This window comes from Microcebus murinus, chromosome 4, assembly GCF_040939455.1.
Source record: "Microcebus murinus isolate Inina chromosome 4, M.murinus_Inina_mat1.0, whole genome shotgun sequence".
In the NCBI taxonomy this organism is placed as follows: Eukaryota; Metazoa; Chordata; class Mammalia; order Primates; family Cheirogaleidae; genus Microcebus; species Microcebus murinus.
In genome coordinates this window covers 5,618,570-5,687,420 of record NC_134107.1, presented here as the reverse complement: position 1 = coordinate 5,687,420, position 68,851 = coordinate 5,618,570, and the positions used below count along the sequence as shown (strand labels likewise).

The window sequence follows — 68,851 nt, the reverse complement described above, 5'->3', positions numbered from 1 at the left end:
TGACAGGGTCTGGGTGACAGGGCCTGAGTGACAGGGCCACGCCGCCGCAGGGGCGCTGGCTGGAAGGGGAGAGGCTGCCCACCGCAGCATCTCTGGGGGCCACAGCCTGGGGCAGAATCCCTCACTGGCCACTTGGCAGGTGCCCACCTGTCCCCGCCTCCGTCTTCCCACCTGTGAAACGGGACAACACCCCCGTGGCCGGCGTTCTCCACAGGATGTCCCGCCTTGCGTGGCAGCAGACAGGCGGGGAGACATGAGAGGAACAGGGCAGGGACCACCCGCAGGGTGACCGGGGGCTCCCTCGGGGACAGCCGCGGCCGGCCCGGGTGGCTGGTCACCCTGCACAAGGGCCGCACGAGTGGGGACGAGGGACTGCAAATGCAGCGGCTCGGACAGATTCATTGTTTTGCGGTTCAGGAGGTCAGAGGTCGCGCTGGTGACACTCACAGGGTACCTATCAAGGCGTCCATCTGCAGGGCGGGGCAGGGGGTCCTCGGGGGGCCGCGTGCTTGTTCCCTGTTTGCCCCCAGCGCCGAGAAGCCGCCAGCATTCCTCGCGGCAGTATCTCCCACCTGCAGGTCTGGCAGGGCGGCACCGTCCACTCCCTGCTCTGACCCGTGGCCCCGGGGAGTCCAGAACAATCTACCTCCCCCCAGGCTCACTGCTCAGTCCCCTGGGGGGCCGCGTGCCTTGAGTGTTGGAGATTAGGATGTGGATGTGTCTTGCTCCGAGGATTGGGGGCCAGAAGGACAGGGAAGGCCGCGGAGGCTGCGGGAAGAGAGGGGTGCAGAGACAGGGTGAGGAGTGTGGGGCTGCTGCTGCCCTGCCCTGCCCAACTGCAGGCTGGACCCTCGAGGGTCCCGAGAGACCCCCGCCCCCGCTGGGCTCCGGGGCAGGCACCCCCTCCCCCAGGGCGGGCAGCAGCGTGGGGGGCCGGCGCTTCTCGGGCTCAGGGCCTAGACACTCAGGGAGGGTCTCCCCTGGCCCAGGGACGGCCCCTGCCCACCGGGACTCCACCCAGGCCACAGAGGAGGGGACGCTTTGCCCTTAGGTGGGAGGAAGGCCACGGGGACCAGGATCATCACCCCCAAAAGAGATGTGACTCTTCTTCAAAACTTGCAAAAAGCACCATCAGGAGGTGCCGTGTGTGTCCTTGAGCAATTTCCTCCGTGGCTGGCCCGAGTCTCCTCATGGGGGACAGGGAGCAACGCCCTGCCCCCCGACCAGGACCTGGGGCCCAAGGCAAGGCAGTGGGTCAGGAAGGGGCTCCACGGCTGGGGCCACCACCTGCCGGCGACTGTCTGGGGCCGGTGTCCCTCTCAGCACCTTCCCCGCCCAGTGCCAGGTCCCCGTCCGACCTTGCCTCGGTCTCCAGCCTGGCCCCCCGGCTCCCAAACGTGGTCCCCGCCCCCGGCCGAGGAGCCGGGCTGGTGGCCGGGCAGCCAAGGCTGGACTCACGCACGTGACAGCCCGCATGGGGAAGGGGAAGGAAGTCGCTGGCTGGCCTGGGGCCTGCAGGAAGGGCCCCTGTCATGCGCCCGGAGGTCAGGACCCGGGACTCAGCAGCGTCACTCGGGGAACAGGTGGCCTCTCCCGCGTGCCAGGGGCCCGGGGTCAGGTGACGCTGCAGACGTGCGCAGTGGTCCCTGCAGTGCGGCTTCTGCCACACCGCTCCAGGGCCACAGCTGTCCCCTCTCACCTGCAGGCCCACTCCTCCTTCTTGCAGGAAGCTTCCAGCAGCTTCTCGCTTGCCTATGCACCTGCCCCTCCCAGCCAGGGCACCCGCTCCCCACGCTGCCCTCGGCACGGCCGGCCTCCCTCCCGCCCCCGAGCGTGGCCAGTCTGCAGGCCACTGTCCTGTGGCCCTCCCAGCTCTCTCCTCTCCACTCGTCCCCTCTCCAGCTGTCTCCTCCCAGCTGGCCCTTGGTCCTCTGCCCACCGTCACCCTCGTGGGCTCCCACTACCCGTCTGGGCTGACCTGGCCTCCTCTGGAGGCTGTCCTCCCTGGCACTGCCCGAGTGCCCCAGCCCGGTCCCCAGCCTTCTCTCGTCACCCTTGTGTCCCCGAGTGGCCCCAGCAGGCCAAGGCCCCTTGGCTTCTTGCCGCAGCCGCCAGGCAGCCCGGAGGGGACAGAGAAGGACAGCCACACAGCGAGCCCCACACGGAGAGCCCAGGTCACCATCCCGCCCCACGGATGACAGACTAAGGCTTGGAGGGGACCTGTAACCCACCGAAGTCACACGGCTGGGGACGTCCGCCTGTCCCCAGAGCCGTGCTTCCTGCCAGCCGTGAGGAAGGAGGGCAGCGCTGACCCGGGTGAGAGCCCCTGCAGGAGGACAGTGGGGGCCTACGGACTCGCATCAGGCGGGGCCCGGCCCATCCCCCGGCTCTGCCCTGCCCCCCTCGGCGCACCGGGGCAGCCACAGAGGCCATGTCCCCCACGCCCGACCAGGCTGGGAGAACTGGGCACTGCTCGGGGGCCACCCGGGGCCACCTGCACCCGCCCACGGCTCCCTACCCTGAGTCACCGCCCCAGAGGAAGGGGGCGTCGCAGCCCCAGACCCGTCTATCCAGCTGCCCGGGAGGGGCCGGAGCTGGCATCCGGGGACAGGCGGGTGCTGACCGCCTCCACTGGCCCACCCTGGGGAACAGGCCGCGACGTGGGAGGAAGCCCGGCCGCGCCGTGGGAGGTGATAAGGTCTCTCCCTGCAGTGGGGCCAGACCGGGCCACGGCAGAACAGGTTCTCCCAGGAGTGGCGGGCAAGCCGTGCCTGGGCCCGTGGCTGCCCGGCTCCCTTCTCCCTGCGCGCCCGCTCCCCCCAGCGAGGTCCTGACCCCGGGTCATGACGGGGTCCACACGGCCCGGCTTCGGGCAAGGGCTGGACGGGAGGGGAAGGGGAGGCACTGGGCAGCCGCTGCCCTATGGCCGTGCCCCGAGGACTGTGGGGAGGACAGGCGGCCTGGCCCCTTATGGGGCAAGTCAGGGTCCCTGGAGAGCAGCGGCCCAGGGCGAGGCTGGTGGCTGCAGGTGTTTGGAGGTGCCTGCCGCCCCTGGGGGCCGGGGAGGAGCCCCCACCCCAGCAGTCTCCAGCTGCCGAGGCACAAGCCCTGCCTCTGTTCCCTGGAGGACCTGGGCGGCCAGGAGCACTCAGGGGAAGCCACAGCATTGCCCAACTCTTCCCGGCACGGAAAACAGGCCTCGCAGGTCGGCCCAGCCCGCCAGCCTCGGGGAGAACAGTCCAGCCACCACGACCACCCCTGGCTGAGCTGCCCCGCCCTCCCCGTCACCCCGATGTTCCCATCCCCCAGTCACCCTGATGTTGCCATCACCCCGATGTTCCCATCCCCCAGTCACCCTGATGGCCCCATCCCCCCAACTCACCCCGATGTTCCCATACTCCCAGTCACTCTGATGGCCCCATCCCCCCAACTCACTCTGATGGCCCCATCCCCCAGTCACCCTGATGGCCCCATCCCCCCAACTCACCCTGATGGCCCCATCCCCCCAGTCACCCTGATGGCCCCATCCCCCCAGTCACCCTGATGGCCCCATCCCCCCAGTCACCCTGATGGCCCCATCCCCCCAGTCACCCTGATGGCCCCATCCCCCCAGTCACCCTGATGGCCCCATACTCCCAGTCACCCTGATAGCCCCATCCCCCCAACTCACCTTGATGGCCCCATCACCCCAGTCACCCTGATGGCCCCATCACCCCAGTCACCCTGATGGCCCCATCCCCCCAGTCACCCTGATGGCCCCATCCCCCCAGTCACCCTGATGGCCCCATTCCCCCAACTCACCTTGATGGCCCCATCCCCCCAGTCACCCTGATGGCCCCATCCCCCCAGTCACCCTGATGGCCCCATTCCCCCAACTCACCTTGATGGCCCCATCCCCCCAGTCACCCTGATGGCCCCATTCCCCCAACTCACCTTGATGGCCCCATCCCCCCAGTCACCCTGATGGCCCCATCCCCCCCAACTCACCCTGATGGCCCCATCCCCCCAGTCACCCTGATGGCCCCATCCCCCCAGTCACCCTGATGGCCCCATCCCCCCAGTCACCCTGATGGCCCCATCCCCCCAGTCACCCTGATGGCCCCATCCCCCCAGTCACCCTGATGGCCCCATCCCCCCAGTCACCCTGATGGCCCCATCCCCCCCAACTCACCCTGATGGCCCCATCCCCCCAGTCACCCTGATGGCCCCATCCCCCCAGTCACCCTGATGGCCCCATCCCCCCAGTCACCCTGATGGCCCCATACTCCCAGTCACCCTGATGGCCCCATCCCCCCCAACTCACCCTGATGGCCCCATCCCCCCAGTCACCCTGATGGCCCCATCCCCCCAGTCACCCTGATGGCCCCATCCCCCCAGTCACCCTGATGGCCCCATCCCCCCAGTCACCCTGATGGCCCCATACTCCCAGTCACCCTGATAGCCCCATCCCCCCAACTCACCTTGATGGCCCCATCACCCCAGTCACCCTGATGGCCCCATCACCCCAGTCACCCTGATGGCCCCATCCCCCCAGTCACCCTGATGGCCCCATCCCCCCAGTCACCCTGATGGCCCCATTCCCCCAACTCACCTTGATGGCCCCATCCCCCCAGTCACCCTGATGGCCCCATCCCCCCAGTCACCCTGATGGCCCCATTCCCCCAACTCACCTTGATGGCCCCATCACCCCAGTCACCCTGATGGCCCCATTCCCCCAACTCACCCTGATGGCCCCATCCCCCCCAACTCACCCTGATGGCCCCCTCCCCCATCTCACCCTGATGGCCCCATCCCCCTCAACTCACCCTGATGGCCCCCTCCCCCAACTCACCCTGATGGCCCCATCCCCCCAACTCATCCTGATGGCCCCATCCCCCCCAACTCACCCTGATGGCCCCATCCCCCCCAACTCACCCTGATGGCCCCATCCCCCCAACTCACCCTGATGGCCCCATCCCCCCCAACTCACCCTGATGGCCCCACCCCCCAGTCACCGCCAGCTCCCCCACTCGGCCTTTCTCCCTGCGCCCCTCCCTGCCCCCCTCTTCCTCCAGAACACCAGGGCCAGGTGTGGGGCCCCGGGATTCAGCCCCTCCCCCTCTTCCTCTGCCCCTTCCCTGGATGTCCCTGGAACGCCTCGGTGGCTTCCGGCGCTCTGGCGAACCTTCCAGCCTCGCCCTGGCCTCGCCCTGCGCGCCCGGGGGACTTGGGACAAGCAGGTGCAGCCCACCACTGCGCACACGCTCTGGGCCCAGGCCGCACTCCTCTTCCTCGCCGGCCGTTGTCTACCGTAACCAGCGCGGTGTCAGGGGCAGGCGCGCCCCAGACGCGGCAGGCTGACCCCTGGGCCCCTGTGAGCGCGGCAGGGGGGACCCCACGGCGTGACTAAACAGGAGGCCCTGAGATGGGAGGGGCCCCTGGACCCCCGCTGGAGGCCGGGGTCGGCGCCGGGAGCAGGTGCCGGATGACAGGCCCGGTCAGAGCGGCGGCCCCGGCCACGGAGCAGCCCCACCCCGAGCGGCGCAGGGAGGCCGGCTCGCACCTCTGGCCTCCGGGACTAGGGGAAGGGCTGAGCGGGCTTAAGCAGCGCCGTCTGCGGGCATTTGTCACTCCCGGCGGGACCGGCGCAGGCGGCTCTGTCCCTAGCGTGGCCAATGCCAGAGCCAGTGACACCTCTCCCTTCCTCCCTTGCCACCCGCCTGCCCCAGCAGCCACCCCGCTGCCTCTGCCCCGTCCTCAGTGCCGCCATCTTGGTCCTCGTCCCTCCCGCCTGGAGAGCACCCCCCCGGGCCTCGGGTCACCCTGGGGCCGTGACCACTGCAGGCTCAGGCCCGACCACTGCCCCGCTGGCTGCCCACCGCTCCGGCTGGACCCTCACCCGACCTCCCTCGCAGCCCGTGGGGCCAGGGGCTCCCTCCCGAAAGCCCCTGCCTGTCCCTCCTCCCCGCACGTCCAGGCTGCCTGGCTCCCCACTCCCCCAACAAGGGCACCTCCCCGAGGACACTGTCCCCCCCACTACTAGCCAGTGTCCTCCAAGGAAACAGACCCATATGGGATGCGGGACGCACGGAGAAGGAAGATTAGTTTGAGGGATCCACCCTGCAGCTGGGGTGGGCGGCCGGGAGCCCGAGGAGAGGGGGCGTCACAGCAGCTCGAGGCCACCTCTGGCGGGCGGACCCCCTTCCTCCTCGGGGGACGGCAGTCTTTTTCCCTCGGGGCCCTTCGACTGATTAGACCAGGCCCACCCACACAGAGGAGATTTAAATGTTAATCTCTCGCTGGGAAAAAAGCCTTCAAGGAAGCATCATCGCAGGCGTGCTGGCTTGTCCCCCGCCACGCCGGGCCAGCCCTGCCCTCCCCGGCCTCCCGCACCCTGGCCGAGCCACGCCTGCGCCGGTGCACCCTCTGGCCGGGTGGGCTCCGACCTCCCTCCCACCTGCTGGCCCCTCGGTGGGCGAGGCGCATTTCGTCAAAGCAGGAAGGAGTCCCCGACCAAGCGTGGGGACAGCGACTCGCGTATTCAGTCATTCTAAGAGCTGGGGCCCCGTGGCCTCTGCAGGGCCTGCCGAGGCAGGTCCCAGACCTGGGGTGCTCCCGCAAGGCCCTCCTGTGGCTGCCAGGTCTCTGCTGCCCCAGGGCAGCCACGAGGGATGAAGGCCACGGCTCAGGGCTCAATTCTTGGGGCTAGAGCTCCTACTCCAGAGGGCTGGCTTGTGGGCCACTGGGACCCTGGTCTCTTTTTCTTTTCTTTTTTTTTTTTTTTGAGACAGAGTCTCACTCTGTTGCCCAGGCTAGAGTGAGTGCTGTGGCGTCAGCCCAGCTCACAGCAACCTCAGACTCCTGGGCTCAAGCGATCCTCCTGCCTCAGCCTCCCGAGTAGCTGGGACTACAGGCATGCGCCACCATGCCTGGCTCATTTTTTCTATATGTATTAATTTCTTTCTATTGATAGTAGAGACGGGGTCTCGCTCTTGCTCAGGCTGGTTTCGAACTCCTGACCTCAAGCAATCCTCCCGCCTCGGCCTCCCAGAGTGCTGGGATCACAGGCATGAGCCCCCGCGCCCGGCCTGGTCTCCTTTTCAATGGTGCTTGGACTTAGCCCTGACAGACCGCAGTACTCCTAAAGACTCCGGGTTTTGTCCAGATCTCAGAACCCCCGAAAGCCGGGGGCACCCAAGGAGTGTACGCATGTGGAGAAGCTCGGCTCTAGAGGCTCGTCCAGTTCGCCCACCTGACCGATGACTGGCGCCCGAGACTTTCCCGTGCAGTAGCCGGGCCCACCCAGCCCCGGGAGCGTGCCCAGAGTCACCCACTCAGGCCCGGGTCCCTCACCGGGCACCGAACGGGGCATGCTGGTGTCTGGGGCCCCAGGCAGGAGCACACGCGGGGTGGGACTCCCGCCGTCTCTGGCCCTAAGTGCTGTTTCTCCCCCTTGTGCAGAGAGCCAGGGGAAGGCCCATGGGACAGTGACCAGAGTGGGAGCCCCAGGTGACCCTGTCCTGTGGTCGGGGTGGAGGACCTGAGGGGGGGCTGAGGGCACAGTGCACTCTCAGGCAAGCCAGGGCTCTGCCCTGCAGGGCACCCAGACACCCCATTCCTGGGCCTGGAGGGAGCCTGGAACAGCTTGTCTGGGCACCCCTCCGCCTCCCCCACCTGTGCTGGCACCCCTCCCCCTGTCCCCACCTAGGCCTGGCACCCCTCCTGCATCCCCACCTGGGTCTGGCACCCCTCCTCCATCCCTACCTGGGCCTGGCAGCCTTCCCCCTGTCCCCACCTGGGCTTGGCACCCCTCCCCCTGTCCCCACCTGAGCCTGGCACCCCTCCCCTCCTCCACCTGTGTCTGGTACCCTTAACTCCTGCCCCTACCTGGGCCTGGCACCCCTCCCCCTGTCCCCACCTGAGCCTGGCACCCCTCCCCTCCTCCACCTGTGTCTGGCACCCTTAACTCCTGCCCCTACCTGGGCCTGGCACCCCTCCCCCTGTCTCCACCTGGGCCTGGCATCCCTCCTCCATCCCCACCTGGGTCTGGCAGCCTTCCCCCTGTCCCCACCTGGGCTTGGCACCCCTCCCCCTGTCCACACCTGGGCCTGGCACCCCTCCCCCTGTCTCCACCTGGGCCTGGCATCCCTCTTCCATCCCTACCTGGGTCTGGCAGCCTTCCCCCTGTCCACACCTGGGCTTGGCACCCCTCCCCCTGTCCACACCTAGGCCTGGCACCCCTCCCCTCCTCCCCTTGTGTCTGGCACCCTTAACTCCTGCCCCTACCTGGGCCTGGCACCCCTCCCCCTGTTTCCACTTAGGCCTGGCACCCCTCCCCCTGTCCCCACCTGGGCCTGGCACCCCTCGCCCTGTCTCCACCTAGGCCTGGCACCCCTCCCCCTGTCCCCACCTGGGCCTGGCACCCCTCGCCCCAGCTGTGTCTAGCACCCCTCCCCCTGTCCCCACCTGGGCCTGGCACCCCTCGCCCCAGCTGTGTCTAGCACCCCTCCCCCTGTCCCCACCTGGGCCTGGCACCCTCCTCTCCCTCCGCATGTGTCTGGCACCCCTCCCCCTCCCATAACCGTGCCAGCCATTCACATCCCCCTCCCCCACCCGCTCCAGGCCTGTCCAAGGTCAGCTGACTCACAGCTAATTCCCTCCCGCCTCCGCAGCTGCTCTTGCAGAACCAGCAGCCGGCTGGCCGTGGGGGGGGCCCCAGGGAGCCGCTCCCCTCCCTGGGAGGCTGGGTGGCCGGGCTCTGAGAGTGGGTGAGTCAGGCTTCGGGAGGGCGGGCAGGCCCAGCGGGGTGACTCAGCATTTCAGCCCTCCCCACCCAGCTCGGGGGTTAGAAACCACTTCCCTGTCGGGACCACGCAGCCCGCCCCACCCCGGGCCTGACCCTCGGCCTGGTCCCCTGAGCTCCCCGCTGGGGGGAATGGGGGGTGCCCAGACCCCCTCACTTCCCTCCAGACCCCCAGAAAGCCGGCGGGTGGGTCCCGGGGTCGGGAGCAGGAGCACAGGAGTTGGGGGGCTCCCGCATGGCACTGGGGCCGAGGGGTGGTCTCAGGACGGCAAGGCCTGGGGTGTGGCCAAGGAGGCCCGGGGTCGTCTGGGGGAGGCCACCGGTCAGTGGAGGCTGGGACTGTCCCTGTGCTGAGCCGTGACAGACGACACCACGCAGCCGCCCTGCTGGAGCTCTGTGCCAGCGGCTCACCACACGCACGGCCATGGGCACCGGGACCCGCAACGGGGTCTCACAGGGGGCACAGACCGGGCTCAGCTCTGCACACGGCCGGAACCTGGAGCCCCGAGTCGGGGTGGGGGTCAGAGGGGAACGGTGAAGGGGGGTTCCCGACCGACCGGACACGGCGGGGGCTCCGGGGCCAAACGGGTTTTGCAGGAACATGCACACACACGCACATGGGCGGCAGCCGGGTCAGGAGCCTGAGCGGTCTGTCCTCGCCCGGGGTCTGCACCGGCCCTCACGGCCCCGGCGTCCCCTGCCCTCCGGCCGCCTTCTCAGGGAGGACGGGGAGGAGGCTGCGGCCCCGGGGGTGTCCCCCAAGAGCAGTGAGCTCCGCCCTGGGCCCACGGCTCTGTTTGGGGACGGAGGGGCAGAACCAAGGCCAAGAGAGGGTCCCCACACAGCGCCGGGCTGGGCCTGGCTCCAGGGCCTCGGGCAAGCACCAGCCTCCACCCTGGCCTCCGCTCTGGGGGACAGCAGTGATAAGGCCCTTCCTGTCCCACCAGCCGGGCAAGGTTGGAAAACTGAGGCACAGAGAGGGTGTGAGGGACAGCGGGGAGGGAAGGGGGTGCGTGGACCACCTGCCAACACTGCAGCCCCTTCTTTCGGGGTCCCCACCCCCCTTCCGGGCCTGCTCCGTGTCTGAGGGCAAGGAGGAGGCAGGAGAGAAGGCCCCTGGCCGTCCCTGCCCAGCGATCCCTCCCTGAGATCAGGGCCTCTCCGTCTCTTCCACCCTGCCGCTCACTCGGCCTGCGAGTTGAGTTCTTTCTCAAAGTTTCAAAAAGAAAGCACGCCAGGCGTGGGGGCTCACCCCTGTGATCCCAGCACTCTGGGAGGCCGAGGAAGGAAGATCGCTTGAGCTCAGGAGTTCGAGACCAGCCTGAGCAAGAGCGACACACTGTCTATACTAAAAATAGAAAGAAATTAATTGGCCAACTAATATATATATAGAAAAAATTAGCCGGGCATGGTGGCGCATGCCTGTAGTCCCAGCTACTCGGGAGGCTGAGGCAGGAGGATCGCTTGAGCCCAGGAGTTTGAGGTTGCTGTGAGCTAGGCTGACGCCACGGCACTCACTCTAGCCTGGGCAACAAAGCAAGACTCTGTCTCAAAAAAAAGAAAGAAAAAGATAAGGAAGTCTGTTAATTAGAGCCGTGGTCCCCAACCTCCAGGCCACACCTCCCGTCAGATCAGCGGTGGCGTTAGATTCTCTCGGGAGGGCTGGCTTGTGGGCCACTGGGACCCTGGTCTCTTTTTCTTTTCTTTTCTTTTTTTTTTTTTTTGAGACAGACTCTCACTCTGTTGCCCAGGCTAGAGTGAGTGCCATGGCATCAGCCTAGCTCACAGCAACCTCAGACTCCTGGGCTCAAGCGATCCTCCTGCCTCAGCCTCCTGAATAGCCTGGACTACAGGCATGCGCCACCATGCCCGGCTCATTTTTTCTATATATGTTTAGTTGATCAATTAATTTCTTTCTATTTTTAGTAAAGACGGGGTCTCGCTCTTGCTCAGGCTGGTCTCGAACTCCTGACCCCGAGCGATCCACCCGCCTCGGCCTCCCAGAGTGCTAGGATTACAGGCGTGAGCCACCGTGCCCGGCCCAGCGTGGGGTTTTAAGAGCACTTTCCTGATGACTAATGGGCACAAGTGTCAACGTTTATTGGACAGTTGGATGTAAATGTCTGTCAAATCATCTGCCCATTTGTTCCTACCGGTTGTCTGTCTTCTCACTGACTTGGGGGACTCCTTCTCATAGTTCAGATACTAGTTCGTTGTCAGGTAGATGCAATTGTCCAGGGAAAGAACCCAAACTCTGTACAGAAATTTAAAGAGGTTTATTCTGAGCCTGAACATGTGCAACCACGGCCCAGAGCCACACCCAGGAAGCCTGGAGCAAGTGGTCCCGCCGTGGCTGGTTCACAGGCTGGTTTTACACATTTCAGGGAGACAGGAATTAACAGGTAGAATCGCAAATCAATACACGGAAGGCGTACATGGGTTTGGCCATAAAAGGCAGGGCATCTCAAAGCAGGGGGATTACAGGTTATAGATGGGTTTGAAGATTCTTTGATTTGTAATCCGTTAAAGACATGAAGCTTTGTCTGAAGGCTTGGCATGTTTAAAGATAAGGAAGTCGGCCGGGCGCGGTGGCTCGTGCCTGTTATCCTAGCTCTCTGGGAGGCCGAGGCGGGCGGATTGCTCCAGGTCAGGAGTTCGAAACCAGCCTGAGCGAGACCCCCCATCTCTACTATAAATAGAAAGAAATTAATTGACCAACTAAAAATATATATATACAAAAAAATCAGCCGGGCATGGTGGCGCATGCCTGTAGTCCCAGCTACTCGGGAGGCTGAGGCAGGAGGCTCGCTTGAGCCCAGGAGGATCGCTTGAGGTTGCTGTGAGCTGGGCTGACGCCACGGCACTCACTCTAGCCTGGGCAACAAAGCAAGACTCTGTCTCAAAAAAAAGAAAGAAAAAGAAAGATAAGGAAGTCTGTTAATCAGAGCCGTGGTCCCCAACCTCCAGGCCACACCTCCCGTCAGATCAGCGGTGGCGTTAGATTCTCTCGGGAGCGCGACCCCTACTGCAAACCGCGCATGCCAGGGCTAGACTGCAGCTCCTTACGGGAATCCAACGCCTGAGGATCTGGGGTGGGGCCGAGGGGTGATCTGGGGTGATGCCAGCGCTGGGGAGCGGCTGCAAACTCAGACTGCCATTAGCGGAGAGGTTCGACTGCACAGTGAACGTGATGCGCTTGAATCATCTCAAAACCACGCCCTCCTCCCTGCCACCACCACCCCACCCCTGTCTGCGGAAAACTTGTCTTCCACCAAGCCCGTCCCCACTGGCCAAAAAGGCTGGGGACCACTGCACTAGAGACAAGCCACTGGACAGACCCGACTCGAGGCACCCGTGAACACGTGGAGGGCTGCAGCCGTGGGTCAAGACCCCCCCCCCCCGTCTCGTGTAGACTTGGCCTGGTCATGTGTCACCGAGGACATCTCCAAGAAGAAGGGAGGGGGCACGACAAGGCGAGTCTGCCCCCCCCCGACTCACAACCAGCTACTGCTGCACGGTGTTCCCGGGGTCCCCTTGGCCAAGAGGGGGTCCATTCAGGCAGCTGTGGGGGGGGGGCTTAAGATTTTATTTGCGTTCACGAAATGAAACACACTCGCTTCCTCTCTGTGGGCGGCTTTGGCACCGAGTTGACGGCACACCGCGGAAGAGAGTGCCATCGTCCCCAAAACAGGTTAATGAATGTTCTTTTCTTTTTTGGCTATCGGCGGAGTTTATTTTCGAGAACAGTTTGCACACACACAGACAAGCCAAGCACGCGGTGAGGGCTCCCCCCCACCTCCCCCGGCACACGCGGGTCCCCGTGATCAGCACCTCGCCCGAGGGTGGGACGTGTGTTACAAGGGGCACGTGACCACCGCCCCGAGTCCAGAGTTGACACTGGGGGTCGCTCTCAGGTTCTGCCGTAAATTTCCTGGGTTTTGACAACCTCGGGGTTGGGGGTGGGGTGTCCCGTGTTTTCCCCTCCCCCAAGCGAAGAGTCTCACCCCCTGTGTGCCATCGTCACCCCTCTGCACCTGAGCCCCGGCAACCTCTGTTCCTTTTACCGTCTCCATGGCGCTGCTTTCTAGAAGGTCAGAGTCGGGGTCACAGGGGGTGGGGTGCAGCCCTACGTCTCGGCCACGGCTTCCCGGGGCTTGTGGCTCCCTTCTCCGTGCCACCCCCGTCTGGACACGCCTGGTGGGGACATCTTGGGTGCTGCCGGTCCGGGCGACCAGGAACACAGCTGCTGCCGGCGTGTGCCCCGGTTCTGGCGTGGCCTCGAGTCCTCAGGTCTGGGGCGAGGCCGCTCGGCCGCACGGCAAGGGGACGTGGACGTGGCGTTTCGTAAGATCCGTCCTCCCACCTGCCCCGAGAGGACTTCCTGCTGCCCCAGGTCCTCCCCGGCAACCGGCGTGTGCGGTCCGTGTTCTGGGCCTTGGCCGCTCCGACAGGCGTGTCCTGCTGTCCGGGTCTGCCATTCCCTAACGACGGGAGACCCGGAGCGCCTATCGCACACCGCTGGCCCACCCGCCGTGCGTTTCCGCTCCGGTGAAACGTCCGCTCTAACCACTTGCTATTAAAAAAAAAAGAAAAAAATTGGGCGTTTGTTTTCTTACTGTTGGGCTCCAAGAGTTCTCCGTGCATTTCGGATACAAACCCCTCATCGGATGTGCGTCTTGCAAACGTTCCCTCCCAGCGCGTGGCCTATCTTCGTTCCCTCGAGGCCTGGCGCTGGAGTGCCTGTGGCACGTGAACACGGCTGTGCTGACCCGGGGTCAGGAAGACGGTCTCCTCGCCTCCCCCCACCACCCCGCCCCCGCCCCCGCCCCCGCCCCCGCCCCGGAACTGCCACTCGCACTTGCAGCTCTGATCAAGCTAAGACCGGTTTCTGTGCACGGTGTGAGGGGTGAATTCCAGCTCCCTCCACCCAGGGGCTGGCACTGCCCTTCCCCCAGTGTGAGAGCCCCCTCCCCGCTGTCCCGCCACCCGCCAGCCTGTCTTTGCACCGATTACTGAATGTGACATTCCCTCCTGCCCAGCCCCCTCACCGGACCAGCCCCGTCGGGGTCAAACTGCCTGGTCCAGGGCTGGTGCCCACTCCCCTCCCCCACCCAGCAGCAGAGGCTCTGGCCCAGCGGCCACGGCCACACCCCAAAGCATGTTCCTGGCCCTCCCCGCACCCCCCCCCCGCCTCTCCTGTCTCCGGGGCCCCCTGTCCCCTCCGTGGGACCCCTGGCTTCTCTAGCTAGCCTCTTAGAGTCGCAGGGCCGGGAGGCCAGGGCAGGCTCCTGCAGCTCCAGCCCCAGGAGAACAGTCCAGGCTGTATGCCCCACCCTTGACTCCCAGGTGGGAGCGCCAGGCCCCGACCAGGAGGGTCTACCTGGGCAGGTAAGAGGTGAGGGGGTTGGGAGCCACTCCCCTGACCCTCCACCCAGCATGCCTCCCGGCGTCCTGCCTTCCCTCTCGGGTCGGTCCCCGTGGGACCCCAACACCCAGGCATTCATCCCGCACGGAACTGTCCGCACCCGCCGAGTGCCAGGCTCTGCCCCCGGTGTGGGGAAACTGAGGCACAACACAGGCAGAACGTCCTCAGTCCTCGATAAAGGGAAGAGCCGACAGCCTCCGCAGGGAAGCGGGGGCCTCTCTACCTCTGGGGCCCCCACAGGGCCCCTTCTCAGTACTGCCCGTCATCCGCAGGGGACAGTCCCAGGCTCCCAGCCCCGCGGCACGCCCCGCAGCGGACCGCCACTCCATGCCTCTGCCCCTCACGCTCACTTCAGGGGCCTGTCACCTTGTCAGGGCCTCCATTGAGGAGCACGCCTGCAGGTGTTCGTCCTTACAGGTGTGTCTCTCTCGGCAACCTGGGGTGACGCTTTGTCCACCCCTGGGCCCAGGGACCCCGATGGAGACTTAGGAGACACTGGGGGGGACCACCTCTCTCCTGAGTCCAGCCCACCCAGGGCCAGCGACATCTCTGAGCTCCCAGCCCCCCCCCCCACGGAGGCAGGTGACGACCGCAGGCCCCAGGCTCTGGGCCTGCCCTGGAAACAGCCCCGAGCCCGGGGCAGCAGGGGCAGATTCCCAGGGCAGATGTCATCGTCATCTGCTTTGCTCCGTGCTCGTGTTTAGAGCCGTATCAGATGACCCCGGTAAACATTTACAGGCAGGGGGGCCGTGGAGGTGGCCGAAACAGCGGCCACTCACCTACGGCCATCAGGCCAGCGGGGATTGCAGCAGGCTCAGCCGGAGCCCAGGTCCTGTTTGATCCGGTTACAGCCGGCAGAACCCCCTGGCCCTCTGTAAGCCGGGGTCGGGGCCGGCCTCCTTCACCGGCTCCCAGCGTAACCAGGCCACTGCTCAGACATCAGCTCCTTGGAGATACCCCCTCCAGACGGCACGTTCTAGCACCTTCCCTGATAAATTTCCTTTCTGACACAAACCGTCTCTGAAGCGAGCTGTGTGAACACCCCTCTCCCACCTAAAGCCTGCCCCTCCTGCCTGGGCTGGCCCGGAGCGCCACAGGGTCCAGGGAGTCCAGGGACAGCCAGGCCAGGCCCCCATGCCGCTAGGCCAGGTCCCCAACGCTAGGCAGGAAAGAAGGAGTACAGCATGAAGGACGAGGTCCTGGGGAAGGCCTCCCCGTGCGTGGCCTCCGCGGGGCTGAGGCTCAGGAGACGTGTCTGTTCCGTGCTCCGCTCACCTTTGAGATCAGGGCCTCGAGGGAGCGGGACAGAAGACAGGAGGCGTTAGACAGAGATGGGCAGGGCAGGTGGGGCCAGGGAGCAGGAGGGCCCAGGGCGCAGGGCCAGGAGAGGCGCTGCTCCTGGGGGGAGCTGGAGAGTGGGCACAAGCAGCGGTCACTTGGAGAGGAGCGATGAGGTCCACCTGGGTGGCCGGGATATAGGGAGGCTTCCAGAGAGGGCCCGGGAGGTCTCAAGGACTAAGGAGGAGTGGGCGCCCGGGAGCTGTGAGGCACAGTGTGGGTGGCACGGAGGAGTCCCGAGGTCGGCCTAGGGCCCTGCGAAGGGCTGCAGGGCTGCCCACCTGCCTGAGCATCAGCGACCGGCCACTGGGCCCCGCGCACCCTGGTTCCGCCGGCGAGTGGGGACAGCAGCGGCGGGCGTGGGGTCGCTCGTCGGGAGGCCCCAGGAGCGGGTCAGGGTCCCCGCCACGCTCAGCTGCGCCCCGCACCCCGGAACCCCTTCCCCCCACCATGCAGGGCGGGCGCGTGCTGGGCAGGGCGGGCGCGCCCCGAGCGCCGTGCGCGGATCCAGGCGGGAGCGCGCGTCTGCACCGCGGCCCGGTCGCCCCGCCCCGGCCCCGCCTCCCGCGCACGGCGGTCGCGCCCACGTGACGGGCCCGGGCGCAAACAAGCCGGTCAGCTGACTCGGCCTGACTGCGCCGTCATCCCGGTTATAAGCGCGCGACCTCCGGGCTTGGGTCCCACCGCGCCGCCGCCACCGCCATGCAGCCCCCCAGCTTGCTGCTGCTCGCGCTCGGCCTGCTGGCCGCGTCCGCCACCGCGCTCGTCAGGTGAGGCCCCCGCCGGCCGGTGCTCCGCGCCGAGGGACCTGCGCGCCGTGTCCCCTGTGCGCCCCGCCCGCGCCGTGCACCTGTGCCCTGCGCGGCTGCTGCAGCGCCCACTGCCCCAGGACTCGGAAGCTCTGGGGGTGCAGGGTTTCCATGGGCCCTCGCCAGCACCCCGCCCCCATGCCACACGGGGCCAGCCTCGAGGGGACGGGAGGAGGCGGGAGTACCCCAGCGTCCCCAAGTGCAGAGTGGGGATGAGGTAGTGCTGATTCAGGACAGGTGTGCTTGGGGTGTCCCGTGGGCAGGGTCCAACTGGGGAAGTCTCCAGACCTAGGTGTAGGCCCTGGAGCCTTCTTGAGCTGGACCCCACATTTTCCATCCGGGAACCCCTTTGCCAGCCTTGAACTGGGGTGTGGTTTTTAAAAGTTTACTTCAGAGGCCCTAACACAGGCCCGGGGTGGGGAGGCCCTGGGGGCCCTAGGAGTCCGGCAGGGCCTAAGAGAGGTCAGGCACAGGGCAGCGTCCAGCTTGCCCATCCTGCAGCTGGGGCTCCGGTGCAGTGAGGACCACACCCTCCTCAGGCCTAGGACCCTCAGTCCTGTACCAGGTGAGCCACCACGGTTGGGCCTGGACCCTGGCTGGGCCAGGCCGTGCCAGCCAGGCAGAGGGCAGGGCTGAGGTCTGCTGCCTAGACCCCGGCTCCTGCCCGTGCAAGGCAGCCTGGTCTCCCCAGAGGGCGGGGTACAGTGGGCCAACCCTGCCTGCACCTGCCCTGCCCTTGCTCTGGGGCTCTGCTGCCCTGGGCTGGTAGGGGAGGTCACAGGGCTGCAGGGGCTGGGGGCAGGGTGGGACTGAGCCTCACCACAGGCCGTGGGCAGGGGCCCCGGGATGCTAGCCCCAGACGGAGCCATTGTTGGGGAGCAGCGACAGGCCTGAGCCTGCCCCGACCTTGCCAGCCCCACCCACCTACCTCCCCTCTCCGGGAGACGACAGCAAGGCAGGGAGCCCGGGACTTCCTGGGGGCCAGGCATCTGACCCAAAGCCCCTCACGCCTCATCCCAGGTCCTGTGGGACTGGTGGTGCCTGCTTCTGGGCCCCCCAGGGGGGCATGTGCCTCCCCCAGGCCAGAACCTGAGGCTCTTCCAGCCCACCAGGTCTTAGGCAAGAATCCCATCTTCCTGGAGCACGCCCTTGGCATGCCAGCCACAGCCAGCCGCGACCTTGAACCAACAAATCCCTAGGGCAGGACAAAGTTTCATCCGAGTCATTAAAAGCTCAGACCAGCCCTCCCTGGAACAGGCGCAGGCTCAGCCCTTGAGACCCCAGAGGAGGGGCCGGGACCCTCCCCTGCTGCTCGCTCCATGTATAACAGAAGTCAGGCCCCCGACCGCAGTCTCAACTCGGGGCAGACCCCGAGGCGCCTGGCTGGGTAGGGTGCTGGGGGAATGCTCCGAACGTGCAAAGGGGCCCGTTTCGAGGAAGCACAGAAGGCTCTGGAGCCCCAGGTGCAGTCCTGGGTCTCATGGGGCCCCTGCACAGAGATGCAGCGTGGGGCCAGGGCGCTGGGTGGCAACAAGGTGGCAGGAAGGGCGACAGGTAGTCAAGGAGGGCTCTTGGGGTGGCGTTGAAGGCCCACCTGGTGGCCAGGAGCTCAGGCAGACAGAGCCACCAAGGGCCAGCCTGGCGGCGGGACCACCTTGATGCAAGGTCCAGGTGGAGGCAGGTGGGGCCAGTGGCCAGGAGCTTTGGGCTGCCTTGGAGGCAGGTGCCACCAGCACCCTCGGCATCCCCACCGGCCACCTTCTGGGAGACAACAGCACAGGTGCAGAGGGAGGACAGGAGAGCAGCTTTCGGAGCCTTTGGAGTGGCCGAGGAGGGGAGCAGCGTGCTGGTCTCCAGCGTGGATGTGGGGGGCGGCGGGTGGGTGACCAAGGCCTCCCAGGACTCTGGCCTGGCAGCCTGGGGTGCTGACGGGCTGCTGTTCACTGATTTGGGGGAGGCTGGGCCGGGGGGCTTCCAGGGTTGGGCCCTGCTGTGTTCGAGACGCTGGGTGGACGTGCAGTGTAGGTGGCTGTCCGGGGGCACCTGGCGGCTCTCAGATGGGGGGCTTCCGCTGGCACACGGGAGGGCTGCCCTTGCCCCGCCCTGACATGCCCTGACCCCTCATTGACAGAATCCCACTGCACAAGTTCAAGACCATACGCCGGACCTTGACAGAGGCAGGGGGCTCCGTGGAAGATCTGATCGCCAACGGCCCCATCACAAAGTACTCGACGCCCACCGGGACCCAAGGGCCCGTCCCCGAGATGCTCAAGAACTACATGGATGTGAGTTGGGGGGAGCGAGGGGTGGGGGCCCTGCTGGAGGCTTTCTGGAAAGTTCCGCAGGAGCATGGGTGATGCCCTCACATGCAGCCGGTGGTTTTGTGTCCTGGGGGGGCTTCCAGGCTAAGTGGCCCTGCTGCACCCCCAAGCACAGTCCTGGTCCTACTCCGGGCTGGGGGTGCACGTGGGTGGCCTTGGCACCTTGGGGACGTCTCCCCCAGTGTCCTGAGTACTGACAGCCATCTCAGAGCTGCCCTGGCCCAGAGTCAAACCCAGGCCCAGCCCCTGAGCTGCCCCGAGGCTTCGGGGTGGGGGTACCCCAGGAATCTCTGGGCCTCCCTGCCTGGGTGTGGCCACGGCCCAGCTGCCTCTGCCTTGCCCGTCCTGCTGGCAGGCCTGGCGTGACCCTGTGCCCTGTCCCTCACTGTCCTCTTGGGCGGCAGCCCCTGCTGTGCCCACTGCTCCTGGAATGGAAACCAGCTCAGAGCAGAACATTCTGGAAGCCTCACAGCAGGCTGCACCTTGGCCAGGCTTGTCCAGCCCTGTGGGGACAGGTTCTGGGCACCAAGACCGGGCACCTCCACAGCTGCCCAGGACCCGGCTGGTGCCCCCCGGGTCAAGCCCCTCACTGCTGTCCACCCCTGGCCCCCGGTGGCGTGGGTGGCCGTGCCCTCTGCCCCGCTTGGCCCCAGCCCTGGTCAGAGCAGGAAGCTCTCGAGACTCACGGGCATGTGACTTTGCTCATGGGCAGGGGGAACCGTCTGCCTGGGGCCGGAGGGGCCGGTTCCAGATTCCCCCCATACACACACAGAGGGAGATTTGCTGAGTCACCCCCCCCCAGGGTGGACACTTCTGCTGGGTCATGAGTTAGCAGCTGCTACGCCCTGGGGCCAAGTGGCCGGAGAAACGCTGGGTCAGGATCGCAGCCAGTAATCCTGTGGCCTCTGGCAGCCCCGGCTCCCACCCGAGGAAGGGGGTGTCCGGGCAGGCAGGGCCCACTGTCCCCGAGCTCCAGGACCCCCACACCTCTGCCCTCAGAGGGCCATGGGCGGCCTTCATTCTGAGACTCAGAGAGGCAGGTGACCCCTCGTGTCTGCGGGTCCCAGGCGGCACCCCCTCTCTCCCGGGGCAGTAAGACCAGGGCTGCTGGGCGGCGAGAGCCTCCAGGGCGCCCCTCAGCCGGCAGACCCCCAGAGTCAGGCCCTGACGTGGCCCACGGGGGGAGCGGGGGCGGAGGTCGCTCCCCTTCTTGGGCCTTGGACCCCTGGACGGAGGACACTCTGCCAGGGAGGCCTATGCCCTGCCTGGGGCTCGGGTTGGGGCCACGCCTGTCCCCACGCTGGCTTCACCACTGGCCTCACCCTTCTCTGGGGCCTTTCCCAACCTCCCCGCCTGGGCACGGCCGGGTGGCTTGACCCCACGGTGGCCTGGAGACCCCAAGTGCCCGTGGGCTTGAGGACCCAGGGCTGGAGGCCTGGCCTCCCTGCCGGAGCCTGTTACCTGGGGAGGGTCAGGTGGGAGCGGGTGGCCGACCCTCCAGCTTGGGCCTTCGAGGCCCGGCTCCGAGGACGGCTGGGACCTCGTCAGGCCCGGAGGGGATGCGGGGGCCCTACCGCAGGCTGACTGCCGCCCCTCCCCGCCCAGGCCCAGTACTACGGGGATATCGGCATCGGGACGCCCCCCCAGTGCTTCACTGTCGTCTTCGACACGGGCTCCTCCAACCTGTGGGTCCCCTCCGTCCACTGCCACCTGCTAGACGTCGCCTGCTGTGAGTCTCCTCGCCGCCACTGCCCGGCCCCTGTCCCTTCTAGATGCCACTTGCTTCAGGCTGGGCCTGTCACCGTCAGGGCCTGAGGGTGGGGAACAGGCGGGGAGTGGCCGGCCCTGGGCAGAGGCCCGTCCACCGCAGCCCCGTGGCCACGTGCCCTCCCTGCGGGTCCCCGGGTGTCCCCCGAGTGTGGCCCTTCTGGGACGAGGCTGGGGCCTTCGGCGGCCCCCCTTGGGACCTGTCTCAGGCCGTGCGCTGTTCCTGCCTCTTGGCCCAGGAGACAGGCCGGCCCTCCCCACCGCGTGCCCCGGGCCACCTGCGTCATGGGTGGGCCTGGTGCATTCCGTGTTTCCCCGAAAATAAGACGTACCCGTAAAATGAGCCCTAGCGGGGTGTCTAAGCACCTGCGCAGTAGAGGCCCTACCCCGAAAATAAGCCCTAGTGACGGGCGTGGCTGCGCAGCGCATCTGCACGACCCATGCATGTCGTTGCAGAGCGGGAAAGAAGACGAGCAGCCCTTCTCATCTGCCCCGTGAGAGCTCTGTTGCTCCACACGAGAGATGGGGGCCGATGGTTCTAAGGGAAATAGAGTCACAAGAAATTCAGGATGGAATTGGGGTTTGGAGAGTGATGATGATGTTCCAGAAGAAGACGGCTTCACTGTATTTGAATCAATGTAGATCGTTGTACTATACTTAAAAATAAGCCCTAGGGTGTCTTCTTCTTTTTTGAGACAGAGTCTCACTCTGTTGCCCAGGCTAGAGTGAGTGCCGTGGTGTCAGCCTAGCTCACAGCAACCTCCAACTCCTGGGCTCAAGCAATCCTCCTGCCTCAGCCTCCCGAGTAGCTGGGACTGCAGGCATGCGCCACCATGCCCGGCTAATTTTTTCTATATATATTAGTTGGCCGATTAATTTGTTTTTATTTATAGTAGAGACGGGGTCTCGCTCTTGCTCAGGCTGGTTCCGAACTCCTGACCTTGAGCAATCCGCCCGCCTCGGCCTCCCAGATTGCTAGGATTACAGGCCTGAGCCACCGTGCCCGGCCTAGGGTGTCTTCTTGAGGAAAAATAAACATAAGACCTTGTCTTATTTGGGGGGAAACACGGTAGCAGCCCCCGCCTCGCTCTCTCCGGGGCTGGGGACCAAGGACAGAGCACGCCGTGGGCTGGGCCGCCCACCAGGCAGGGAGCAGGGCTGGGTGTCACAGCCCCGCGGTCCCGGGACCCCTGGCACGGTGGGCCTAGTGTCTCAGCCAGATCCCCACGGGGAGGCAGCTGGGGAGGTGGGCCGCCCAGGGCGGGGGTCCAAGGCCACTCGGGGTGGGGGGGGGCGTGCAGCTGACTGCCCCGCTCGGCAGGGACACACAACAAGTACAACAGCGACAAGTCCAGAACCTACGTGAAGAATGGCACCGCCTTCGAAATCCACTACGGCTCGGGCAGCCTCTCCGGGTTCCTGAGCCAAGACACGGTGTCGGTGAGTCTCTCGGGGGCTCTGCACTTGGGTGGGCAGCTCTCCGGAGGCTGTGCCATGCAGGTGGCGGGCGGCGGTCCCTGGGCGGGGAGGTCAGGCACCCAGGGGCCCGGAGGTGGGGGGTGGGGAATAGGCCCGGCCGTGTGTGCAGGGGGTGGGCCGGGAGCTCTGGACAGGAGGACCTCAGCGCCCAGAGGGCACGCGGCCCATGGGCAGCCCTGGCGAGGGACCCCCTCCTCCCAGGCCCCGGGCAGGAGCAGCTGGGGGAGGCTTAGGCTCCAGTTTTTATGGGGCGGGTTTGAAGTGCCAGCAGGTGTTCAGGGCCAGGCAAAGGCACGGATGCAGTCCCTGCAGCCGGCCAGGGGTTTGGGGGCTCCGGAGGGGTGGGGGGCTGTGCCGGGAGGAGCCCAAGAGGGCCTGAGCGGGGTGGTCGTGTCTTCCTGCCCCAGGAGAGGGCGAGCCGCCCCTGACCCCCCAGTGCGCCTGGAGTGTGTTCTCATCTCAGAGCTGCCCGCTGCCGGGCGCTCGGGGGCTGCTGCAGCTCCCAGCCCTGGGGCGGGAGGGCCCGGGGTCGGGGAGAGGCCCCTTCCCAGGCCTGCTTCTAACAGGCCCTGCTGGGGGCCCTGGGGTGGGTGGGCTCCAGAGTGAGGACGGCCAGGGGCCTCCCCACGGGGCCACCCGGCCCCCTCCTCGCCCTGCCAGGGATACGCAGGGCAACCGGGGGTCTCGCTGTCTGCTGCGCTTGGCCCGCACAGGATGTCGTCCGGCGGCTCAGCCGTTGCCCCACATCCTGCCCTGCCACCCGCGTCTGCTTGGCCCGGGCTGGGGGAGGGCAGCGTGGCTGGAGCTGGGCTGCTGGGGTGGGGGCTGCGGTTCCGTCTCCCAGGCTCCAGGCCTCTGTCCCTGCCCCAGGGCAGGAGTAAGACCTGCCCCGCACTGGGGGTGTGGCGGGCGGGCAGGAGGGGGTGGGAGAGGAGCAAGGAGCTGCCCTCTGCCTTCCGCCAGGTCCCCACAGCTGCGCAGGCTGCCCCTACCTGCCCCGTCCCCAGCCCTCCCTCCTGTGCCCTCTCCGGGCCGTCCCGGCAGATGAAGGGCATGACGGGGCTGGGGTTTGCAGCCGTGCCCCCGGCTGGCGTCGGGCTCAGCGGGTGCGTGCGGCCCGCTGACCCCCGCCCCGCCCGCAGGTGCCCTGCTCTTCAGGGGCGACGTCCCCTGGCCGCCTCGTCAAAGTGGAGAAGCAGGTGTTCGGGGAGGCCACCAAGCAGCCGGGCATCACCTTCATCGCGGCCAAGTTCGACGGCATCCTGGGCATGGCCTTCCCCCGCATCTCCGTCAACAACGTGCTGCCCGTCTTCGACAACCTGATGCAGCAGAAGCTGGTGGACAAGAACATCTTCTCCTTCTACCTGAACAGGTGCGGTGGGAGGGGCGGCTCCTTGTCCCCGCCTTGTCCCACCCCCGGCGACCAGTGGCTTTGCCGCAGTGTGGGGCCATGTCTGCCCTCCAGGCGTGTGGCCACGGCTGCTGACCTCTGACCTTGGCGCACCTGGGAGGTAGAGGAGGGGCCACCCTCCTCCAGATGGCTGACAGGCCAAGTCTCGCCTGGGGCTCCCGGTGGGGAGGGGCTCGGGATGGGCCGGGGGTCCCCGGACCTCAGTGGTTGGGGCGTTGTCCGTCCTCTGAGAGGGAGGGGTCGGGGGCTCACGTGGCCCTGGCCTGGGGGGCGGGCCCTGGGCGCCGATGAGGGACAGGAGCTCTGGAGGGTCCTCGGGCCTCCCTGCTGGCTGCCTTCTACCGGATGCAGGGGCCCTTCCTGCAGGGGAGGTGGGCCCCCCGCCCCACCGGCAGCCGCTACACCTGCACAGGTGACGGGGGACCTCCAGAAGGGGACCTCAGCTTCCTCCTCTCAGGCCGGCCTGGGGGGAGCGTCAGACGCTGAGGGGTGCTGGCGCCGCGGGGCACCGAGCTGCCGGGCTTGGCCGCTGGGTGTGTGCAGGGTCAGCATGCGGTCTCCCACCCTGGGCCACGTCCGGGCACCGCACTCTTGCACCAGGGCTGACGGGCGGCATGTGCCCACCTGGCACCTGGGGTCTCCAGGCCCCAGCCCCGCCCCAGCCTGGCCTCCATCGCCCATCCCCCACCTCCGTCCCCCATCCCTCGCTGGCCAGTGGAGTCTCCTGGGCTGCACCGCTCGCTAGGGCCGGCCGGGTCAGCCTCCAGAGCCCTCCCTCCCAGCAGGGCGGGGACCCAGGTCCGAGGTGGCGAGGCCTCCTGACTGCCGGGGGTCAAGGGTGTCAGGCAGGGGTGAGGGTCCAAGGGCCAGGGAGCAGGTGTGATGGGCGGGATGGATATGGGGGCCCAGAGAGGAGGGTCTGTACCTGTGGCTGCCGAGGGGCTGGTAGGTGCCGGTGAGGACCCCCACCACCACCCCCACCCCCCGTGGTGGTAGGAGGACCTGGGTGGGGGACAGGCCAGTAGGACAGTGGCAGGCTCAGCTGGGGACATCCTGCTGGGACAGCGGAACCCCCCCACACCCCCAACCCAGGGCAGCCTCCCTGTCGGGACTGGCGGGGGTGCTGCGTGTCAAAGCTCACGCTTGACTCAAAAAAGAATCTCAACAGAAAGCGTGACGTCCCTGTCCCTGCCAAGAGCGCCGTTTGTGGCAGCCTGGCTTAGGGAGGCAGGTGCTGAGATGGGAAGGAAGAGCCGGTGAGGCTGAGGAGGGTGAGCACTCGGGGAGTTTCTGGGAACAGCAAGTGCAAAGGCCCTGGGGCAAGAGCTGGCTGCCTCAGCTTCTCAGGATCCCGCTGTCACCGCCTCCTAGAGGCCGTCTTTGGTCTTTCTCCCAGACAGACAGGGTCTCCCTGCCTAGGTGCATGGCACTCTCTCCCCATCTGCCCTGCAGCCTGGCCCCTGCAGAGCAGAGAACCTGAGGGCTGAGCAAGATTCACTCTGCCTGGGCTGGGCTGGTGCAGCTCGGCCCACTGGCGTGTGGGGTCAGAGCCCCTCCCTCTCCCTTCTGGGTCTTTCTGCTCCGGCAGGTCCAGGATGGCTCCTCCTCCAGGCAGTTCTCCCTGGTTACCCCGCCAGCCCCTTACCTCTGCCCTGCTGGCTTTCTCACGCTTGGGGACAGAGAGGCAGCTGACTCCTTCCCTTAACCCCCAGGGACCCAAACGCGAAGCCCGGAGGTGAGCTGATGCTGGGCGGCGTGGACGAGAAGTACTACAAGGGCTCCCTGACCTACCTGAACGTCACCCGCGAGGCCTACTGGCAGATCCACATGGACCAGTGAGTAGTGGCCGTCGCCCCCGGTCCTGCTGGCGGGTGTGGCTCTCGGGGACGTGGGTGGGGGCGGGGGGTGTCGCGCTTGTCCCTGCACCCCGCCGGCCCCCCAGGCCTTCTGCCACCACCTGTGGGTGCCCCGCTCCCTCTCGGCCACCCCGAGGGAGGAGGAGGAGGAGGAGTCTGCCACCACGCCCGGCTCACGCCCCGCAGACCACGCGTGCCGGGCAGGGGCTTCGGGGGACCGTGCCCAGCCTGGGTGGGGCACTCACGCCCTCCCGGCCCCCAGGGTGGACGTGGCCAGCGGGCTGACCCTGTGCAAGGAGGGCTGCGAGGCCATCGTGGACACGGGCACCTCCCTCGTCGTGGGCCCCGTGGCCGAGGTCCGGGAGCTGCAGAAGGCCATTGGCGCCGTCCCGCTGATCCAGGGCGAGGTGAGCAGCGGCGGCGGCGGGCGGGCGGGCAGACGGGCGGGCGGGCGTCCCAAGGACAGTGTCCCCACTCGCCGCTCTCGCCCGCAGTACATGATCCCCTGCGACAAGGTGTCCAGCCTGCCCTCGGTCACCCTGAAGCTGGGCGGCAAGGACTACGTGCTCTCGGGGGAGGACTACACGCTCAAGGTGAGTGGGGCGCGCCCCGGCCAGGGGGTGGCGGCTGGTGGTGGCGTGGGTGGTGGCGACAGCCCGGTGGTGACCCCCACGGCCGCCCCAGGTGTCCCAGGGCGGGAAGACCATCTGCCTGAGCGGCTTCATGGGCATGGACATCCCGCCGCCCGGCGGGCCGCTCTGGATTCTGGGCGACGTCTTCATCGGCCGCTACTACTCCGTGTTCGACCGCGACAACAACAGGGTGGGCTTCGCGGAGGCCGCACACCAGTAGCTCCCCGGCCCGCCCGCACAGCAGGGAAAGGAGGAGGCCGCAGGGGGAGGCCGGCCGGCATCCTCAGCCCTCCCACCCCTCATGTCTCACACGCACTCGCACACTCACTGCCCCGGCCCCACTGGGCCGCCGTTTCTTCCCGCGTGGCCCTCCCTGGGCTCGGAAAGGCGGCCCGGCCTGTCTGATGGAGGGCGGGCGCCGTGCCCGCGCAGGTGCGTGTTTGTGCGCCGGAGCCCCTCCCCCAGCCGGCCTGCCCCCGCCCGCCCCACGCCCCCACGCCATCCTCACGGAGCCTCCTTCGGAAACCGGCCCTGCCCGAGGACCCCACCCCACCCCGGCCACCCACATCTGGGCTCTGCTGGCCCCTGTCCGCGGGTCCCGGGCCCACTGAGGAAGCGCCGAGGCCGCGGTGAGCAGGCCGGAGGGCGCTGGAAGGAGGAGCCGTGGGCGTGGGCACTCGGGGGCCCGGTGGGCCCGGACGGTCTGGCCTCTGCTGCCTTCTCTCCGGGTGACTGAGGGACAGAGTGGACGTGAAAATACAGATGTTCAGGCCTCTCTCCGTGTCCGTGTGCTTTGTGCTTGGCGGTGGGACGGTGGTTCTTTATATTGAGATGGGGGTCTACGCTCTTGCCGAGGCTGGTCTCGAACTCCTGACCCCGGCCTCAAGCAATCCTCCCGCCTCGGCCTCCCAGGGTGCCGGGATCACCGGTGTGAGCGGCCTCGCCCGGCCCCCGGCCAGCCGAGGGAGGGTGGTTCTGAGTCGGGACGGGGAAGGAGCCGGGAGGGTCAGGCTCGGGCGAGTGTCCGGGCTGCCCCGTGCCTGGTGTCAGACTCAAGTGGCTCTGCCCTTCTCTGCACATGGGACCCTGTGGCTGTGGGTAGCTGTCCAGCCGGGGCTGTGGGCAGGGGCTGGCCCCTTCTGAGGCCGGGAACAGTGACCAGCAGGACGTGGCCTGGGCCAGAGTTTTTGGCGTGAGCGCCCGGCGTCCAGGCACGGATTTCACATGCACCAGGCGAGTGCCGGCTACACTCTCGCAGAGAGAGCTTCTGCTCTTGGAAGAGACGGGGCCCCCCCGAGGGACCTCCGATGGCCCTCCGCAGCCCCGCTTGGGACCCGGAAAGGGAGCACGCCTGCGCAGGGCGGGCAGCGTGGGCTGCTCCTTGCCCGGCCCTGGCCCGGGGCTGGTCTTCCACTGGGAGCACGTGCCCAGATGTGGCAGCTGCAGCAGCCAGTGGGGTTTTAAGGGATGGGCAGGAGTTTGTGACCACTCGGTAGTAGGGACTGGGCTCCTTTGGGATCAGTAGCTCTAAAGTCTCTCTTAGAACCACCACCGCGCCCCGTACCAGCAGGTGTAGGACATGGGGCAAAGGTGACATTTGCTGTCATCGTCCTGGTGCATCCTCTGTGGGATGGGGGGTGGCTGTCATTGGCCTCCCACTCCCAGGGGCCCGGGGATTGCACCAGAGCTGAGCCCCCCCGGAACACCTCCTCTGGGAACAATTACCCGGGGTTGCAAGGAGGCTCGTAAACATGCCCAGTTCACACGCACCGAAGCCCGGGCAGGTGTGACCGGACGCTTTTTGCAGAGTTGCACTGAAGCCAGGGAGGGCAGAGCGGCAGGAGCAGCCCCCTCCCCTCCAAGCCTCCAGGCCGTGGGCCGCTCCTTGCAGCTTCTGTCTCCGCTGCTGCTCCGGTCCAGGGCCCAGGGTCGGGGTGGGTGGCCCCGAGGAGGGCTCCCCGCAGCGGGTCAGAGTGCTCAGGGCCCTGGCGTCCGACTCCAGGTTCAAATGCAGCCTCCTTGGCTTTCTGGCTGGGGGACCGGCCCTGAGCCTGGAGCCCTGTCTCTAGACTGGGCGGCAACGAGATGCTGCTCACAGGATGCTGCGACCAACCGACAGTGCCCTGGGGAGCCCTGGGCCTCGCACCCCCCCAACCCCTGCACCCCTCAGGGGGTGTTTCCCGGCCACGCCCTTGCTGGGAGGGGTACCGACCCAGGGCGAGCTCTCAGGAGTCTACCATGGTGGTCCAGCCCCTTCCATCTCCCACGCAGAGTGCAGGACGCTGGGGGCTCTGGGGGCCTTGGAGGGAGGTGGTCTGGAGCAGAGAGGGGGCCCAGCCCCACCCTCACCCGGCCCAGGGACCCAAGCAGGCCCTGGCACCCCCTCCGCCCTGCCGCCTGAGTGCCCTCTGGACCTGTGTGCAGACCAGGCCCCTGCCTGCCCCGAAGTGTCCTCCCGCTCAGCCCAGACCCGGGGAGGGGGTGGCATGGCACGCAGGCCACACACAGCCTGGGGAGGGCACCTGAGGCCGGGGTGCCCTTGCCAGGCCCTTGGGGAGGGCAGCGTTGGAGCTGGGCACAGGAGGACGCAGCCCTGGCTCCCCGGCATGCCCCACCTGCCCACAGGGCTCCACAGAGGTGTGGCCAGGGTACCCCAGGAGGGGGACGGGAGGGCTCCCCTGCTTGTCCCCGCCGGCTGGCCCAGGGAGGGTTTTGTCAGCATCGCTGAAGATCAGCTTTGCACTGCAGGTGGGGACCGACCGAGCCTGAGGCTGTGCTGGTCGGCCCGGGAAGGGGGTGGGATGGGGAAGGGCCGGGGTTCGTCCAGGGGACAGGGGTCCAGAGCAGGGCTGCGGGCTCAGAGCACGGAGGTGGGGGAGAGAAGGGGTTCAGAGAGGAGCAGGGTGTCACATAAGGGCAGGCACACACTGGGAGTCAGGGGGACCCCGAGAAGGACCAGCTTGGAGAGCCAGAGGGTGGTGGGAGGGAGGTTCATAGTTCATAGGATCATAGGACGGAGGGAGCCATGGGGCTCAGAACCAGGACAGGGCTTGGAGAGGAGGAAGAGCCACAGCGCTGGGTCCCTTTGGAGGAGGGTCGGTGCTGGGTGGGGGCCGGCACATTGGTGAAGAGGACCCAGCTCCGAGATGGGCGGTGCAGGAGGGTGGGAGGTCTGGCGTTGTCTCCATGGGGAAGGGACCTCCTCATTGGGACTTTTGTGGGGCTGGGAGATCGTTTGGGGACAAAGTGTCCAAGAGAGAATGAGAGTGTGTGGGGGCAGGTAAGGGCCGGGAGGGACCAAGGCTGGGAGGACAGACATCGGTTCTGAGATACGATTTGAAGGGGAGGCCCAGGGCCCAGATGGCCCAGGTAGGGCTCCTAGAGAGGCTGTGAGCAGGTAGTGGCCCAGCTCCAAGGACACAAGTGTCACTAGTGGCCAGGACCTCAGCAAGCAGGACCTCGGTTGTGCCGGCAGAGGGGAGCCCTCTGGGGTACCTGTCCAGGGAGGGGACAGGTGCTCCCAGACTTCGGGAGTGAGCTGGACTGGCGGTGGGGGGGTGCAGGGCCCAGGCTTGCTTAGTGGGGTCAATGGGGGTCTGATGGGGGGGCAGGAGCTCTGACCAGGGTGGGCTCAGAGAGGAGGGGAGGGGGGGGTCACTGAAACTTAGTGGGGGTCCTGGACTTGGTGGGCTAAGTGGGGAGGAGCTGGAGAGCCGTCCAGGGTGGGGGCTGGGTTAGGGACGGGACCGTGCAGACAAGGGTGCTCAGGAGGGGCTTGGTGAGACCCAGACACCTGCGGGGACTGGGGCTTCTTGCGGTGGGGGGCAAAGACTCTGAGTGCAGCACACAGAGCGGGCGGGGAAGGGAGATCCAACAGGCCCGGGGAGGGGGCTCAGCTGGCCCAGCGAGTGGGGACGTAGAAAGAGGGGTGCTGTCTGTCTCCTGGGCAGGGAGACGGGGAGGGCCCGGAGTCTGGGGGCCTGCGAGAGGGCGGGGCAGGGGCCGGTGCGGAGATGGGGTTGGCTCCAGCACGGTCCGGTCCAGCGCGGAGCAGGCCCCCCATCCGGCGGGAGGAGGCGGAGGCGGCTGCGGGGCCGCGTGAGTCAGGCTCTGGCTGCAGCGGCGCGGCCGCCTGGCGCAGCGGAGGGAGCGCGGGCAGCGGGGGAGGCAGCGGCGCCGCCGCGAGCCCCGCGCGCTCCCCGCCCCCAAGGTTGGGCCGCTGGGACGCGGCTGGCGGACAGACAGCGGCCCGCGGGACGCCGGAAGGACGCGCTCCGAGGCGAGGCGCAGGGTCCGGCCGGCCGCGGAAGAGTCGCCAGTAGGTGAGGACGCGCCGTCCGTCCGCGCGGCTGCGACAGAGCAGGGCAGAGGGGCCGGGCGGGGGCCTTGCCGCAGACCCCCGGCGCGCGCTGCTGGGCGCGGGCGTCTCGACTCGCTGCCTGGCTGGAGTGTCCGTTTCGCAGCGTGTCCTTGTGCGTCTGTTTGTGGCCCCCGGGGTGGGTGGCTCCGTGCGAATGTGCGCGCCCGGGGTCTTCGGCTTGGAGGTGGGGGGCGATGCGCGCGAGTTTGGAGGCTCCGAACCTGCGTCAGTCCCGGGCTGAGCCCCAGTCGCCTGTGTGGGGACTTGTTTACCTGGCGGCGTCTGGCGCCTGCGGGCACGCCGGGGTCCGGAGAGCCCTGGGGGGGCGGTGCTGGTGTCTGCGTGGTGTGCCGGCGCCTGTGTGCAGGTGCCCGCAGCGCTGCTCGGTGTGACGTTCCTGGCTTAGGCAGTGGGGGGTCTGGAGCCCCGGGGCGGGCTGCTGTTTGGGGTGCTGTCGTCAGTCCGAGTGTGGGTGTGTGTTTGCGGGGTGCCTGTTGTGTGTCCGTGGGCGAATGTTTGTGCGCAGATGGTGAAGTGGTGAAAAGCCCCATGTCCCCGCCAAGGCTGCTGCAAACGGCTTTGGCAGCGCAGTGGCCGCGGGTGCCAGGCCGGGCGGGGGAGGCAGGTGGCAGGCTAGCAGCTGGCTGCCCAGGGTGTGGGGGGTGCAGATTCCCATCTCCGCTGGGTCTGTTCATGGGGCTGCAGGGAGACAGGGCAGGCCCCCCCAGGCGGGCAGGGTCCACCTCATCCTTCCTTTCTCCCTCCCGCCCAGGCCCAGGGCCCCGGCCAGTGCCCAGCCCGGCTGGGAGCCCCGGCAGCACCACGGACGGCGCCCAGGAAGCCCGAGTCTCCCTGGACGGGGCCTTCTGGATCCCGAGGCCCCCGGCAGGGTCCCCCAAGGGCTGCTTCGCCTGCGTGTCCAAGCCCCCCGCGCTGCAAGCTCCCGGGGCCCCTGCCCCGGAGCCCTCCGCCTCCCCCCCGATGGCGCCCACGCTGTTCCCCATGGAGTCCAAGAGCAGCAAGACCGACAGCGTGCGGGCGGCCGGTGCCCCCCAGGCCTGCAAGCACCTGGCGGAGAAGAAGACGCTGGCGAACCCTGCGACGGTGGTGGAGGTGTACCCCGACAGCAGCGAGGTGAACGACTACTACCTGTGGTCCATCTTCAACTTTGTCTACCTCAACTTCTGCTGCCTGGGCTTCATCGCCTTGGCCTACTCCCTCAAGGTGAGCCTGGCAGCGGCGGGGCAGGGCCCTGGGCACGGTGCTGGCGGGACACCCAGCCTCCTCCGCGCTGCCCTTCCCTCTCAGAGGAGCCCACAGGCCCAGCTGGCGCAGTCGGGGCCGAGAGGTGTACCAAGAGTGGGGGTCTTGTTTGTGGGGTCCGGAGAGGCCGGGATGTTGGCCAGGTCTGATCTGCAGGGGTCTGCCCTTCTTCCCCTGCCTGAGCTGAGAGCTTCTCAGGGGTCTTCATGGGCCGCTAGGGACAGGCTGTCTGCGCAGCGGCTGGCCGGAGCCTGCAGGAGGGGCTGCGGGGGTGGGGATGGGCTCAGAGTCCCATCCCGTGGCCGGGGATGTGGGAACCCGGACTGCAGCCGCCCTCGGCGTCCAGGGGCGGAGCGGCGTGGAGCCGACGGGGGCTTGGCTGCGTTCTCTGGTAGGAAGGAGGGTGGCTGGAGACCTGACAAAGCACCTCTGCAGGCAGCCCGATGCCAGGCTTTTAGTGGGGGCCCATCCTGGTGGCCAGGGAAGAGAGGCGTGGACACATGTCCTGCACACCCCTCACCCCACACCCCGAGCGGGCTCGACTTCTAGAAGCCACCTGGCACTGTAGCAGAGCTGGGTGCCGGGTGACAGGACCCCCTGCCCCAAGGGCAAAGCAGAGAAACACAGGCAGAGGCCACCGCAGGAGGCAGTGAGGGACCTGCTATGGGGCCCGTCCTGTCCTGGGCTGGAGACCCCGCAGTCTCCGGAGGGCACAATGGCACCCCCTAAATGCACACCCACACTTGGCCTGACACGAGCTGCAACAGACAGCACCCCGAAGGGCTCCCCGCCCAGGGCTCCAGACCCCCCACTGCAACCTCCCCCAGGGGGAGGCGACACTCAGCAGGAAAGGGCGGCTCACATTTAGCCAGATCATCACTTTCCCCGCCCAGACTGGAGTGGCCGAGCCAGAGGAGCCCCAGCGCCTGCAGCTGCCTGGGGAGGGGGGGCAGGGGCTGCAGGGAGCGGGGGCTGGGGCAGAGGCTGGCCCGGCAGGTAGGTCACCTGGACAGCTCTGCCTCGGATCCAGCTTTGAGTGCTCCCCTCAGCATCACACGCCGGCCACCTGGCCTCGGTCCGCTCCTGACTCAGCCTTGGCCCCACGCGTCTGCCGTCACCGGTGCCCTCGTCCTGAGGCCGTGTCCCCGGCCCTGGGCACGACCACGCGGGACCTGTGCGTGAGGCAGCATGTGCCAGTGTGTGTGTGTGTCAGTGTGTTGCACGTGAGTGTGCATATGTGTGTGCATGTGTGTGAGTAGATAACTGCATGTGTGCACGTGAATGTGGTGTGTGCACATGAGTGTGCCCATGTGTATGCGTGTAATTGCATGAATGTGAGTGTATTTTGTGTGTGACTGAATGTGAGTGTGCATGTGTGTGCACGTGTCAGTATAATTGCATGTGTGCATGTGAATGTATGTGTGCCTGAGTGTGCCCACGTGTATGCATGTGTGTAATTGCACAGATGTGAGTGTAACTGAATGTGTGTGAGTACACATGTGTCAGTATAATTGCATGTGTGCATGTGAATGTCGTATGTGCGCATGAGTGTGCCCATGTGTATGCATGTGGGTAATTGCATGAATGTGAGTATATTTTGTGAGCATGACCGAATGTGTGTGAGTGTGCATGTGTGTGCACATATCCGTGTAATTGTGTGTGCATGGGAAGGCATTGTGTGTGCATGAGTGTGCATTCATATATTGTGTGCAGGTGTGCATGAGAGTGTGTGCAAATTGTGCACACATGAGTATGTAAGCGTGAGTGTGACTGCGTGTGTGCACCTGTGTGTACGTGCATGAGTGTGCACGGGTGTGCGTGTGCTGAGGGCAGCAGAGTGGAGGAGAACGTGGGGTGGGGTGCAGCCTCCGGACTAGCCCCGGCTCTGCTCCCCAGGCCGTGCCCGGCAGAGGGCAGGGAGCAGAAGCCGCAGCCGCGGGGCTCTGCCTCCGGTGCCCTCTTGCTGCGTGCTGCCAGCAGCCTGCGGACACGGCCTGGCTGCCCGGGCTCCTGTCCGGAAGCCGTCCCCTCCTCCCCTTGGCTCGGGCGGTGACCGGCTGGCTGGCATGGGCAGGCCCATCTGGCACAGGTTGTAGGTAGGTCAGGGCTTTCTGGATGGTGCCGGATTGGTGCTGGGGTGGGGGGTGGCGTGAGCTTGTCCTTCTGAGGGGCAGGGAGCGCCCACCCCGGCTCACACGGGGCTGCCTTTCCTCTCTCTCCTGGAGGCCATGCGTGTGGAAAGCCTTCGGGGCCTCCCAGGAGGGGGTGCGAGGTGAGCTGCCTCTGTCCCGGCAGAGGGGAGGACAGGGCTGGCCAGCCTGGCCCCGAGCTTGGGACTGCCTCCATCTGTCCATCCAGCTGCAGGTCTCCTGGCCTGCTGCGCCCCAGACCACACGCAGCCGGTCACGGCCCTTCCAAGGGCACCGGGCGGACTTGGGGTCAGAAGGTCTTGGCTAAAATCCGAGCCGCGGGGACGGACAAGCCATGGCACCTCACTGACCCCTGCTCCCTCTTCTGCAACAAAGGGGAACCAAACAGCCGGGAGCCGGCACCGTGGGCGGGGTGGAGGCTGGCGTGTGGCAGGTGTCAAGCAGGCGCTGTGTCCTTGCCTGCCCCACGTGTCCGTCCCCCTTCCAGCCACCTGTCCGCCCCCACCCGCCAGCGGTTCGGCTCCGTGCGGCTGGACCGACCGCAGAGACCGAGCCTGTGTTCCCCCAGCCGGGTGCCAGGCCGGCAGAGACACAAAAAGCCGATTCTCCATTCATGCTTCTCCGCGAGCCGCCTCCGTGGCCGCTGGCTCCCGCCGTCGGCTGGACCACGTCCAAGCTTCCTCGCTTGCCGTTCAAGGCCCTTCCAGACCGGTTTTCCACCCTTCCCCTGGCTTCCCCATGCCCTCTGCCTCCCATGAAGGTGCCGCGGGTCACGTGGGCCCTCGGCCCCCGCGAGCTCTTCCCGCGGCCCGGAGAGCTTCTGAGAGCACCCTCTCTCTCCTGGGAAGCCCCCGAGACCTGCTGCCGGCCACGCCTGCTCACCCCGCCAGACCCGACCCTCTGGAGTCCCCTCACCTCCCGAGACCCGACCCTCTGGTGTCCCCTCACCTCCCCAAACTTGACCCTCTGGTGTCCCCTCACCCCGCCAGACCCGACCCTCTGGTGCCCCGTCACCTCCCGAGACCCGACCCTCTGGTGCCCCGTCACCTCCCCAGACCCGACCCTCTGGTGTCCCCTCACCTCCCCAAACTCGACCCTCTGGTGCCCCCTCACCCCGCCAGACCCGACCCTCTGGTGCCCCCTCACCTCCCGAGACCCGACCCTCTGGTGCCCCCTCACCTCCCCAGACCCGACCCTCTGGTGTCCCCTCACCTCCCAAGACCCGACCCTCTGGTGGCCCCTCACCTCCTGAGACCCAACCCTCTGGTGCCCCCTCACCTCCCCAGATACGACCCTCTGGTGCCCCCTCACCTCCTGAGACCCGACCCTCTGGTGCCCCCTCACCTCCTGAGACCCGACCCTCTGGTGCCCCCTCACCTCCCCAGATACGACCCTCTGGTGCCCCATCACCTCCCCAGACCCGACCCTCTGGTGCCCCCTCACCTCCCAGACCCGACCCTCTGGTGCCCCCTCACCTCCCAGACCCGACCCTCTGGTGCCCCCTCACCTCCCAGACCCGACCCTCTGGTGCCCCCTCACCTCCCAGACCCGACCCTCTGGTGCCCCCTCGCCTCCCGAGACCCGACCCTCTGGTGCCCCGTCACCTCCCCAGACCCGATCCTCTGGTGCCCCCTCACCTCCCAGACCCGACCCTCTGGTGCCCCGTCACCTCCCAAGACCCGACCCTCTGGTGCCCCGTCACCTCCCGAGACCCGACCCTCTGGTGCCCCCTCACCTCCCCAGACCCGACCCTCTGGTGCCCCCTCACATCCCAGACCCGACCCTCTGGTGCCCCCTCACATCCCGAGACCCGACCCTCTGGTGCCCCCTCACCTCCCGAGACCCGACCCTCTGGTGCCCCCTCACATCCCAGACCCGACCCTCTGGTGCCCCGTCACCTCCCAAGGCAGGGCTGCCCGATGTGGGCGTCAAGGAGTATTGGTTGGACGGGAGGATGGACAGAGGACGAAGGACGGGGGTGGGGATGGTTCCGCCTGGTGGTGTTTCGGAGAAGAAACGCGTCCCTCCCAGTGTGGGGTGCGGCTGGTCTCGGGTGGGGACTCTGGGAGGAGGTGGCCTTTCCATGGGGTCAGGGAGTGAGAGAGGACAGGTGTCAGGTGGGGAAGGTGCACGCAGGGAGACAGGAAGGTGGCGGTCGGCCGGGCCCCGTGCTCTGCGGGAGGAAGGGAAGCCCGGGGCCGTGCAGGGAGGGACTTGGGGGCGCCTGAGGGCTGGGATCCCACCGTGTGGAGGAAGAGGAGATGTGATCGGTGTGTGATCCCCGCGGCCAGCGTGGAGCAAGGCACGAGACATGCCTTGGTGTGGTCCCCGTGGGAAAGCGTGTGGCGGGGACCTGGGCAGGGGGGAGGGCGGGAGAGCGGAGCAGGGGCAGCCGGGACCTCCCGGGAGGCGGGACGGGAGGGTCAGAAGGAAGAGGCTGCCGTCTGTGCTCCTCGTCCCCGCCTGCCACACGTCCGCCTGTCTGCCCTTCCACCCGTCACCCACCCGCCCAGCCACCTCGTCCTCCCGCCTTCCTCCCTCCCACCCTGCGTCCCCTACAAATGGCCACCCTGCCCACCGCCCACCTGATCTCTCCTGCCTGGTCCTCCCTCCCCCGCCACCCTACACGTCAGTCCGATAGTGCCACCACCCAGCCTCACCTGCTCAGGGACGGGCCTCCCTGCCCAGCCTCCCGGGCATCGCACTCAGCCGCCCGCCTCCCTCTGCCCGCCCCTGGCGCCATCACAGCCCCACCCTCCCCCTGTCTCCACCCTCAGCCCTCGCTCAGCCCTCCCAGCGGGATCCACCTGGACCCTCTTGTGCCTCCCTCCTGCCCTGTTTGTGCGTCCGCGTATCCACCTGCTGTTTTCCTCCCGCCTTTCTCTTTTCCGCCTTCCTTCCTCCCCCCACGGAGGGACGGTCGCCCGCTGTTCCCCCTCCCTGCCACTCACCTGCACCCAGTGTGTCCGCAGACCTCGTCCCTCCACCCCGCCCACCCCGCAGCCCCCGTCTGTCTGTGCACGCGTGTCGTTCCCGCCCTCCGGCTGCCTTCCTCCCCTCCCCCGCCCCTGGCTCCACCTCCCCCCCCGTCCACCCACAGTGGCCCCTGGGGGACACCGTGCACCGCCCGAGGCTCCACATCTTCCCGCCCGTCGGCCTTTCACAGCCGGTCCCTTCCCCCCTCCCCGCGTGCACCCCGCTTCTGCGACCCGCGCAGCCACGCGCCCGGGGCGGGGCTCTGGCTCCCGGCAGGGGCTTGGCCACGTCCCTCGCTAGTGGCGGGACCTCAGGGAGGTCGCTCCGCCCGTCTGTGCTGATTTCTCCCCCGTGCTCTGGTGGGGTGCTCCGGCCGCAAAGCGTGCAGGGGGAGACTCGAGCACAAGTGTGGCCTACGGTCATGTCTTCCCTCCTTCCCACTCCCCCACCCGCCCCCGTCACCTCCACCCGCCCTGCATGTGACTTCACAGCCGCCCACGCGTCAACACGCATCCGCAGTTTCACCCAGACACCCCCTTTCCCCAGCGCCGTGACCCCCCTCCCTCAGGTCTCCCTGGCCCCCGCGCCGCCCACCAGCCTATCCGTCCTCCACCGGCAGGTGCATTTACCCCCTCTTCTCCTGGCCCCCCGTTCTTCCTCCCTCTACCCAACCGTGTGCCTCAGTTTCCACCCTGCACCCCCACTTTCGTCCTCACACACCCGTGACTACCCCTCCCTCCCTCCTATCTGTAAATACACCTGCCTGTCCATCCCCTGCCCACGACAGACACCTTGCCCCTTCCCTTCCCCTTCTACCTGTTTGCCCAAGCCCTACGTCCCCAGCCTCCCACCGTGTTTCCCCAAAAACAAGACCTGCCCATAAAATGAGCCCTAGCAGGGTTTCTAAGCATGTGCGCAATAGAAGCCCCACCGGAAAATAAGCCCTAGTGACAGGCGTGGCTACGCAGCGCATCTGCACAACCCATGCATTTCGTCACGGAGCGGGAAAGAGCACGAGCAGCCCTTCTCATCCGCCCAGTGAGAGCTCTGTGGCTTGACGTGAGAGATTGGGGCCGATGGTTCTAAAGGAAATAGAGTCGAGAGACATCCAGGATGGGATTCGGGGTTTGGAGAGTGAGGATGATGTTCCAGAAGAAGACGACTTCACTGTATGTGAATCAATGTAGATGGTTGTACCGTACTTAAAAAAAAATAGCGCATCCCCTGAAAATAAGCCCTAGGGTGTCTTCTTGAGGAAAAATAAATATAAGACCCCGTCTTATTTTGGGGGAAACACGGTAGTAATCCCTCCCCCCACACGCCACCCCGTCCCTCCGTCCTCTGTCCTCCTCCTCCTCTTCTCCCACCCACTCCGTGCTCCCGCCTGCGCCATCCTCCCTCCCCCTGACGGGGTGCCCGTCCCTGTCCCCACCCTCACATTCCTCCGTCCACCCGTCAGCCGGTCACCAGCCCTTCCCCTGCTCCTCCCTGTGCCCACGTGCAGTAAGTGATCTCCCGGCACACCCCAGGTGACAGGCAGGTCCCCGACCCCACGGAGCTGGCTCCCCAGCAGGGGAGGGGCGGCCCCGAGCCCGCAGGTGGGAGGAGCTGTTTCAGGCGGCGTGCAAAGGCGTGCCCTTTGGTGCCATGGTGTGTGAGCATCAGCCCAGGTAAATCTGTGGGCGCGGCGAGGACTCCAGGGAGGGGCAGGTGCTGCGGGACCCCGAGGCGCCGTCGGGGTGGGGGTGGGGGGCCCGGCGTCTGGAGCGGGCGGGCACGGGGGTGGGGCGGTGGCCGAGCCGAGGACCAGGGTGGCAGGAGTGTGAAGCTACACACCTGGCTGGTGAGGAGGAGCCTGTTTGAAGGAAAAGTCAGCAGCCTGGGACCGGCTGGGACGGACGGGACTGGGGTGCGGGAAGAGCCAAAGGTCCCTCCCAGGACCCTGAGCAAGCCCGGAGGGCTGCAAGCGGAGGCGGCTTAGGAAGGAGCGGGGTGAAGTCTGCACGCACCTTGGCCGCCAGCAGCCACGTCCTCCTTGCTCGCCCTTCCCGGCTTCTCCCCCTGCGTGCCGGGTCTCGCTGTCCCCATGTCCACATGTCCGCCGGCCAAACCGAGTCTCCGTTCACTCATCCTCCGTCTCCTCTTCCTCCCTCCTTCCTACCGAGGTCTGTCTGCCCGCCGGCCTCACCCCCTGCTCTGCTCTCCCCACACACACCTACCCAACCCTCTCGTCTTTGCGTCTCCTGGGGTCCCCGCCGGCCCGCCCCTGGCTGACAGTGACAGCGGCGGCGGTGGCGGCACCAGCGCAGGTCCCCGTGACCGCGAGCTCTTGGCGCAGTCCCAGCGCTGCTCTGGGCCCTTCCCGCCATCCAGCTTAACTGAGCGTTTTGATTAAGGGCAAAACCCCTGTGAATTAGGTGCCGTTCGTGCCCTTGTTTTACGGGCGAGGAAACTGAGTCACGGAGACACAGAGTAACTTCCTCGAGGTCGCCGTGGGTCTGTTTGACAAGCGGGTGCCCCGGCCACGGTGCTGGCTTCCCCTGCCCACCTTCCTCTCTACGCCTGCCTCTCGGTCTGTCCCCGTCCCTGCCTCCCCCTCCTCCGTTCCTTCTCTGCCTCCTTTCTTCATCCGTCTGTTCCAACTCGCATCCCTCCTTTCTCCCCGTTCGCCCGCCCTCCTTCCCGGGCAGCTGCTGGTCACCTGCGGGATTCCTGCCCACTGACCCTCTCCTCTCTCTCTCTCCTCCTCCCGCCACCCGTTCGGCCACCGACCCCCGAGTCCCCTCTGTTGTTCCCGCCGCCTCTCATCCCGTCCATCCGCTCACCCCGCCGTGGTGCCTGGGGGGCCAGGCGGCTCGTCAGCCGGGGGGTGATGGACCCAATGAGAGAGCGACTCCATCCGCCCACATCCGGCCCACTACGCTGTGATCTGTCTATCCAAAAACTCTCCTCCCTTTGCACTCTCCCCGGCCTCACCCGTGCAGCACGCAGCCGGGAATCCACTGCTCCACCCACCCGGCACATGCGTGTGCCCGCGTGCCTGTCCTGTGACCCGGCGTGCACTGCCACGCCCACGGTGCACCCGTGCCAGCCGTCCACACACGCCCATAAATCCATCTGGCCACACGTGTGTGCCCATCCATTCATCCGCATGCGTGTCCGCCTGGCGTGCATTCGTGTGTCCGTCTGTGTGCTCCACGCACCGACCCCTCCACACGGTCCCCAGCCAGCGGCGGTCTGACTTGGGTTTCTCACCTTTGCGGTAAGGGGAAGCGACATGCATGTGTTCACCCCTCGCCTCGCCATGCGGCCACGTCTGCACAAACCCAGCTCTGACTGCAACATTGTTTTTTTTTTTTTTTTTTTGAGACAGAGCCATCCTCCTGCCTCAGCCTCCCCAATAGCTGGGACTACAGGCATGCACCACCACGCCCTGCTAATTTTCTCTATGTATTTTTAGCTGTCCAGCTAATTTCTTTCTATTTATAGTAGAGACGGGTCTCACTCTTGCTCAGGCTGGTCTCGAACTCCTGAGCTCGAGCAGTCCTCCCACCTCGGCCTCCCGGAGTGCTGGGATTACAGGCGTGAGCCACCGCGCCTGGCCTGGCTGCGACATTTTACACTGAGGTCCGGTTTGTTGGGCTGCAACCCCGCTGTAGCTCCAGGGGCGTCTGCACCCTAAACCCGCCGCCCCCCACACACGTGTGGCTCCGTGCAGCCAGGCTGCCCCAGCACGCGTTCCCATGTCCACACCCCTGTGCCGGGCGTCCAGCTCCGGCCACCCTCCAGCTGCCGTGTCACCTCCGATGTCCTCCTCTTCCTTGTCCCCTCTCTCCCGTCCCTCCCGTCCCCCAGCTGCCCTCCAGGGCCGTCCACCGTGGACACCCCCCGCCACCCGCTCCGCGTTGCAATGACCTGACAGTGAGGTCACAGCCCAGGGTTGCTTTAGCATAAGAAAGTCGATGAATACAACCCATCGGGTGAATGAGTTGGAGGAGAAAACACCATGTCCGTCGAGTGGAAATTTTGCAGGGCCACAGACAGCTGACAACGATGAGCGGCGTCCTGGCGCTGAAGGTGCAGCACCTGTCTACACAAGAGCATCAGGGCGCACACGCCAGCGAAAGTCAGTTAGAGACGTGCTTTTTAAACGTGGTTTTAACTTGCATCGAGGTGGCTCGCACCTGTAATCCCAGCACTCTGGGAGGCCGAGGCGGGAGGATCGCTCGAGATCAGGAGTTCGAGACCAGCCTGATGCAAGAGCGAGACCCCATCTCTACTAAAAAAAAATAGAAAGACATTAATTTTTTTTTTTTGAGACAGAGTCTCACTCTGTTGCCCAGGCTAGAGTGAGTGCCGTGGCGTCAGCCTAGCTCACAGCAACCTCAAACTCCTGAGCTCAAGCAATCCTCCTGCCTCAGCCTCCCGAGTAGCTGGGACTACAGGCATGCACCACCATGCTAGGGCTTATTTTCGGGGTAGGGCTTCTATTGCGCACATGCTTAGACATCCTGCTAGGGCTTATTTTATGGGCAGGTCCTATTTTCGGGGAAACCATGGTACACCTGCCCACCTCCTCCGACAGCCCGGCCCAGCCCACTCGTGGAAGACCTTCTGCCCCTCCCCTCCTGCTCCTGCCCTCATTTGGACTCTGTGGGGGGAATGGGGACCCCGAGACTGGGCCTGGGCAAGGTGGCGTCTCTGAAACGCGTCAGCCCGGTGTGGGGCCTCCCGGGACTCCAGGGCCCCGGCCACTCCCAGAGCAGGGGACACCCCTGTGCCCACTCTCGGTCCTCCCACCCCATGTCACATAGGACAGGAGCCACGGAATCAGGACATGTGTGGCCCGGTCCTCCGACCACTCTCTCTGGGGCCAACTTCTTTCATTTTAAGCAATTTTAGACTCACCGCAAAAGAGGAAGAAGGCCTTGACACTTGCACCCAGCTGTCCCCAGTGCTAACCTTTCGCCGTATTCACTTTTCCTCCTCTTTCTCCTCCTGACTTTGCACACGGTTTCAGAGTGCGTAGGCTCAGGCCCGGTGGCCCGTGTCCTGCGTCCCCTGCGTGTGGCGCCGCAGAGCCGTCTGAGAGCAGGGGGTGGGCGGGTCACCGGCCCCCCGGGTCACGCTGTGCTCTGACGCCCGCAGGTCCGGGACAAGAAGCTCCTCAACGACCTGAACGGGGCCGTGGAGGATGCCAAGACGGCCCGGCTGTTCAACATCACCAGCTCCGCCCTGGCAGCCTCCTGCATCATCCTCATCTTCATCTTCCTGCGGTACCCGCTCAGCGACTACTGAGGCCGGGCGCGGAGACAATGTCACTTCCAGGATCGCCGAGACGTCAGCTCCCGAGATTTTGGGCGGCGCAGGGCCTCTGTCCTGGGGCCCCCTGAGCCGTGACCCCGGCAGCGAGGCCGTCGGGAGCTGAGCACGGCCAGGGGGCCGCCAGCCGGGTCCCCCCACCCCGCCCTCCCGTCTCTGGGGCCTGTGGGCTCCCCCCTGCGCCGCTGCTCTCCGGCTTCCTGCGGCCGCCGCCCCCGCCCTCCCACGCCCCTTCCCAGGCCCCGGGCTCCCCCCTACCCGACACCCGGCGAGAAGGGCTTATGTGGGGGCTGCCCGGGGTGGGGGGCGCCAGCATCCGGGATTCCCGCTCCCCCTCCCCCTCCTGCTGTGACCTGCTCCGCTCTGTGTCTGTGAACTTTCAATAAAACCCGTGCAGCGCCCCCGCCTCCTGCCCCACAGCCCCCGGGGGGAGGGACACGGAGGGGGCCGTCCACACCCCAGGCTCTGCCAGAGAGATTTGTCTGTGGCCGGGCGATCTTCCGACAGAGGACCAACCGAAGGGGTTTGGGGGGGAGGGCGCCCCGAACCCGGGTCCCCTAGAGGATGGGCACCCCGTGGAGGGGAGTGGCGTGGGGTGTCCGTGACGGCCGGGCAGGGGCAGAGCCTTGACCGCCGGCCACCCGTCTCGGGGGCTCGAACCACGCTCCTGCCTGCAATGTGGGGAACGGCCCTCTGTCCCCACGGCCGCTGTGACCATCGACTGGCGGCTGCAGGCGGCGCCACGTGGGCAGGGGCGGGGTGTAGGTGCTGCAGGGGGTGGAGGGGTGCTGGTCCCTCGGTGGGGGTCCCTGCAGCGGAGTCTGAGCAGCAGCGGAGAGGGGACATCGGGGGCTGGCGGGGGAGTCGGGGTCAGGGGAGGGGAGCAGAGGCGTGCAGAGCCGGGCGGGGCTGGGGAGCCACGGGGTCTGGGCACGGAACAACCAGAAGGACAGGAGGGACGGGGCACCCACGGCGGACGGGTGAACCTTACAGGGCAGAGGCCGGGCTGCCCTCTGCTCTCTGCAGACGGAGCCCTCTGGGGTGCCAGGACCGGCCGGCAGGGGACCAGCGTGGACAGAGGCTGCAGTGGGGGCTGCGGCTGGGCCAGAGGGCGCCCGGGAAGGCGCCGGGCGGCAGGACTGGCGGTCTGGGCGGGGGGAGGCACGAGAGGGGCGGCGGGTGCTGGGCGGGACACTGTGCCAGGAGCAAACCCGGGAGGAAGATGCCAACGGTGCCCCGCCAAGCAGAGAGACGCCGTCGGGGCCAGAGGGGGGCCTTGCAGGCCGGGGAGCTCAGGGCTGCCAGGGAGGCCGAGGCAGAGGGTCTGGGGACACCGTGCCGGGGAGCACAGAGGGGGCAGGGGCCGCCAGGGAGCAGCAGCTCGGGGGATCAGCGACCCTGGTCTGGACAATCACGGTCGCAGTGGGATGTCACGTGCCTGATGCCACCGCATGGGTGTGAGGCCCAGGGCTGGGACGGGAGGTCTCTGAGCTGGGCACCAAAGCTTGCAGCCTGCGGGACAGGCGCAGGGTGGGGACATGGCCACAGCGGGATGTGGTGTCACCGTCCTGACCCGGGGACCCTGCAAGGGAGGGGCGGGGTGGTCAGGGCCCACCACGGGGTCCCGGCTCGGGCCGGAGGCGGCTCTGCAGGACGGGCAGAGGGAGCAGGCAGCCTCGGAGCAGCAGGGCCTGGGCGCCAAGGGGAGGGTGCTGCGTCAGGAAGGGGACACATGGGGGCCGGGCAGGACCCTCCAGGTGCTGACCCCTGACCCCAGGCTGGGGCTGCCGCGGGGCTGCAGGCTGGCGGGGTGCTGCCGGAGGGCCGGGGGCGTCTGACGGGGCATGGGGGCATGCCATGCTCCTGCCATCAGGCACGGGTGGCCCTGCCGCCCCCGGGGAGTCACCTGGGGTGTGCCAGGAGAGGCCGATGGCCTCGGAGGAGTCCTGGCTGCTGGGCCCGGACACTCGGGGAGGTGGGGTCCTGGGTCTCGAGGTCAGTGGGCTGACCCGGCGTCCACACAGTGTGTTTGCTACACGCGGCCATCGACTCTGTGCTTTTGTGGACCCGAGTGTGCGCCGCTCAGCAGCGTCACCTGCTAGACAAGTTCCTAGTTCTAGAATTTTTATAAATGAAACCGGACGTCTTATCATCCCGTGTGCCTGGCACCCGCAGGCTGTGGTGTCTTCCGTGGTGCCGTGGGCACGGCTCGCCCGTTCCCCGGCCGGCTGGCTGTGCCACCGTTAATCCATTCATCATTTCACGGCCAGCAGACCGCAGGGCGTCCGTGGGCACCGCCGCTGGGCACACGCGTGTGCCTGCCCCCGGGACGCCTCCCGGGCACGTGCTCGGGACAGGGACTTGGGATCTTGAGGCCGACAGGTCTTCTTCCTGCCGCAGCTGTGCCTTGACCCCACCGGCGTGTTCCCGGCGCTTCCTCCCGGCCCCAGGGTGCCTGTTGTCGCCCTTTTTTTATTTCAGCCACTGGCGACTGCAGAGGGAGGCACTTCTCACTGCGGCTTCAGTTCTCACTTCCCCAACTCGGAGAAGTCGAACATCCCTTCCCCGCGTCTGCCGGCCACTCGGTTGTTCTCTTTTCCCCGACGCCCACCTGGTGCCTCGATGTCCCCTCCCTCGGGGCTGCCCCCTGCCCCCCGGTTGCAGGAGTCCCCTGAGGACGGCGCACGCCCTTGTCCCCCTGGCCGGCTCCGCTCGCCACGGACGGCTTCTCCACTCTCTCCGCGGCTTCCCTTTATGAACTGCAGATTCCAGTTTTAATGCAGCTGCACCCACAGCCCCCGCCGGGCCCTGCTTGTCTCCGCCGGACGCAAATAGAAGCGGCCACCGGGGAGAAAGACCTCGGGCCGCCGCAATCCAGGCACAGATGCAGGACGCCGCGCTGCCGGAAGCTTCCATTCCCGGGCGCTGGCGGTGCTCACGGGTGGCAAAGTCCTTGGGTTGCACTTTCCCGCCTCACGCCCCTTTCCTGTCCGCTGTGCCCGCGTCTGCACATCACCGCGGCATTGCTCACCAGGCCGAGGACGGGAAGTGACTCAAACGGCGGTCGACACGTTTCCATCTGCGTCTGAAAATAAAACGAGTGAATATGCACATCTTTGTTGGGGTTCAAGTAATGTCCCCGAGGGAAATTATGCTTATGTTTATTCATAGATAATTCCAAGGCGCAGAATAGACTATCTCCGGGGAGAAAACCGGGTAAGGGAAGCAGTGGGCCGCAGATTGTTGATTTTCATCGTGAACCAAAATGCACACAGAGGGGAGCGGAAAGGGGGTCCCTGTGCAGGCAGGACCCCCGGGGGTGGGGGGGGCCGAGCAGGGGGAGCGGGGGGCCCTCGGGAGGTGGGGGGCCCGGGTGCAGTGCCTGGGAGGGGCAGCAGGACGGGAGGGGCTGGTTACACGCAGTGACACGGGGGGGGGGTCACAGGGGTGAACATACGACAGGGATGGGAGTCAGGTTTCTCGCTGCTGGTGCAGAGAGCAAGAACGGTGAAGACAGACAATAAAACTCAGGCCGGGCACGGTGGCTCACGCCTGTAATCCCAGCACTCTGGGAGGCTGAGGCGGGAGGATTGTTGGAGCTCAGGAGTTCAAGACCAGCCTGAGCAAGAGTGAGACCCCGTCTCTACTAAAAATAGAAAGAAATTAATTGGCCAACTAAAAATATATACAGAAAAAAATTAGCCGGGCATGGTGGCGCATGCCTGTAGTCCCAGCTACCCTGGAGGCTGAGGCAGGAGGATCGCTTGAGCCCAGGAGATTGAGGTTGCTGTGAGCTAGGCTGACGCCACGGCACTCACTCTAGCCTGGGCAACAAGAGTGAGACTCTGTCTCAAAAAAATCTCCACCTGCCCTGCAGTGCTGGGTGAACTGGAGGGGCCAGCACCCTCTCTGGGCCTCCACTGAGGGCATCTGGAAGCAGCCTCACCCCAGGAGCGAGTAGCTCGCTGGCAACAGGCACTGCTCCAAGCACCACCATGGACAGGTGGGGGTGGGGAGGCTGGAAGTGGCTGCCGCAGGCAGGACAGGGGAGGTGGGGGACCGGCCTGGACCCCTGTCCCACCGCCCAGCACAGGAGGAGCCTCCCTGACCAAGTCAGTGGGCGCTAAATGTGCTGATAAGGTCTGCAGCGCATTGAACAAAGTCCACGCTGAGGGTAATAAAGGTGCAGAGGAGCAGAAGTTTAACAGGCACATCTAGTTCCCAAGCACCGTGCTGAAGCCTAATTATAATCACGCAGGGAAACGTCACCTCCTCGCAGCTTTGGAAGTAATGTCATGGGCAGAGAAGTGCAGCCCGCACCACCCAGACCGAAGGGTCAGAGCGAACGTCACCAGTCTTCGGGTAAATCGAAGTCACCTGCCAGCTGCCGGGTGCACGGAGGATGGTGTTGGGTCCATGACATTCCTGCCTGTCGGGGACCGAATGTTCCTGTCCCCAAGACAGGAACCCCCGCCGGAGCCCCCGCCACCACCGCGGCGGCGTTTTACGGGGGGCCTGGGAGGTGATTAGGGTTAGATGAGGTCATGAGGGTGGGGGCCCAGGGCGGGGCTGGTCCCCAAGTAAGGGACACCGGAGGGCTGGCTCTGTCCCCTCCCGCGAGGACACGGACCGGGAGCTGCCGTGTGCTGGCAGGCAGGGGGAGGGCGGCTCGCAGCAAGTCCATCAGCCCCTCGGTCCTCCACCTGCGGCCTCCAGAGCCAGGAGGCTTCAGGTCCTCGATCCGCGGTGGCGGCCACGCCGGCTGCAGGGTTGTGCTGTGGCCACGAGCTGCCAAAACGCGTCACAAAGCACCAGGCAGACCCAGGCAGAGGGATCGCAGAGCCAGACCTGGCCTGCGACCCCCGGGACCGCCAAGGTCGTGAAAGCCAAGGGACGTCAAGGTCGTGAAAGCCAAGGGACGACCGCAGGACCGCCCCAGACTGAAGAGCTCGGCGACTAAACAGTCGCTCGGTGTTACCTTCCAATAAAGGGGTTGTTTTCAGTGAAGTCCCATTTAATGTTTTGCTTGCGTGATGGATGTTTTTCTTTTCTTTTCTTTTCTTTTTTTTTTTTGAGACAGAGTCTCACTTTGTTGCCCAGGCTAGAGTGAGTGCCGTGGCGTCAGCCTAGCTCACAGCAACCTCAAACTCCTGGGCTAACGCAATCCTCCTGCCTCAGCCTCCCCAGTAGCTGGGACTACAGGCATGCGCCACCATGCCCGGCTAATTTTTTTTTTCTATATATATTAGTTGGCCCATTAATTTCTTTCTATTTATAGTAGAGACGGGGTCTCGCTCTTGCTCAGGCTGGTTTCGAACTCCTGACCTCAAGCAATCCGCCCGCCTCGGCCTCCCAGAGTGCTGGGATTACAGGCGTGAGCCACCGCGCCCGGCTCTGGGATGTTTTTCATGCCCCGCAAACTTTTTATCTCTTTTACCCACTTCAAGGTCGTGAGGGGCTTCCTCCTAGTTTTCTTCTAAAAGCATCACGCTCCCGCCTTCTTGCAGGTTTGGGTCTGTGGCCCATCTCGAGTCCGTTTTTCCGTGTGGCATGGAGGTGGGGTGCTAGGGGACAGTGCAGGTGCTCGCCCAGGTCCCCTGGAGCCACGGCCCCACTCGCTCACGCCCTGCGCCTGGCTTCCTCGTGTCCCTTGGAGCAGCCAACTCAAGTTTTAAGGCTCACCCCCCACCGGCTGACTGAATGGACCCCCTCCTGGCCAAAAGAATAACCCTAAAACTAAATTGTCGGCCGGGCGCGGTGGCTCACGCCTGTAACCCTACCACTCTGGGAGGCCGAGGCGGGCGGATTGCTCAAGGTCAGGAGTTCGAAGCCAGCCTGAGCAAGAGCGAGACCCCGTCTCTACTATAAATAGAAAGAAATTAATTGGCCAACTAATATATATAGAAAAGAATTAGCCGGGCATGGTGGCGCATGCCTGTAGTCCCAGCTACTCGGGAGGCTGAGGCAGGAGGATCGCTTGAGCCCAGGAGTTTGAGGTTGCTGTGAGCTAGGCTGACGCCACGGCACTCACTCTAGCCTGGGCAACAGAGTGAGACTCTGTCTCAAAAAAAAAACAAAAAAAAAACACTAAATTGCCTTCCAGGAGGAGGGGGGTCAGACAGGCCTCACCATGCCCCCCTCCCTCCCTGGGGACATCCTCTGCAACCCATTCGCAGGCCTGAGGGCATGCAAGACACACCTGCAGGTCCTCAATTCACACAGCAAACCTATGTGCCCTGGCTTATTTCTGATAACAGAACTCCTTATGTTAAAACATTTCCAAGCCTTTAGACCAGGGGTCCTCAAACTTTTTAAACAGGGGGCCAGTTCACTGTCCCTCAGACCATTGGAGGGCCGGACTCTAGTTTCAAAAAAAAAAAACTATGAACAAATTCCTATGTGCACTGCACATATCTTATTCTGAAGTGAAAAAACAAACTAGCAGAAACACCTGCCTGTGGCCCGAGGGCCGTAGTAGTTTGAGGACGCCTGCTTTAGACGCAGCTTCATGTCTTTAACCCATTACGAGCCAAAGAATCTTTAAACCCACCTGCAACCTGTAAGCCCCCACCCGCTTCGAGATGTCCCACCTTCTTGGGGCCAAACCAGTATACGCCTCCCACGTATTGATGGATGACTTCACCTGTAACCCCTGTCTCCCTGAAATGTCTAAAACCAAACTGTGACCCAGCCACAGCCAGTCCACTTGCTCAGGGCCTCTTGGCAGTGGCTCCGGGTCACGGTCCTCGAATCTGGCTCAGAATAAACCTCTTTAAAATTATTTTACACGGCCGGGCGCGGTGGCTCACGCCTGTAATCCTACCACTCTGGGAGGCCGAGGCGGGCGGATTGCTCCAGGTCAGGAGTTCGAAAGCAGCCTGAGCAAGAGCGAGACCCCGTCTCTACTATAAATAGAAAGAAATTAATGGGCCAACTAATATATATATAGAAAAAAAAATTAGCCGGGCATGGTGGCGCATGCCTGTAGTCCCAGCTACTCGGGAGGCTGAGGTAGGAGGATCGCTTGAGCCCAGGAGTTTGAGGTTGCTGTGAGCTAGGCTGACGCCACGGCACTCACTCTAGCCTGGGCAACAAAGTGAGACTCTGTCTCAACAATAAAATAATTCTACAGGCGGGTGGGAGCGGAGAGGGGGTGGGCCATGGGCAATATATGTAACCTTAACATCTATACCCCTATAATATGCTGACATAAATAAATAAATAAAATCCATCCTTCAGCAAAAAAAAAAAAAAAATTATTTTATGGAGTTTGGCTTTTTTCCCTTGACACACACAGAAGACCCTCGGGCCACCCCGCCACTCCGCCAGGCGAAGACCCGGCCGCGTCTGGCCGGTGCGTCCTTCCCGTGGCCTGGGGCCCCTTGCCGGGGTGCAGACGGACCCCCCCACACCCCGTTCATGCCCAGCGGTTCCCGGCCATGAGGCCTGTCCCCAGCCGGTGACGACACTCACAGGGGGCCTTCTCCCCGAGAACCTGAGCCGACTCGGGGTGGGTTATCGTTCCTTCCACACGTGGACTCCACGCGTGGCCGCACCCGCCGAGCAGACCCTCCCGCCCCGTTGCCGTGGGGACCCCCTGGTCACCAGGCGGGTGACAGCAGACCTGGTGTGTCTGTCCCCCGGGCTTTTTTCGGTCTGCGCCGTGGGTCCAGCGCCGTCCTGCTGCCATGGTCGCCGTGGCTCTGTGCGCGTCGAGCCCTCACCACTGGCAAGCTTTTCCAGGAATCTTTCCACCGCCTCGAAGCCGCCAAGCCCACTGGCACGACCGGCATCTCGCTCTGATTGCACTGGGCCGTGTGCAGGAGCTGCAGCCAGGCCCGCCTCTGCACGTCTGATCACCTTCATCTGTGTTCCTCCCAAATGTCCATGCTCCTTATTGTTGGTCCGTCTTGTAGAGAAGTGTCAATATTCTCCATTTTTTTTCAAAGAGGGAAATCGGCCCCCTGGATCTGCCTGCCCTGCGCCCGCGTTCCGTTTCGCTCGTTTCTGCTCCTGGCTTTATTGTTTCCTTGTGGTTTCCTCCGGTATACGTGGCTGTCTCCCCAGCCCCTTGGGTCAATAATTTTCAACTTTTATTCTCTCTTACTGTTATGCATTTAAAGCTGTAAATATCCTACGAGTTTTGATTGTTTTATGATAATTTGATTCAATATAGTTTCCTATTTCCACCGTGGTGACTTCGTCTTTGAGTCTTGGATTACACAGAAACTTTGTGGTTAATTTGCAGACATCAGGATGTTTTCTAATTTTCTTTCTTTCTTTCTTTTTTTGAGACAGAGTCTCACTTTGTTGCCCGGGCTAGAGTGAGTGCCGTGGCGTCAGCCTAGCTCACAGCAACCTCAAACTCCTGGGCTCAAGCGATCCTCCTGCCTCAGCCTCCCGAGTAGCTGGGACTACAGGCATGCGCCACCATGCCCGGCTAATTTTTTCTATATATATTAGTTGGCCAATTAATTTCTTTCTATTTATAGTAGAGACGGGGTCTTGCTCTTGCTCAGGCTGGTTTCAAACTCCTGACCTGGAGCAATCTGCCCACCTTGGCCTCCCAGAGTGCTAGGATTACAGGCGTGAGCCACTGCACCCGGCCGTATTTTTGAGACAGAGTCTCACTCTGTTGCCCAGGCTAGAGTGCCGTAGCATCAGCCTAGCTCACAGCAACCTCAAACTCCTGGGCTCAAGTGATCCTCCTGCCTCAGCCTTCCTCCCGAGTAGCTGGGACTACAGGCATGTGCCATCATGCCTGGCTAATTTTTTCTATATATATTTTTTGTTGGCTACTTAATTTATTTCTATTTTTTTAGTAGAGACAGGGTCTCGCTCTTGCTCAGGTTGGTTTCTAACTCCTAACCTTGAGCCATCCTCCTGCCTCGGCCTCCCAGAGTGCTAGGATGACAGGCGTGAGCCACTGCCCCCGGCCGCGCCCAACCTATCTTTCTGTTCTTAATGTCCGGTTTGGTTTTACTATTGTCAGGGAACACATCCGATATGATTTCAATCCTCTAACAATTGGTGAGGCTTCTTTTTGGACTAGAATTTGTCCTGTTTTTGTAGCTATTTCTATGTACACATGAAAAAAAAAGTATATTTTTCAGTTATTGGCTGTAGTGTCCTATAAATTTCAATTATGTCCAGTGGCTAGTTGCATTGTTGAAATCTCTCACTTTACTGACTTTTTTTATTTTTTGGCCTAGTTATTCCAACAGTTACTGACAAGATAGATGGATTGAAACCTCCAACTCTGATAGACTCAACAATGTCTATTCATTTAGCCATCAAGCTTTGCTTTATGCCATTTAAAGCCATGTTGCTAGATATTGAAACTCATTTTCAGGTTAAAAAAAAAAAAAGAAAGAAAAAAAAAGAAAGCCATGTTGCTAGATGAATACAAATTTAGGATCGTTATAACTTCTTGAATTGTTCCTTTTAATATGATCAAATGATTCATTTTACAGCTAGCAATATTTCTTTTATTAAGTCTACTTTTTCCTGGTATTTATTGAGCGGCCCCTGCTTTCTTTTGGTTAATGTGTGTGAGCTATATCCTATTTCCATTCCAACCTGTCAATATCCCTTAATCATATATTTCATAAACAACTTTTTTTATATATTAAAAAAGAGCTGTATTGACTATATTTGACACTTTTCTGCGGTGATTAATCCTCCTAACACTTACTACAGGTGCTGATGTATTACAGTTGGATGTAAATCTACCTCTGTTTTGCAATTTGTTTTTTTATTCGAATCGCCTTTCTCTCTTGATTATCTCTTTCCTGACTTTTGTCGGATTAATCAGAGGCTTTTATTTCATTTTTATCTTCCCTATTGGATTTTGTATACACTTTTGTTTTAAGCTTCTAGCAGTTATACTATGACCACAGGCGTCTCTGACTCATCACAGTCCAAATTAAACAGCAGTTTGTCATTTCCAAGCCAACAGAAACACTTCACAGCAATTTAACCACTTCCGCCCCCGCCCTGCGTGCAGCCGCCGTTATCGTACATTGCACTTCTATGTGTGATACAAACACCTGCGGTCTCCTGTTTCAAACGCCCAGTCTCGGGCAGGCGAGGTGGCTCACGCCTGTAATCCTAGCACTCTGGGAGGCCGAGGAGGGAGGATCGCTCCAGGTCAGGAGTTTGAGACCAGCCTGAGCAAGAGCGAGACCCAGTCTCTACTAAAAATAGGAAGAAATTAGCCGGACAACTAAAAATATATAGAAAGAATCAGCCGGGCATGGTGGCGCATGCCTGTAGTCCCAGCTACTCGGGAGGCTGAGGCAGGAGGATCGCTTGAGCCCAGGAGCTGGAGGTTGCTGTGAGCTAGGCTGACGCCACGGCACTCACTCTAGCCTGGGCAACAGAGTGAGACTTTGTCTCAAAAAATAATAATAATAATACTTATTTGATGTTTTTTGGATTCCAATTTTCTGGTGAAATTTTTCACCTTCTCATCTGCTTTGTTCATCTTTTCCCCTGCTTTTAAAACATATTTATAATAATTTTGTCACTCTATGTCTGCTAACTCCAAAACACAGATCACCAGTGGGTCAGCTCTTACTGTCTGGCTTTCTTTTCTTTTTTTCTTTTTTTTGTTTTTTTGAAACAGAGTCTCACTCTCTTGCCCGGGCTAGAGTGCCATGGCGTCAGCCTCACAGCAACCTCAAACTCCTGGACTCAAGCGATCCTCCTGCCTCAGCCTCCCGAGTAGCTGGGACTACAGGCATGCGCCACCATGCCTGGCTCATTTTTTCTGTATATTTTTAGTTGGCCAATTAATTTCTTTCTATTTTTTTTAGTAGAGACGGGGGTCTTGCTCTTGCTCAGGCTGGTCTCGAACTCCTGACCTGGAGCGATCCTGCAGCCTCAGCCTCCCAGAGCGCTAGGATTACAAGCGTGAGCCACCGCGCCCGGCCTGGCTTTATTTTGTTGGTGTTGGATGTATTTCTCTGCTTCTTGTCTCTGGGTTTATTTACTTTTTGCATTCCATACATTATGCATAAAATAACTATAGAGGCTGAGCATTATTTATTGATTGATTGATTGATGATTATTATTTTCTCTTACGGAGGATGTTGTCCTTCTTCTGTTAGGCGGATCTCGTGGGAAAGGCTGACAATTTCAACCCGGTCAGTCTGTTTGGGGAAGTAGAGTTTGTTCAGGGCTGGGTTTCAGCGTTATGTTAAGCGTCAGTCCACTTTTGCTTTGTCCCCGGTTTGGGGCAGGCCCCTCCCAAGGCCTCCCTCGGCGGGGGTATGGGGGGGTAGCTGCTCCTCCTAAGCCTGGAAAGAGCGTGGCAGGTCCCCTTTTCCTGTCAGAGCCTGTGGACCTGGCTCTCTGGTCAGAGCGAGCCTTTGCAGGAGTCCGTGAGCATCTCGAGGCTGAAGGGTCCCCCCACCCCCACCCCCAGCCTCCTGGACTCCTGGACTCCAGCCCCACACTGGCGTCCCCCACACCCCACTCCCCAGCTTGCACGGAGATTCAGCAAAACCCCGCTGGTCTCGCCCTCCTGGGAGAAGCCCGGAGCCCAGGCCACACCCAGCCCTGGTCCGCTGCTACCTGCGGAAGCTTGTTCCCTTTGGAATCTGAGTGTCTCTGGTCTTCTTTGCGTTGACGGCTCTGCAAGGCCACGTGTGTGTTTGTGTGACCGGTGCCTTTTACGGTGGCCGTGGCATTTCTGCCCAATGCGATGTCCCACGAATGCAGCTCACGGAGGCGGGTGTCTTCAGTGGTGTCATTTCTTTTCTTTTTTTTTTTTTTTCCGAGACAGTCTCACTCTGTTGCCCGGGCTAGAGTGAGTGCCGTGGCGTCAGCCTAGCTCACAGCAACCTCAAACTCCTGGGCTCAAGCGATCCTCCTGCCTCAGCCTCCTGAGTAGCTGGGACTACAGGCATGTGCCACCATGCCCGGCTAATTTTTATGTATATATATATATATATATATATATTAGTTGGCCAATTAGTTTCTTTCTATTTATAGTAGAGACGGGGTCTCGCTCTTGCTCAGGCTGGTTTCGAACTCCGGAGCACAAACAATCCGCCCGCCTCGGCCTCCCTGAGTGCTAGGATTACAGGCGTGAGCCACCGCGCCCGGCCCTGGGGTGTCATTTCTTTACTAACAGTTCTCAGTTTACCTGCGCTTGGGGATGCTGTCCTTTATCACCTTCCAGGGTCTTCACTACTTTGCGTTTCATGCCACCTGTGCGCCCACCTGTGCGCCCACCTGTGCGCCCACCTGTGCGCCCACCTGTGCACGGAGAGGCAGAGGTAGGAGGCGGGTTCCACCGCTCCATTTGCTGGAAAGCTGCCGTTTCCTCGAGGCTTCCCGGCGCCCTCCTGCGGGTGCGCCAGGCGCTCGTGGGCGCGTGGGCTGTCTCCAGGCCTCGCTGGCTCTCGTGTCTGTCCTCACACAAGTAACACGGACGCTTACCCATCGCAGCTTTGTAATAAGCCCCGTGTCCGCTAACCCGCTCGTGTGCTTCTTTAAGAATTTTTCAGGCCGGGCGCAGTGGCTCACGCCTGTAATCCAAGCACTCTGGAGGCCGAGGCAGGAGGATGGCTCAAGGTCAGGAGTTCGAAACCAGCCTGAGCAAGAGCGAGACCCTGTCTCTACTATAAATAGAAGGAAATTAGGCAAACAACTAAAAATAGAAAAAAATTAGCCAGGCGTGGTGGCGCATGCCTGTAGTCCCAGCTACTTGGGAGGGAGGCTGAGGCAGGAGGATCGCTTGAGCCCAGGAGTTTGAGGTTGCTGTGAGCCAGGCTGACGCCACGGCACTCTAGCCTTAGGAAACAGAGTGAAACTCTGTCTCAAAAAAAAAGAGAATTTTTTGACTATTCTACTTGTGATTTTCACTTAATTTTAGAATCAAGGTAAAGAAAAAGCCTATCGGGATTTTGATTAAATCTGTAGATACATTTGGGGAGAATTTACATTTTTATGGCATTGAGTTTTCTAGGCGTGCTCTTTCCCTCCATTTATCTGAGCCACCTTCAATTTCTCCGGAAAACGCTTTATATATAGTTTTCGGCGCAGAGTCTCACTCAGAGTTTATTACAAGTATTTCTAGATATTTGATTTTTATGCTCCTGTATATGTCACAGTTTGAAATATTTTCTTTTCTAAGTGTTTGTTACTGATGTGCAGAAATACGGTTAACTGTTAAAGAGCGATCATGAGTCTGGAGTCCACACTGCGTGTGTTTCTTACGTTAATCATTTTTGTAGCTTCATCTGGATTTTCTATATGCACAATCACAGCATCTTATCCTATGACTGATTAGAGTTTTATTCTTCCTTTTCAATCTATATACCTTTTATTTGTTTTTCTTTATTTGTCACATTTTCTAGGATGTCAATGTAAACTAGAGACTGTGATAGTTGCTTTTCTACCAGAATCCTTATCTCAAAGATATGGCCGGGCGCGGTGGCTCACGCCTGTAATCCTAGCACTGTGGGAGGCCGAGGCGGGAGGATCGCTCAAGGTCAGGAGTTCTAAACCAGTTTGAGCAAGAGTGAGACCCCGTCTCTACTAAAAATAGAAAGAAATTAATTGGCCAACTAAAAATAAATAGAAAAAATTAGCCGGGCATGGTGGCGCATGCCTGTAGTCCCAGCTACTCGGGAGGCTGAGGCAGGAGGATCGCTTGAGCCCAGGAGTTTGAGGTTGCTGTGAGCGAGGCTGACGCCACGGCACTCACTCTAGCCTGGGCAACAGAGTGAGACTGTCTCAAAAAAAAAAAAAAAATAGAAAGAAATTAATTGGCCAACTAAAAACATGTAGAAAAAATTAGCCGGGCATGGTGGCGCATGCCTGTAGTCCCAGCTACTTGGGAGGCTGAGGCAGGAAAATCGCTTGAGCCCAGGAGTTGGAGGTTGCTGTGAGCCAGGCTGACGCCATGGCACTCTAGCCCGGGCAACAGAGTGAGACTCTGTCACAAAAAAATATATATACATATATATATAAATGGAGGTTGCACAGTTTTGTGTGGTGTTTGTTCTGGGTATTGGTAGATATTCTTTACTAACTGAAGGGGCTTCCCTATTATTATTTATACTATGCTAATACTGACATTTTTGCTATGATGCCATAAATACGAAAGAGTTTGCATTTTGCAGAAGCGCAGACTGCAGCTCTCTATAGCCGTGGCAGGCAAATAGCAGCACTGATGGGAAAGTAGACCCGGGGCAGTTTTATGCAGAGCCAGTGGCCTTTCGTGCCTGGAGTGAGCGAGGATGGCAGGCTGCGGTCCCCAGGCCCCCGCTGCCTGGACCCTGGTGGCCGTCCCTTCTGAGCCTCCAGCTCCAGCTCCGGATTCTAATTTCAACGAGGAGGGCCTGGGAGGCGCCCGCTTCAGACTTCACGAGGTGTGAGCACCCCTCTAAAGCCCAGATGTTTCCATCATTGCTCCCATACAGGTGAGAACGTGTCCCCGGCTTTTCCGTTTGTACTTTTGGCTCCTCCAGGGAGCTCGGCAGGGCGGACGCGCCTTTTCAGCTCTTTCCTTAAGGTCTCCCTGTTTTCCAAGACTTGGTCTTAATTGTGAGAACGCGAACCTCAGTCACTCTGAATCCTTCAAACGCTGGGAGGACCCGTGTCTAAATGAGAACGATTCTGGAGCTATACCGATATTTCTGTATTTGCCGATGGTTTTTGAGCTAGTTTACGTTTTATGAGCATGCATTCTGGAAAAAAAAAAAAAAACGACGACCCACTTTTATTAGATTCCTATCAAATACTATTGAACAATGTTTCCCCAGCTTTTCATTTGATGATGTGATTTTTCCCCCCTCATTTAATAAGTTAATGTAGCAAATTACATTGTTGGATCTCTTCTCTGATGTTAAAACAACCTTGCACGCCTGCACTAACATCCAATGTTCGTTTTGTATTTGTAGTTTTAAAACTCTGCTGTTTTTGTTGGGAGTTTTTTGTTTTTGAGACACAAAAGAGTGCAACGGACTGGCAATGTCTCTTCCTCACATGCCCTTGCTGGGTTTTGGCGCCAAGATTCTCACGTTATTTAAAAAGTGTTTTCCTTTGTCCTTTGTATTTGGTGTGGCCGCTGGAGAGGCCAGGCGACCCTAGAGTTTTCTTTGTAGGAAGGTTATTTTCAATTCCTTTAATAGTTATTGTTTCCTTTGTTGTCCTTGTCGTGTAGAATGTTCTACACATGTGACACATCCTGTTGGTTTAGAGTGTTATTCAAGCCTTCTATATTCTTTTTTTTTTTTTTTTTGACAGAGTCTCACCCTGTCACCTGGGCTGGAGTGCAGTGGTGTGATCCCAGCTCACTGCAGCCTCAAACTCCTGGGCTCCAGCGAGCCTCCTGCCTCAGCCTCCCGAGTAGCTGGGACTACAGGCATGTGCCACCATGCCCGGCTAATTTTTTCTATATATATTAGTTGGCCAATTAATTTCTTTCTATTTGTATTAGAGACGGGGTCTCACTCTGGGAGGCCGAGGTGGGCGGATTGCTCGAGGTCAGGAGTTCAAAACCAGCCTGAGCAAGAGCGAGACACCATCTCCACTAAAAATAGAAAGAAATAAATTGGCCACTTAAAAATATATAGAAAAAATTAGCCGGGCATGGTGGCACATGCCTGTAGTCCCAGCTACTCGGGAGGCTGAGGCAGGAGGATCACTTGAGCCCAGGAGTCTGAGGTTGCTGTGAGCTAGGCTGACGCCACGCCACTCTAGCCTAGGCGACAGAGTGAGACTCTGTCTCAAAAAAAAAGAAAAAGACCTCCAGCTGATGCTTTACCTGGTCCCTGGGGGCTAAGTCTCTGTGGCTGGCTCCCACCCAGGTGATTTGTCCTGGTGTGTTTTGTGCTTCTTGCTGCGAGCTCCGTCCGCCCGGCCCCAGGTGGCAACCGCAGACTCCGGTCGACAGCACGTCCTGCCTTCCAAGCGGCCCCGCTCTCCCGCCAGGCCGCTCCGGGGGCCGCGGGTTCAGGACCTCTTTTCACGACTTCCTCAGCTCTACTTTGCTGGACCTCGAGCGTGATGTGAATTTTAGCCCCCCCACGCAAAGGTAGGCCTGTAGCTGGCACTTCTTGGGACAGGTGTATTTTTGTTTGTTTGTTTTTTTTGAGACAGAGTCTGGCTTTGTTGCCCGGGCTAGAGTGCCGTGGGTCAGCCTAGCTCGCAGCAACCTCAAACTCCTGGGCTCAGCCGATCCTCCCGCCTCGGCCTCCCAGAGTGTGAGGATTACATGCGTGCGCCACCGCGCCGGGCCAGGGGGAGGCATTTTGTCACCCGTCTCAGCCTCAGGAAAGCACGTGTCCCTGCTTCCGCCGTCCGCAGTGGGTGGCTGTCCCCGAGCTCACCCTGCTCTGCGGGGTGCTTGGTCGCGCAGCTCGTGGCTCCGACCCCCGAGGCAGGCCCAGGACGAGCCTTCTGGGCTGCTCCGCCCCGGCCCTTGGAACCGAGTCCCAGAATGCGCGAGGACAGAGGTCCGTTCCCGCACACGACATGGCACAGGGAAGGCAACGGCTCGACCACGGTGACATGTGACGACTCGGCTGGATCCAGCGGCACCACCTCGAGCGGCCACGAAAGGTACATTCATACGACCTTCAGTGTCAGGCAAAAGCACTGAGATTTGACTAGGGAATTCAAGATAGCGGCTACTCCTGGGGGGCAATGCCTGGAAGTGGGTGTTTCTGGGGTGCCGGAATGTTCTATTTCTTTTCTTTCTTTTTTTTTATTTTTATTTTTATTTTTTTTTTTTTTGAGACAGAGTCTCGCTTTGTTGCCCAGGCTAGAGTGAGTGCCGTGGCGTCAGCCTCGCTCACAGCAACCTCACACTCCTGGGCTCAAGCGATCCTCCTGCCTCAGCCTCCCGAGTAGCTGGGACTACAGGCATGCGCCACCATGCCTGGCTAATTTTTTATATACATATCAGTTGGCCAATTAATTTCTTTCTATTTATAGTAGAGACGGGGTCTCGCTCTTGCTCAGGCTGGTTTTGAACTGCTGACCTTGAGCAATCCGCCCGCCTCGGCCTCCCAAGAGCTAGGATTACAGGCGTGAGCCACAGCGCCCGGCCTTTTTTATTTTTTTTAATGTTAGCATTGAAGTGGAAAAGTACAGCATGTTCTATTTCTTGATCCGAGGGCTGGTTCTGGGAGGGCGCTCAGCTTGGGAAACAGGCACACGCTGTCTGCTCCCCTGCAGTTTTATTCCAATGCGGCACAGCGAAAGAAACGGCCTTCCGGGGGGTCCCGGGGCGGCTGCATCGGGGAGTGGGGACGGGGTACCCTCCGCCCCTCCGGGCCTCACTCCCGACATCCAGCTCCCGCTCGGTCTGTCCCATAATGACCATCCTTATTGCCATGGGCTCCGCTCGGCATTTAGAAGAACGTGTCTTTCTTCCTAATTTTCGTGAGTTCTAAGTATATTCTAGTTATCAGTCCCTTATCGGATGCATAGGATGCAAAAATTTTCTCCCATTCTGTAGGTTGTCTGTTTACTTTCATGACTATTTCTTTGGCTGTGCAGAAGCTTTGTAGTTTGATCATGTCCCATTTATTTATTTTTGTTGCTGCTGTGATTGCCTTTGGGGACTTCTTCATAAACTCTTTGCCCAGGCCGATGTCTAGGAGAGTGTTTCCAACTTTTTCCTCTAGAGTTCTAATAGTTTCATACCTTAGGTTTAAGTCTGTTATCTAGCGTGTGTTGATTTTTGTGAGAGGTGAAAGGTGTGGGTCCTGTTTTAGCCTTCTACAGGTGGCTATCCAGTTTTCCCAGCACCATTTATTGAAGAGGGGTTCTTTTCCCCAGCATATGTTTTTGTCTGCTTTGTCAAAGATGAGATGGCTATATGAGGATGGTTTTATATCAGGATTCTCACATCTGTTCCACTGGTCAATATTCCTGTTTTTGTGCCAATACCATATTGTTTTAATTACTACAGCTTTGTAGTATAGTTTGATATCTGGCATATTAATGCCTCCCATTTTGTTTTTGTTGCCTAGAATTGCTCTTGATATTCGAGGTCTTCTTTGGTTCCATACAAAGCGTAAAATTATTTTTTCTATATCTGTGAAGAATGCTGATGGGATTTTAATAGGTATTGCATTGAATCTGTAGATCAGTTTGGGTAGTATAGACATTTTGATGATATTGAGTCTGCCGATCCACGAGCATGGTATGGATTTCCATCTGTTTACATCCTCTGCTATTTCCTTCCTCAGTGTTTCATAGTTCTCCCTGTAGAGGTCTTTTACCTCTTTGGTTAAATATATTCCATTAAAAAGTGGGCAAAGGACTTGAACAGAAATTTTTCTAAAGAAGACAGAAGAATGGCCAACAAACATATGAAGAAATGCTCAACATCTCTAATCATCAGGGAAATGCAAATCAAAACCACAATGAGATATCACTTAACCCCAGTGAGAATGGCCTTTATCAAAAAATCTCCAAACAATAAATGCTGGCGTGGATGCGGAGAGAGAGGAACACTCCTACACTGCTGGTGGGACTGCAAACTAGTTCAACTTCTGTGGAAAGCAATATGGAGATACCTTAAAGCGATACAAGTGAATCTACCATTTGATCCAGCAATCCCATTGCTGGGCATCTACCCAAATGATCCAGTGACACTCTACAAAAAAGACACCTGCACTCGAATGTTTATAGCAGCACAATTCATAATTGCAAGGCTGTGGAAACAGCCCAAGTGCCCATCAATCCAAGAATGGATTAATAAAATGTGGTATATGTATACCATGGAGTACTATTCAGCTCTAAGAAACAACGGTGATATAGCACATCTTATATTTTCCTGGTTAGAGCTGGAACCCATACTACTAAGTGAAGTCTCCCAAGAATGGAAAAACAAGCACCAGATATATTCTCCAGCAAACTGGTATTAACTGAGTAGCACCTAAGTGGTCACATAGGTACTACAGTAATAGGGTATTGGGCAGGTGGGAGGGGGGAGGAGGGCGGGTATATACATACATAATGAGTGAGATGTGCACCATCTGGGGGATGGTCATGATGGAGACTCAGACTTTTGGGGGGAGGGGGGGAAATGGGCATTTATTGAAACCTTAAAATCTGTACCCCCATAATATGCCAAAATAAAAAAAAAATTAAAAAAAAAAAAAAGAAGAAGAAGAACGTGTCTTGTCTTGCCCGACAGTCACAGTTGCCCGGGTTGTGCATCTTCTTGTGCTCCTAGAAGTGAAGGTCGTTGGAAGATGAACTCAACTGTAGAGACGCCCCACATGGTGTCCGGCAAGGCCAGGGGGCGGCTGGTGGGCAGGGGGGTCTCCCTCCCTCAAAGCTCCCAGGCAGGGGGGCAGGGCCGGGGGTGCAGGGAACCGTCCTCTCCCGCCCCCTCCTCTGCTGTCCTGCCCCCTTTGACGTGGAGGTCCCTGCCGTGGGCGCCGGCTCTCCGCATTTAACAGCACCTGTGTCCTCCCCCGCAGGCCGGGCCACCTGCCCCACTCGGCCCGGCAGCCCTGGCGTCCCTCGGTCCCTGGGCGAGTGCAGGCTTGTGTAGAGTTAACGCCTGTCGGAGCGCCTGACGGAGCGGTTTCCTTCCCAAGATCGGTTCACCGCAGTCTCCGCCAAACCGTGGCCTTGGCTGTCTGTCCTGCGCGGCGTCGTGCCGAACGGGGCTGAGGAGGGCCCGGAGCCCCGGCCGTGGACGGGACAGTGGCTGCGGCCTGAGCCCTGGCAGCCACAGCCCGCGAGTCACCCAGCCTGTGCTGACTCACAGAGGAAGAGACGTGGCCGAGTGCGTCGGCCGCCCTGAGCCTGGAGGCTGGGGGGCGAGGCTGGGGGGCGAGGCTGGGGGCTGCACGGGTGGGGCGGGCAGACGTGGGGAAGGGCGGCGGCTCCCGGTGTTTTCTGGGAGCAGGAAGAGCTGCCGTCTGGGAGATCCTCTGGCTGGGGGAGGCCGGCCCTGGCTCTGACGGGGCCTGGGGCCACGGACGAGGCCCCCCAGCGTGGACAACCTGCTTTACTCGGGGACCGTGGAGCCGACTGTCAGTCCCCCCGGCCCGGCCCGAAGCCACGCTCACAGAAGGAAGCTCGCTTTCGACCAGAGTCCCACGCCGTGGCCAGGCACGCCGACGCCCAAAACCGCCGTCACGGTCACGGCCAGAGATGGTGGGGGAGTCGGGGCCCGCCCCACGTGGAACCTGGACTTCACATCCGTCGTCGGCGCACAGACGTGCCTCGGGCTTTTGGACTCGCCGTGCAGAATGTCCAAATCACGCCTGAGACCCGGTCCTGGCAGCCCACCGAGGCCCAGTGGGGACCCTCGGCCTGGGGACGTGCTCTGTGTGACCCCACTCGACCCTTCACTCTGAAATGCGACAGACCATATTTCTTTTCTTTTCTTTTCTTTTCTTTTCTTTTCTTTTCTTTTCTTTTCTTTTCTTTTCTTTTCTTTTCTTTTCTTTTCTTTTTTTGAGACAGAGTCTCGCTTTGTTGTCCAGGCTAGAGTGAGTGCTGTGTTGTCAGCCTAGCTCACAGCAACCTCAAACTCCTGGGCTCAAGCGATCCTCCTGCCTCAGCCTCCCGAGTAGCTGGGATTACAGGCATGCGCCACCATTCCCGGCTAATTTTTTGTAAATATATTTTTAGTTGGTCAATTAATTTCTTTCTATTTTTAGTAGAGACGGGTCCCGCTCTCGCTCAGCCTGGTCTCGAACTCCTGACCCCGAGCGATCCACCCGCCTCGGCCTCCCAGAGTGCTAGGATTACAGGCGTGAGCCATGCACCTGGCCTAGACAGACCATATTTCTTCTGTGACCTGCTCTGCTTCCTCTTCCGGGCGACAAAGCCTAGGTGTCCCCTCCTTTCCCTTTTTTGCCCTGACTGCTAGGGAGCTCACAGGAAAAGCTGCGCTTCCTGGTTGTCATTTCCCTGGACCTGGATGCCACGATGTCATTGTCTCTTTCTCTCCCTTTGTGGGTGGTCCTATTCTACCGGGGACCCCAGCTCTAGGGCAAGGGCTTCTGTTTGCACCCCACGGGCTCAGCAGCACGCCCGAGATGCAGCGGGTGCTCGGCAGGTGGGGACCGTGAATGAGCAACGCTAAGGATGGATTTCCCGAATCAGATGGCAGCCGCAGGAAAAGAACACAGTGCGAGTTAGGCTTGTGGGTGGGGACATGTTTATTAAAGGGTCTCAGGTCCTGTTGGACCTCAAGGGGGAGAAGCCCCGCAAGGGCCCAAGGGCAACCCCGTCCCGGGAGGAGGAGAGGGGCTTAGAGCCTTGTAGGGTTGGGGACAGATGCAGGGGAGTCCCAGCTGTCCCCTGCAGCTGCTTTCGGTCTGGTCCCAGCTGTGGGAGACGGGGGGAGGGGAGGCCAGGAGGAGCCAAGGAGAGCGGCAGCCCGGCCCAGCTGGGCCCAGCAAGGGGCTTGCCAGAGACTTCAGGGCTCTGGGAGCTGGAAAAGTGTTCAGTGCCAGGAGGGAGAAGGACAGTCCCCAGTCCCTGGGGGAAGTGACTGGACAGGGAGCCACGGGAAGGGCCACGGACCAGATGGGGCCATTGCCTTCCTCCGGACTCAGGGACACCACCCCTGGGTCTGTGGGACAGCCGGAACTAGGATGGAGCTCTGGTCACTTCCTGGGAGTGTGGACATGCTGTGCTCGCCTGTGACCTGAGGGCCAGAGCTCAGATCTTGCACTGGCAGCAGACAGGGGCACAGCAGCTGGACTGGCAGCAGCTGGACTGGGGGCAGCAGGGCTTGCAGCAGCTGGACTGGCAGCAGGTGGACTGGGAGCAGCAGGGCTTGCAGCAGCTGGACTGGCAGCAGGATGATCCACAGCCACCCTTGGAGCCCCCACAGGACCCACAGCCCCCCTTGGACCCCCCACAGGACCCACAGCCCCCCTTGCCACAGCTGGAGCAGGGACAGGCTGGCACACAGCAGCACACGGGCTTGCAGCAGCAGACAGGGACACAGCAGCCGGAGCCGCAGCCCCCACAGCCGGAGCTGCAGCCCCCACAGCCGGAGCTGCAGCCCCCACAGCTGGACTGGCAGCAGCTGGACTGGGAGCAACAGGGCTTGCAGCAGCTGGACTGGCAGCAAGATGACCCACAGCCCCCCTTGGAGCCCCCACAGGACCCACAGCCCCCCTTGGAGCCCCCACAGGACCCACAGCCCCCCTTGGAGCCTCCACATGACCCACAGCCCCCCTTGGAGCCTCCACACGACCCACAGCCCCCCTTGCCACAGCTGGAGCAGGAACAGGCTGGCACACAGCAGCACACGGGCTTGCAGCAGCAGACAGGGACACAGCAGCCGGAGCTGCAGCCCCCACAGCCGGAGCCGCAGCCCCCACAGCCGGAGCCGCAGCCCCCGGAACAGCCACAGCAGCCCATGGTTCTGGTGGGTGAGGGAGGAGCAGGTGGGAGGAGCAGGTGGGAGGAGCAGGTGGGAGGAGGTGCAGGTGTGGAGCCTCCTGAGCCCTGGCCCATTTATACCCCTGCCCAGGGTCAGGTGTGGCATCCGGTCACTTCCTGCTTCCTGTTTGTGTCATCTTCCCAGGGAAGCTGTATTTGTTTGTTTAATCTCAAAATAACCTCAGCAGTGTCACAGTTAGGCACTTTTTCTTTAGTTCCCGATTTTCCTCACATGTTCTCCGAGACACAACGAAGCCCGAGGCCCTTCTGGGTCAGCGAAGGTGACGGGAACAGCGGTCTCGGCTCAGCAGCCATGTTCACTTTTGCTCCGTGTGCTCGATCCGGGGAAAACTGTGACACATGACCAGAAATGTGTGTCCCAGTCCTGGAGGACAGAAGTCTTGGGCCTGGCTCTGGGCAGGCCACGTCCCCCTGTGGGAGGATCCTCCAGCACCTCCTCCTGCCTCTAGGGGTGCCAGGGTTCCAGACCAGGATCAGGGCAGGGACCAGGATCAGGACAGGGACCAGGATCAGGCCAGGGACCAGGATCAGGAGAGGGACCAGGATCAGGACAGGGACCAGGATCAGGACAGGGACCAGGATCAGGGCAGGGACCAGGATCAGGAGAGGGACCAGGATCAGGAGAGGGACCAGGATCAGGACAGGGACCAGGATCAGGGCAGGGACCAGGATCAGGACAGGGACCAGGATCAGGACAGGGACCAGGATCAGGACAGGGACCAGGATCAGGGCAGGGACCAGGATCAGGACAGGGACCAGGATCAGGACAGGGACCAGGATCAGGACAGGGACCAGGATCAGGACAGGGACCAGGATCAGGACAGGGAACAGGATCAGGACAGGGACCAGGATCAGGGCAGGGACCAGGATCAGATCAGGGCCCAGGATCAGGACAGGGACCAGGATCAGGACAGGGACCAGGATCAGGACAGGGAACAGGATCAAGACAGGGACCAGGATCAGGACAGGGATCAGGATCAGGAGAGGGACCAGGATCAGGACAGGGACCAGGATCAGGGCAGGGACCAGGATCAGGGCAGGGACCAGGATCAGGACAGGGACCAGGATCAGGACAGGGATCAGGATCAGGAGAGGGACCAGGATCAGGAGAGGGGCCAGGATCAGGGCAGGGACCAGGATCAGGACAGGGACCAGGATCAGGACAGGGATCAGGATCAGGACAGGGACCAGGATCAGGACAGGGACCAGGATCAGGACAGGGAACAGGATCAGGACAGGGACCAGGATCAGGGCAGGGACCAGGATCAGATCAGGGCCCAGGATCAGGACAGAGACCAGGATCAGGACAGGGACCAGGATCAGGACAGGGACCAGGATCAGGACAGGGACCAGGATCAGATCAGGGCCCAGGATCAGGACAGGGACCAGGATCAGGACAGGGACCAGGATCAGGACAGGGACCAGGATCAGGACAGGGACCAGGATCAGGACAGGGACCAGGATCAGGAGAGGGACCAGGATCAGGACAGGCACCAGGATCAGGGCAGGGACCAGGATCAGGGCAGGGACCAGGATCAGGACAGGGACCAGGATCAGGACAGGGACCAGGATCAGGACAGGGACCAGGATCAGGACAGGGACCAGGATCAGGGCAGGGACCAGGATCAGGACAGGGACCAGGATCAGGACAGGGGCCAGGATCAGGGCAGGCACCAGGATCAGGGCAGGGACCAGGATCAGGGCAGGGACCAGGATCAGGACAGGGACCAGGATCAGGACAGGGACCAGGATCAGGGCAGGGACCAGGATCAGGACAGGGACCAGGATCAGGACAGGGACCAGGATCAGGGCAGGGACCAGGATCAGGGCAGGGACCAGGATCAGGACAGGGACCAGGATCAGGAGAGGGACCAGGATCAGATCAGGGCCCAGGATCAGGACAGGGACCAGGATCAGGACAGGGACCAGGATCAGGACAGGCACCAGGATCAGGGCAGGGACCAGGATCAGGGCAGGGACCAGGATCAGGACAGGGACCAGGATCAGGAGAGGGACCAGGATCAGATCAGGGCCCAGGATCAGGACAGGGACCAGGATCAGGGCAGGCACCAGGATCAGGGCAGGGACCAGGATCAGGGCAGGGACCAGGATCAGGACAGGAACCAGGATCAGGAGAGGGACCAGGATCAGATCAGGGCCCAGGATCAGGACAGGGACCAGGATCAGGGCAGGGACCAGGATCAGGAGAGGGCCCAGGATCAGGACAGGGACCAGGATCAGGACAGGGATCAGGATCAGGACAGGGACCAGGATCAGGACAGGGATCAGGATCAGGACAGGGACCAGGATCAGGACAGGGACCAGGATCAGGACAGGGACCAGGATCAGGAGAGGGACCAGGATCAGGACAGGGACCAGGATCAGGACAGGGACCAGGATCAGGACAGGGACCAGGATCAGGACAGGCACCAGGATCAGGGCAGGGACCAGGATCAGGGCAGGGACCAGGATCAGGACAGGGACCAGGATCAGGACAGGGACCAGGATCAGGACAGGGACCAGGATCAGGACAGGGACCAGGATCAGGGCAGGGACCAGGATCAGGAGAGGGACCAGGATCAGGACAGGGACCAGGATCAGGACAGGGACCAGGATCAGGACAGGGACCAGGATCAGGAGAGGGACCAGGATCAGGACAGGGACCAGGATCAGGGCAGGGACCAGGATCAGGACAGGGCCCAGGATCAGGAGAGGGACCAGGATCAGGACAGGGACCAGGATCAGGACAGGGACCAGGATCAGGACAGGGACCAGGATCAGGAGAGGGACCAGGATCAGGAGAGGGACCAGGATCAGGACAGGGACCAGGATCAGGACAGGGACCAGGATCAGGACAGGGACCAGGATCAGGAGAGGGACCAGGATCAGGACAGGGACCAGGATCAGGAGAGGGACCAGGATCAGGAGAGGGACCAGGATCAGGACAGGGACCAGGATCAGGACAGGGACCAGGATCAGGACAGGGACCAGGATCAGGGCAGGGACCAGGATCAGGAGAGGGACCAGGATCAGGACAGGGGCCAGGATCAGGACAGGCACCAGGATCAGGGCAGGGACCAGGATCAGGACAGGGGCCAGGATCAGGACAGGCACCAGGATCAGGGCAGGGACCAGGATCAGGGCAGGGACCAGGATCAGGACAGGGACCAGGATCAGGACAGGGACCAGGATCAGGGCAGGGACCAGGATCAGGGCAGGGACCAGGATCAGGACAGGGACCAGGATCAGGACAGGGACCAGGATCAGGACAGGGACCAGGATCAGGGCAGGCACCAGGATCAGGGCAGGGACCAGGATCAGGGCAGGGACCAGGATCAGGACAGGGACCAGGATCAGGAGAGGGACCAGGATCAGATCAGGGCCCAGGATCAGGACAGGGACCAGGATCAGGGCAGGCACCAGGATCAGGGCAGGGACCAGGATCAGGGCAGGGACCAGGATCAGGACAGGGACCAGGATCAGGAGAGGGACCAGGATCAGGACAGGGACCAGGATCAGGACAGGGACCAGGATCAGGACAGGGACCAGGATCAGGACAGGGACCAGGATCAGGACAGGGCCCAGGATCAGGAGAGGGACCAGGATCAGGAGAGGGACCAGGATCAGGACAGGGACCAGGATCAGGACAGGGGCCAGGATCAGGAGAGGGACCAGGATCAGGGCAGGGACCAGGATCAGGACAGGGGCCAGGATCAGGACAGGGACCAGGATCAGGACAGGGACCAGGATCAGGAGAGGGACCAGGATCAGGACAGGGACCAGGATCAGGACAGGGACCAGGATCAGGACAGGGACCAGGATCAGGACAGGGACCAGGATCAGGAGAGGGACCAGGATCAGGACAGGGACCAGGATCAGGACAAGGACCAGAATCAGGAGAGGGACCAGGATCAGGACAGGGACCAGGATCAGGACAGGGATCAGGATCAGGACAGGGCCCAGGATCAGGAGAGGGACCAGGATCAGGACAGGGACCAGGATCAGGACAGGGACCAGGATCAGGACAGGGACCAGGATCAGGACAGGGACCAGGATGAGGACAGGGACCAGGATCAGGACAGGGCCCAGGATCAGGACAGGGACCAGGATCAGGACAGGGACCAGGATCAGGACAGGGACCAGGATCAGGAGAGGGACCAGGATCAGGACAGGGACCAGGATCAGGACAGGGACCAGGATCAGGACAGGGACCAGGATCAGGACAGGGATCAGGATCAGGACAGGGCCCAGGATCAGGAGAGGGACCAGGATCAGGACAGGGACCAGGATCAGGACAGGGACCAGGATCAGGAGAAGGACCAGAATCAGGACAGGGACCAGGATCAGGACAGGGACCAGGATCAGATCAGGGACCAGGATCAGGACAGGGACCAGGATCAGGACAGGGACCAGGATCAGATCAGGGACCAGGATCAGGAGAAGGACCAGGATCAGGACAGGGACCAGGATCAGGAGAGGGACCAGGATCAGGACAGGGACCAGGATCAGGGCAGGGACCAGGATCAGGGCAGGGACCGGGATCAGGA

At 62.4% G+C, this 68,851-nt stretch overlaps 2 protein-coding genes across 2 annotated transcripts; both read left to right on the top strand.

The window, feature by feature from the left end:
- Window positions 1-16,148: 16,148 nt before the first annotated feature.
- On the top strand, window positions 16,149-26,595 carry CTSD (cathepsin D). The gene is made up of 9 exons (XM_012744000.3): window positions 16,149-16,315; window positions 18,486-18,639; window positions 20,281-20,404; window positions 21,764-21,882; window positions 23,064-23,293; window positions 25,045-25,167; window positions 25,451-25,595; window positions 25,683-25,781; window positions 25,873-26,595. The coding sequence occupies exons 1-9, from the start codon at window positions 16,248-16,250 to the stop codon at window positions 26,038-26,040; spliced, it is 1,230 nt and encodes a 409-aa protein (XP_012599454.1). The 5' UTR covers window positions 16,149-16,247; the 3' UTR covers window positions 26,041-26,595.
- Window positions 26,596-30,584: 3,989 nt separating this feature from the next.
- Window positions 30,585-42,297, top strand: IFITM10 (interferon induced transmembrane protein 10). Its single transcript, XM_020286416.2, has 2 exons — window positions 30,585-31,404; window positions 41,718-42,297. Exons 1-2 carry the CDS (start codon window positions 30,730-30,732, stop codon window positions 41,865-41,867), a joined length of 825 nt encoding a protein of 274 aa, XP_020142005.1. The 5' UTR covers window positions 30,585-30,729; the 3' UTR covers window positions 41,868-42,297.
- Window positions 42,298-68,851: the final 26,554 nt, after the last annotated feature.

Bases quoted from the DNA above. Each gene is read 5' to 3' on its own strand.
- CTSD (XM_012744000.3), top strand. From the start codon at position 16,248: ATGCAGCCCCCCAGCTTGCTGCTGCTCGCGCTCGGCCTGCTGGCCGCG. The intron at 18,640-20,280 runs GTGAGTTGGGGG...CTCCCCGCCCAG, and splicing joins TGCTCAAGAACTACATGGAT to GCCCAGTACTACGGGGATAT. The intron at 23,294-25,044 runs GTGCGGTGGGAG...CTTAACCCCCAG, and splicing joins TTCTCCTTCTACCTGAACAG to GGACCCAAACGCGAAGCCCG.
- IFITM10 (XM_020286416.2), top strand. From the start codon at position 30,730: ATGTCCCCGCCAAGGCTGCTGCAAACGGCTTTGGCAGCGCAGTGGCCG. The intron at 31,405-41,717 runs GTGAGCCTGGCA...TGACGCCCGCAG, and splicing joins CCTTGGCCTACTCCCTCAAG to GTCCGGGACAAGAAGCTCCT.